The 69,857-nt window shown below is 52.5% G+C and overlaps 1 protein-coding gene and 1 long non-coding RNA gene across 3 annotated transcripts; one reads left to right on the forward strand and one right to left on the reverse strand.

Annotated features, from left to right (window-relative positions):
- Positions 1-1,118: 1,118 nt before the first annotated feature.
- Positions 1,119-57,760, forward strand: VDR (vitamin D receptor). 2 transcript variants are annotated; one of them, XM_072798190.1, is made up of 10 exons: positions 1,134-1,230; positions 22,558-22,637; positions 25,303-25,450; positions 35,836-35,966; positions 43,090-43,274; positions 43,497-43,617; positions 46,943-47,114; positions 52,932-53,083; positions 53,309-53,425; positions 55,001-57,760. In XM_072798190.1, the coding sequence occupies exons 3-10, from the start codon at positions 25,305-25,307 to the stop codon at positions 55,258-55,260; spliced, it is 1,284 nt and encodes a 427-aa protein (XP_072654291.1). In that variant the 5' UTR covers positions 1,134-1,230; positions 22,558-22,637; positions 25,303-25,304; the 3' UTR covers positions 55,261-57,760. The 2 variants fall into 2 exon arrangements, with proteins under 2 accessions (XP_072654292.1, XP_072654291.1); XM_072798191.1 differs by lacking the exon at positions 22,558-22,637 and having other exon boundaries at positions 1,119-1,230.
- On the reverse strand, positions 11,586-13,144 carry LOC140616809 (uncharacterized). Its single transcript, XR_012017144.1, has 3 exons — positions 12,909-13,144; positions 12,619-12,797; positions 11,586-11,781 (listed from the first exon to the last, which is right to left on the reverse strand). It is a non-coding gene; the product is annotated as an uncharacterized lncRNA (long non-coding RNA).
- Positions 57,761-69,857: the final 12,097 nt, after the last annotated feature.

Raw genomic sequence — 69,857 nt, forward strand, 5'->3', positions numbered from 1 at the left:
CAGCATGACTGTTCCATAAATGGTTCAGAGGCATTATTAGCAGACCGTCCTTCACTGAGTAGCTGTGTAATGTTGGGCAAATCACGAAATCTCTCCATGCCTCAATTTTCCACCTGTTCAGCGTCGCCCTGCGTGCCATGGTTCCCTCCCCTGCCTAGAAGAGCTCACCAACCGCTGGATGGCTTTGTGGGCATCTCCATTAGAGAATATCATGCTGTAACGACCATTTATTTGTACATTCTCCCCCTGGCCTGGGAGCTCTAAGGGGGGGACCACATTTTTTCGTCTGTCCTCTAGCACCTACAGTGGTCCCTAGGGCATAGTCAAGGAAACAGAGTAATTTCTAGGCAAAATTTCCTATGGTTTATTTTCCCCGTCTACCTACAGTTCCAGGTCTCATGATAGACTCTTTAACTCCTCTCTTCACACCAGTGTCATATGGGGCGGGGGGCGGGGGGCGGGGGGCCTGAGGACCAGGTCCCAGGGAAGCTGAGACTAACAATGCTCATTGGATGAGGTTTGCAACAGGGCCGAGAACTTGATCAGCAGCGCGGTCGCAGCGAGGGAACTTGGGGCGTGGGGGGGCAGGGGGACGACAAGGCTCCGGGCTCCACTGGGGCCGTTTTTCCGTTTGCTTTTTTTTTATTCTTTTTTTTTTTTTAATTTTTTAAAATTCTATTAATTTAGCGTGTGGCTTCGGGCTGGGCTCCCCGGAGCTCCGCAGAGGCACCGCGACGGCTAGCGGCACCCGGGATTTCCCACGAGCGCAGAGGGAACGGGGGGTGCCCGCGGCAGCCCCGCGCGGGTCGGCCCAGGGAGCGGCTGACGCACCTGGAAGAGGCGTCCGCACCTGCGGGGCAGAACCCGGGCGGCGGGGGGCGGGCGGAGCGCGGATCCGCACACGCAGACCCACGGCCAACGCCCCCGCACCGAGGCCAGAAGCCCGCCGGGTCCCGGGCGCCGCAGGCGAGGAGGACGACCCCGGGCGCGGCCTCCCACCTGCGCATCCCGAGGCGGGGAGGCGGGTCCCTAAGCTGCCCGCGCGCTCGCCGGGCCAGCGGGCCCTCTGGGCGGGGCCACGGAGGGGCGGGGCCATGAGGGGGCGGGGCCACAGAGGGGGCGGGGCCTAGGAGGGGCGGGGCCAGGTGCTGGGCTGTCTCTGCTTGTCAAAAGGCAGCGGCCGAGCGGGAGGCGCCGGGAGCGCGGAGCAGCGTGCCCACCGCGGACCAGGTGCGGACCCCGCGCGGCGGGGAAGGCGGGGGTGGGCGGGGGTCCGAGGATCGGGCCTGGGCCCGGGGGCGGGGCGTCGGGGTCCCGGCCGGGAGGGTCCGGGTGCACGCACGCCGGAGTCTAAATCGCAGCAGCAAGCTCGGCTCCCGGGGATCTGGGCTGTCGTGCCATGCGGCAGAGGCGCGGACGGCGGGGACAGGGAGGTCGGAGAAGGGGCTCCAGCGCGTGCCTCCGCGCCCAGGCAGTCCACGCACACTTGCTCGGCTAGCACAGTGCTCAGCACTTGGGCGACAAGAAGCATTTGTTTCCTTCCTCTGTTGGGGAGCCTGCGCATGGAGTGGAGGAATGAGAAAGGGAGAGCGGCCGTCGGGGGTGCCGAGGTCTCAGGTCTCGGGGAGGCGTGTGCGTAGCCTTGTCACCTTCTGGGAGCTGTGTAGGGCCACCTGCGGTGGTGGAATTGGATCTTTCAAGTAGAGTTTTTCCTTTCCTTTCTTTTCTTCTCCAAACCACCAATGATTTTAGACCTGATTGGCCCTAATACCCTGGATTTAGTTTGTTTGTTTTTTTTTCAGGAGAGCCTAGCCATAGCTGTTGAGAGGAACTCAGGCGCAAGCACCTAATCGAGGAGGGGGCTCAGGGAGTAGTTTCTGTCTGGGGAGTGAGGGGTCCCACATCTGTGGGTGGTGGGGGGAGAATTCAGGAGAAGTAACTAGGAGGGAACAACGCGTGATCTGGAGGGAGCAGTGGACACTGCCCCCCCCCCCCCCCATGGACCACTGAGGCTGAGACCCAGACTGCCTGGGCTGGGAGAGCACTGGGTCTCCCAGCAGAGGCCCTTCCCGCATCTCCTCCTCCTCCTCCTCCTCCTCCTCCTCCCTGCGGTGAGTGAGTCAGCCTCCTGTCTGGGCTCAGTTGCAGCCAGAGGGGCCAGAGCCCAGGCAAGCAACTGGGCAGGCATTTTCTGAGCATTGCAGAAGCTCTCCTGGGCAGAGTCAGCTCCAGTCCAGCTCCCTGCTGGAAGGCTGTCTTCCTCGTGGCCGGTGGTGGCCACTCCTGCGAAGGGGACACCCAACACAGCAATGATTATGGGATGGCTGTGGTAGGATTCCAGAAAGGGTTGACTGTGAAGAGATTGTGGATTTGCAGTAAATCCACCCCTCTTCTCCTTCTCCCAGGATCGGGAGGTGCACCCCAGCGCTGTAGACTTCCAGCCTTTCGTTCCATTTCTGCCTAGTGATCTTGTTAGCGGCTCATCTCTGTTAACAAGGTGGGTGTGCACAAGAAGTCAGGAAGATTCTGGGATTAGGGAAGGCATGGTGTTGTCAACGACAGTTTTGAGCCAAGCTAAGAAGTGGGGGTGGTTTGTTGAGGTGGAAATGAGTAGTCTGGGCACTGGCACATCCACCCTGTGAACTGCGAGTGTTGTGTATTGGGGGACCTTCCTTGTCCCTTCCCTGTCCAAGTGCTGGAGGAAATTGAGAATCCTTCTGGAATGGTATGCAGCCAGACCAGGAGGTAACGAGCCTGTAAATTTCTCTCTGGCTTTTGTTTTGGGTGATTCAGATCCTTGAGGAGAAATAGGAGCCCCAGAGTCCATTACCTGCCACTCAGCAGCCTCTCTGGATCCCTATGAGTTGAGCCCACAACCAGGCTGTGGTGTGGGGCTGACTCAAACTGAAAACGGCTGGAGATTCATAGTCTGTACTCTAACTGGGACCCAGGGCTTCAGTTTGGCTGGTCCCTCATTAGCCACGACTTGGACCCTTTCCAGGGTAAAAAGAAAGAAAAGAGAGAAGAGGAAAAAGGTAAGAAAAGAAGGAGAGTGAGATAAGGAAGGAGGAAAAGAGAGTTAGGAAGCTCTCCTGACCTTTCAAAGCTCCTCAGTCAAGGCCATCACACTTTATTTGTAGAAACACTGTGGAAGGTCTGGTACAGTTTGGGGTGCCCTGGTTATTTGTATTTATGGGTTTTCAGTCTTCTCCCTTATCCCACATCAGAACTCATTTAGCCCCTTTTGGGGGCTAAGTCCCAGAGGAAGCACGAGGAGGACCTCCTGGACCCCACCCTCCACTCTCACAGCAAGGAGCCAGTGTCCAAAGCCAGTGTCTCCCACATTTGGCCTGGGGCTTGGGGGCCAGACCAAGCAGTTATCCAAGCAGGAGAGGGAGCTCCAGCTGTTCAGTTGTGCACCCCACATGCTCAGGAAGCAGCAGCCATCCCAGCCGAAATCTGCTTCTGGAACCTCTGCTAGAAACCTGCTACTGTCTTTGTCCAGCAGTTGGGTTCTGGTGGCCAGAGGGCCAGAGTCAGGAGCATCTGGAAGTCTGAGCTTGGATGACATTCCAGTTCATTTCTGGGCAGGAGGCGCTCTGGCACTCCAGTTTTCCGTTCGTCACTGCCTCGAGTCTGTTCTGGATGCAGGTAGAAGGAAGTAAGGAAATGACAAGGTTTGATGAAGAGTCTCTTGTGCACCCAGCTTGGTGCTAGGCCCTCTGTGGGATGACAGGAAGCAGAACCCACCAAATTGGGCCTCTTCCCTGAGACAGTGTGAGCCCCAGGAGGGGCAGCTTCCCTCATCTGTCTCTCTACTACCATCTGGTTCTGAGAGGATCCAGGACAGGAGCTAGCCTGCCTGTCGCTCTGGACCGCAGGGCCTTGCTTCCAGTCATGCTTTTCTCTAATTCCCTCTCCGCCCTGTCCTGTGTCACTGCCCTCTCAGATGGGCTCGAGACAGTGACCATATAATCTACTAACCAAACTGGGGACTTCATGTGTGACGGGGTGCTGTCAATCGCTGATGTCAGGACAGTGGACATATGCTGCAGCTGTCCAGGCCTCACTGGGACATTTCCAAACCTAGCGAGGTCATGCTGGTGAGGGGAAGATGGCAGGGAGTGGGTTTAATGAGAAAGAGAAGGTGGGAGAGGTCCTTCATGATGAGGGGATGCTGGCCGTAGCTTAATTCTGAGGGCAGCCCCAACACCCCACCTTGCTCCCTGGATTCCAGGCTTTTCCCTGAGGGCAGCACTGCTCCCAGCCATCCTCTCCCGCAACCCAACCTAGCACTCACTTGTGTGACTTCCCTTCACCCTTGACTTATGACTGGCTCCACCTTTGGTTTTCCTGCCCCACCCCTACCTCAGACAGGGACAGGCAGGCCTGCCAACTCCCCTTCAGCTGCCCCCGAGGGAATTGGGATTTATAATGGAGCCAAGACTTTGCCTCACGCTTCCTCTTCCCTCTTCCCCCATATCCGCAGCCTCTTCATTTTGTCTGTCCAGTTTCCCAGGTCTCTGGGGGCCACACCGTGCCACAGGGAAGTCCAGCTCTCAAGCGTGTAAACAACAAAAAGGAGAGGCAGTCAAACCTTGCTCGTGTGGGTAAAGGGCACAGGTCACCTGTAGTCAGGTTCTGGGGAACTGGTGAGCAGAGTGGAGGTCAGAGCCAGAGGAAAACTGCTTAGCAGGAGATGGAGTCAGTTCCCCATGGACACTGGAGTTTGACTGTCTCTTCTGGTCTGACCATTGGGGAAATGGTCCAGGGTGGGGACAAACTATTCTTGCTCAACTCAAGCTCTAGGCGTTGGTGGCAGCGACTAGCAGGCATCCTGCTGCAGTAACATGTAAAGAAATTGCTCTCCCTTCAGTGTCCTTGGTCCTCGTGGTGTAGATACTAAGGGTGGGCTCTCTGGAGACCCCCAGAGGTCCAACATGAGAGTGATTGGGGAGCTGGTATGGGGGCAGAGCACCACTGATATGGAGTAGGCACCGTCTACCCTTGGCAGGAAGGAAGTTGTTCTCAGCATCAACCAACGAAGAAGACAAATGAAGACTTCTTGGGAAGTCCCACTCTTTGAGGTCACTTGTAGGGAGAGGGAAGGGAAGAGATCTCCTGGGCTGGAGGGGTGAGGGGTGGCTGGTTCGTAAAGGCAAAATCGAGAAGCTGAAGCAGCAGACGCTAGGGGAATCTCAGTGTGTGTCATGCTTTTGCGAACCTGCCCTGCAGGTCCCGTGCCAGGGAATAGGCCAAGCAGTGTTTCCAGAACCAGATGCCGCACAAAGTCCCCATTCTGCACAGGGGAGAGTCCTGGTCCTGAGCAGGGTGTGGGCAGCAGTACCAGCGGGCAAGTGGAGTTTGGGCAGGACCCAGAAGCTGGTTCCTGGGAAGCTGCTGCCTCTCACTGGCCTACTGACCACAGGTTGGAGCTTTGAGGCATTGTGCAAGGTGTGACATTCCAGGCACTGTGGGGCACCTATGAGGCCCAAGGCTTTGCTGGTGACATGTCCAGTGTGTGCCATCTGCTGGCATTGGACTTGTAGCTCTAGGAATAGCTACTCACTGACGGCTCAGCTCTGTTGTACCAGGTGCTGTGCTAGGCCTTCCAGACCTGCCACAGCCTTGTGAGGTAGGAATCTCTGCTACGCTCCTTTTACAATGGGAAACTGAGGCTCCGTGAAGTTGAGCAATGTGCCATAGCTGATGAGCGGGACAGTCAGGACTCACATCTGGGTCCCTCTTAACCTCTTCTACATTCATGGGAAGCCACAGGGCATTTAGTGCCATGCCTTGTACATAATAGGCCTGCAATAAATGTCTGTGAGTGGCAGGGTTAGATTCACTAACTGGTTTGAACAGGTTGACCTGGGAGCAAGCTCGCTTTGCCCAAAGGTTACTCTGGGGACAGTGACCTCTCAGAAGGAGGCTCCCTCTGCCAGCACCCTCAGGCCTCAGGGCCTCTCCAGCAGTCTTGGGTACCTAACTCGGGTAAAAATTGCAGACAAGAACTCAGAGAGAGAGCTCTGTGCGGAGAGATTGCATGGGATCAAAAAAGACTCGAATGGTCTGGAAGGCAAATAACAAGCACTCTCTTAATTTCCAACAAACTGCTTGTTGACAACCTACTATGTGCTAAGGGCACCAAGGGAAAGTCATTGTCCCATTGGCCAACCGGGAGCTAATCTCATCCTATTTACCCTTCCCCCTCCTAGCTCCCCCTCAAGAAACCCTCCTGAACCCAGTCCACCTGGAAGGAGAAACAGACTCTAGCCACATCTGACGACCTCCGCCAGGCATTTGCAATTTCTTATTTCCTTTAACCTTGATAGCTTCTGCTTGGAAGAAGCTGCTGTTACTCTCTCCAGCATGTATATGGAAATCTGAGGTTGAAGGAGATGCAGCAGCCTGCCATGCTGCAAAGTTAACCCATGACCACTGCTCTACACTGCTTGCTGGTGCCGGGCCTGGCCCTGCCAAACCACTCGCAGAGCCAGAGCCTGGAGACAGAGGAAAAAGGAAGAGAAAGTGCTCAGGCCGCCCTTCAGCGGGGGCCTCAGGGTTCCTTGGTGTACGATCGAAATGCTCAGCAGTGCTGGTAGAAGCTGTGCTCTCAGAAGAGGAGGAATACAGGGTTTGAGTTAGACATACTTGGGTTCAGATCCTGGCTTTGTGACTTTCTGGTTTGTGACCTTGGGCAGGTTTCTTAATCTCTCTGAATCTCAGTTTCCTTATCTATAAACTGGGGTAAGAATAACTCCCTTATGGAGCTGTATGAGGATTAGAGATGACATAAGCCTCTGGCACAAAGTAAGTCCTCGAAAAGCATGGGCAGACAGTCCTTTAGCAGATATGCATTGAGGGCCTACTGTGTGACAGGCACTATTCAAGATGCTGGGAATTTAACAGTGAAAAGTAAAGATTCAAACAAACAAGGGGTAGTGGAAAGGGAGGTGGAGGTGGTTGGGGTGAGTGGGTGACGGGCACTTGATGGGATGAGCACTGGGTGATATGCTCTATGTTGGCAAATTGAACTCCAATTTTAAAAAAAGAATTTAAAAAGAAAAAAAAAGAAAAGAAAAGAAAAGAAAAGAAAAGAAAAGAAAAGACTCTTGCAACTGTTCGCAAATTTACAAGACCAGAAACTCATCGTTGAGAGAGGTCCCTTTAGAATCCAAGAGTGACTGCCTTGGCACCTGGCTGAACTCAGATTTGGTACATTTCTCTTGCGGCCATTTGTTAGCTAACGAGCTTGGGAAAGTTATTTAGCTTCTCTGGGACTCGGAGTCTTCAATTCCTTTTTTTTTTTTTTTTTAAACTGTGAACTATACCCACAATATGTTTATGTATAGATTAAAAAATAATATAATATCTATGTCTTATATGTATCTTGTACACATCACCCAAATTCGGAATGGAACATCTGTAGTGCCTTAACAGCTCCTGTTCTTCCCCCCCATTTGCATCCCCTTTGTCCCTCTCCACCCCTTTAATATTTTGAATCTTAATGAGTTATTTTCTTCCTTTTCTTTTTCTTTTTTTTTTCTTCTTCCTTTTCTTTTAAAGTTGTCATCTATGTCAGCTTTACAAAGCAGTGTATTGTTTATCTTCACATGTCTTGGGGCTCACCCACATGCATGTTCTCTGTGATGTATGGCTTTCACTCCGGGTCACGTTTCTGAGATGCTTCTGTGTTGACACACCCAGAGGCAGTTCACTAGCTTTCACTCAGTGTGGTGTCCATTGCAAGGATGTGCCACAATTTGTACATCCTCCGTCTCGGTGATAGACGTTTGGGTTGTTTCCAGTTTGGAGTTATTATGGCACCACTGCCTGGACTACGCTGTGCTTGTGTCCTGGTGCACGCGTAGGTGTTTCTCCGGGGCACACACCTGTGGGTAGAGCTGCTGGGGCACATGGAATTCTGTTTGGCATTGCTCTGCAGTGCCAAACCCTTCTCCACAGTTGTACCGAAAAGCACTCCCTTCAGCAGTGGATAAATTTCCCCTTCTTCCCCCATCCTCTTCAACACCTGATATAGACTTCATTTCTAAAATGAAAAAGTTGCATAATTGAATCTTCCTTGACCAGCTTCCGTGTCCACCTATCTGGTGTGTTGTACACAGGTGGCCCTGTATTGGCCACGGCCTGACTCTGCGAGCTCTGTGCAAGCGTCCCTGGGTGCAGTTGAAGTCTTCCTTGTTGGGCTTCCAACAACAGTGAGGGAGGGATCCCATGTCTCCAGGCCCATCCAAACACTTGGCATTCTGTTCAGTTTGACCCAGAGCCTGGTGGCAGTGCTGAGCGCATACTAGGTGACTGATTAATAACCACTGAATTGCATTTTGTCAGGGGTGTTGGGATGGTTTATCTTCTCTGGGCATTGATTTTGAGAAAAGGACATGGAAATATCAGAACTTTGTGCTTATTAGCTAATCAGAGCTCAGGGTGCTGGGGACAGTGAGGGATTTACATCTGTCCAGGGCTTTTTGAACATCTGAAAGCTTCAGGTGAGGTTCAGAGTCTGGCCTCAATCTTTGACCCTCTGACTTGTCCAATCTGAGGAGCAGGGGATGCAGAGAACAGAGGAGGTGCCCTGGGGAAAGGAGCAGAATGTCCACGGAGAATCCTTTCCCCTTCCAAGGTTGAACACTCTGCCTGGAGGTACTGGGGTGAATAGACGTTCGATAGAGCCAGTGTCCTGGCAGCCACATAAACAGCCAGCTGCCCACTCACCCAGCCACCCACAAAAGAATGTGGCTGGCTGGGCAGTTGCATGGGCCACCCCAGGCCGCAATCCTGTAATTACCCATCTAGTCTGTGCCTGTCAGCTCCAGGGCAGGCGAGTGCCTCTGCCCTGGGCCTCATCTTGGTCACTAGGCCCGCGCCAGGTTTGGTGGTAGGGCCCCACCTCGTCTCCAATCACTTCCCACCCCAACTCTGCCCCCATGGTCTCTCTCTGCACCAACCTTTGACCTTTGTGAGGCTAACATATCATATAAAAAGCTGACAATCATAATAACCCAAGGGTTATTATAACTCACACATTCCAGGCACTGTGTTAAATTTTTTCATGCATTTTCTCACATGTGCCCCTTAATAGTCCTATGGGGTAGGAAATACTGTTATCTCCATTTTATAGAAGAGGAAACTGACATTCAAAGAAGTGAAGAGGGGGGCGCCTGGGTGGTGCAGTCAGTTAAGTGTCCAACCCTTGGTTTTGGCTCAGGTCGTGATCTCAGGGTCATGAGATGGAGCCCCACGCTCAACGTAGAGTCTGCTTAAGTTTCTCTTTCCCTCTCCCTCTACCCTTTCCCCTGCTCTCTCTTTCTCTCTCAAATAAATAAGTCTTTTTAAAAAAGAAGAAGAAACAGGTATGAGGCAGGACCTTGACAAGGAGGAGGAGGAGGAGGAGGAGAAGTAGTTAAATTTCTTGCCCAAAGTCATCGAGCTTCTCAGAACCAGAACTTAAATTCAGATCTTCTGAAGTCTAGAACAGCTGCCCCCGCTTCACCTGCCCACCACCTGTCCTGCACAGTCACCTGGTTGTTAGGCTCCATCTTTTCTCTTCCCTTTCTGTCTGAGGAGGGCCGGAAGAGAGGCAGTAGATGGTGCCAGTAGAGGGTGAATGGGACAGTTCCAGGCTGGCCAGGATGATGCTGGAAAACACCTTCGGGGCAGAGTTCTTTGTTCCAAACAACTCTGAATTTCCGGACTTCTGCCAGGGGTGGGAAGGTACCTCTGCCCAGCCTATTTGGCAAGCACCCCGACATCTTGGGTGCCATGATGTTAAGAAGTGGGGGATGACAGCCTCAGGTAAAATTCCATTATAATGAACTCCATCTGAGATCTGAATGGCTTTGTTGAGATGAAATTATGTTAACCAGTGTGCAGTAGAAGAATTCAAGTGTGGAGCCTGAGAAACTGGAGGGGAAGTGGGGCTGATTTGCCATTAAGTGTTTCTTAGTAAAGCTCTGGAAAGTTTTGGAACTTAGAAGGAGAAAGAAGAGTCAGAGGCACCCCTGGTGCCATCTTGAATGCCAAGCTCCTGGATAGCTGGGGCAGGGCCGGGAGGGGAGAGCTTTATGCTCAGCTGTACCTGACAGGGCTGTGGCCTTCTGTTCAGCTGTCCATGCCTCCTCTGTGTTGTCTGGGAACAGGGCTGGGTTCCATCTCTGAAGTGTCCCTACTCCACACAATACTTAACTCAGATATGCTCAAGAGTTGTTTGCTAGATGGAACTATGTCTGTGGGTAGCCTGGGAGCCCTGAGCTATATAAAAGAGACTTTAAAGGCAAATGCTTTGCATGACTAAAACACTCTAAAAAGCTGGGCTGCAGCTCAGAGGACTTGGCCCCGGCTATTGAAGCAATCCTGCAGAACAGCTAAGGTGTTTTTCGAGCAGGTGCCACTGCCAGGCACCATGCTGAGCACTTGATGGGCATTATCTCATTTGAGCCTCACAGACAAGGAGGTAGGTATTGTTCTTTTTCTCATTTTGCAGGCTTAGAGGGCTCTGATGGCTGGTTCTGAGATGCAGCTGGTGGGAAGTGGCCAGGAGGCAGGGTTTGTGCTCATGTAGGCTGCCTTCATGGCCTCTTCTCTTACCCCTATCTCCCTGAGCACAGAGCTCTGCTGAGAGTGGTGGGCAGATGATGAGTGAGGCTGGAGGCCTACAGGCCCTGGTGGGGTGGGGCAGAGGGCACAGCCCGGTCTGGAAGAGTCGCTCCATCTCAGGGCAGTAGGGTTGCCAGTGGAACTACAGCCTAGTGTGGCCAGATTATTCCCATTTTTTTTTTTAACAGGCAGCTGGACATCCAGAGTTTTTCCCAAAGTGAAATCTATCTATTTTTCAAAAAAATTGGCAACTATTTTAAAAATTCATGATGGCCTGTGGTGATGGTGGGGAGTGGCACACAGAACACATTCATGGCCAGGTTTAGCCTGTGGGCCTCCAGTGCGTCCTCTGAACATGCATGTGACTGTTAGACAGCATGGAACCAGGACAGCCCTTGTTGATACAGAGCTCCTTAGTCGGGGCATGCTCGCTCTCCAGGGGCCCCCTTCCCAGCACATGATAAAACTTCATAGGGTCGAGTGTCTCTTTCTGGAGAGTTAGAATGAAATCTGTCCAGTGATATTCCATGAACAAATCCCCACCACCACTCCCTGACTCTGTATTCCCCGTCAGATATTTTCCCATAGGTATTAGAAGGAAGGTTCTGCATAGAGAAATCAAAAAGAAACAAATAGTCAAGCAAAGGTCTCTAGGAAAAAAGGAAGAAAGGAAGGAAAGAAGGAAGGGAGGAAAGAAGGAAGAAAAAAAAGAAAGAAAGAAAGAAAGAAAGAAAGAAAGAAAGAAAGAAAGAAAGAAAGAGAAAGAGAAAAAGAAAGAGGAATTTGGGGATTGGGCTCAGCAGGCACTGAATGATGCAGAAGTTGCACTTCGGGCTCTCCCAGGCTGTGAGGACCTCCTCACAGAGAGAGTCATACCCCCAGTGTTCGAGCTCACAGCCTTCTACTTTCATACCTGAATTTCAAGCTCCTTTTTAAATTATTATTTTTTTATTTTTTTAATTATTTTTAATTTTTAAAAGACTTTATTTATTCATGAGACACAGAGAGAGAGAGGCAGAGACACAGGCAGAGGGAGAAGCAGGCTCCATGCAGGGAGCCCGATGTGGGACTCGATCCCCGGACCCGGGATCATGCCCTGGGCCCAAGGCAGGCGCTAAACCGCTGAGCCACCCAGGGATCCCCTCATCCTCCTCTAAAAACCTGGGGGGAATAATTGTAAATTAGTAACTGACGTTCTTATGGAGTCTCACATTATAAAACACTTTAAATCATTGATCTCCGCCGATACAGCAGTGCTGTATAGTGAGATAGGCAGATGGATAGCAGCGTTTTCTCTTTCTTCTTCCTTCCATTCCATGAGAGGAGAAACCATGGGGGATTGAAACCCAGGGTGCGGGCCGTACCAGGTTCCCACAGGCCTGCCCTTCCCTGCCGCCCCCACTCCTCACCTGGGGTTAACCCAACTAAGGTCTCCCCCCCCCCAAAAAAAAAATCCCCCTCCAGGGTGGGAGTGTGGAGTGAGTGCGGAGAAGGCCCTAAACCAGTGGGTGGCCCGTGGCCAGCTTCCTCCCCAGGCCCCCACTGCCTGCCACCTTGAGCTATTGTTCCCAAAGCTGGGCAGAAAATAGCTCACTCCAGGGAATTATTTTTGTCTCTGTTAAACTTCAATCCTGAGCTACTGAAGAGCCTGGCTGCAGAGTTGTTTTTCAGGTCAGGGGGAGCTGAAGTGAGGTATCCGGGAGTGTGGGGGAAGCAGTAGGAGGAGCTCCCCCGACCCCCTGGGCCACCCAAGCCAGGGGCAGAGATGGGCCACAGGCCCCTGGCCTCCTCCCCTAGAAGGCTGCCAGCAGCTGCCTAACCAGCAGCAGCTCCAGCTGATGGAGGGGAGCCTGCCCCGCCAGCTGGAGGGGGGTCCTTCACAGCCCCTTACCTGAGTACAGGCTCTGAGCTGCTCCCTCACTAGCCTTTTCCAGGGATGTTTGCTGCTGCAGGGAAAAAGCAAAGAAGGTTGAGTGAAAGGAGGGGCAATTCTGTTACCTGGTGCGGAGGCGCAGGTGGGCAGCAGGCTCTGGCCTCTGGGCAGCTGGGGCCTGCAGACAGGTGACTGCTGAGGAGGGAAGGGGGTGCTTCCTCTGGAGACCCCGGTGTAGCTCCTCCCTTGCCCTGCAGCACCCCTGAAAGGTGCTCTGTGTAGCCAATCTGTTCCATCTTTGCCCCTGGGTGTCAAAGAAAAACAAGGAAAAGGCAGATGGCCAGTGGATAGGGCCGGGAGGGGATTACAGTTTGGAGAGAGTTCATGGGTTAGGACAAAGGCAGTTATTTCCTACCACTCTGTGGCTCTGGGGAAGAATCTTCCAGAGAGATTTAGACGTTTTGGCCTGAAACCCTGAAACAAGGTCATCTTCAGTGACAGCTCTGAGGGGAAGGCCAGGCTTGTGTTGTTGCCAGCAGCGAGTGTGGACATTTCGAGGCAGGGTATGGGCTGGCGTGTGCCCACACATGTCGGGGACTTTCCACAGGTGTCCATGGACAAGTTGTTTGTGAGCATTGTGTGTTTGTGGCTGATGCCCTTTCCTTACAGCGATTCCTGGCAACAAGGAAGTGACCTTGTTGACCGGGAGAGAGCAATGAGCCAAGCGGATCAGTGGAGGCAGGTTTGGGGATCGGGTGGCTGTGTAGAGCTCAGCTCTCCCCATGCCCAGCAACCATATCTGGCCACTCTGGACAGATCGGTGCACTCAGTATGGATTGAACTGGTGACATGCAGCTGGGCGCTTCACCTACTTCCGTCTCCCCTTGCCGAACCTTCTGTTCTTTCTTTGGTTTTCTCTCAGAGAACATATATTTTCCTATTGAGCGGGGCTGAGTGTTCCAGAGCGCTCTCCTTTATCTCTGCCTTTCAGCTCAGTTTTGATGGTCCTATTCCTGGGCTAGCGCATTTGCCCCAAAGGAGGATGGGGGGTGGGTGGCTCTGCGTGTGCACCAGCTGGGACTCAAGTGTCTAAAGAAGAGGCCCACTGTTTGCTGACCGTGGGGCCTTTTCCCAATAAACTCGTGGGAGTGGGAGAGAGCCCTATTTTAATTTTCTGCACAGCACTCGAGCTCGATTCAGGGTGGAGTAGGACTCTGTTTGGAGTCTGAAAGTCTTCAGCTTAAATATCATTACAATAATTTACAATTCCTGGTATTCAGGACTCTGGGTTTACCAGAAGAAGTATTCCGTAGAAGGAAGAATGGAATACACTTCCTATGACAATGAGCGTGGCCAGTTGGTTCATCTCTTCCTGGAGGCCTCTCTGGCTCTCCGGCCGTGCAGAACTCCTGCCTCCAGTACGCTCTTTCCCTTTTGCCTCTCGGCTTCTGCATGAGTACTGCCTGCCTGGGACCCTCGCTACCCTTCACACCACTGCCATGTTGAACTATGATCCTTCTCGTCTCCGCTCGCAGGCCTCCCCCTGAAGAGCCTTTTCTGCCTCTCCAGCACAAGGCCCGGGGCTCTCCTGCACGCTCTCGGCATGTGCGCTTGCCTGTGTCACAGCATGGACTTGTCCTTCCTGTTTGTCCTCCTTGGTGGACTATAAGCTCCAAGAGCACAGGGTCTCTCCGTTGTGTCTCTGACGTCCAGGACAGGGCTTGCCATGGTGTCGGTACTCAAAGCCAGCCAGGGGTCATCATCAAAAAAGATAAGGCATCCGAAGCCAGAACCAATGCCCAGCATAGTGTGAGGCCAAGAGGAAATGTTAGAGTTCCTTGGCCATCCAGGGGGGGTCCCCCAAGAAGACATCTACACAGAAGGATGCCTGGAATCCCAACAAAGCTGAAGCTCTGGAAAAGATCTTTAGGGGCAAATCATTCTAATGGGAAACTGAGGAGCCCCTGGTGTCACCTTGGGGTGCTCCCAAGGCGCTCTGTGCTCTAGAGGGAATGGGAACCTTTCTATTTGGCCCAGGCCCTGAGAAGCTTCCTGAATATATGGGGAATGTCCACCCTCTCACTAATAAGACAGAGGGGCTCCTCTGGGTAGATCAGCACCTTTGGGACTGGAGCCACCCTACCTGTCTCGGAGGACCCGGGATCCTTCACTGTTTCTGGCCCAGGCCTAACAGTCTATCCCAGCATAAGGGAAAGGCTTTGCAAGGCCCCTGAGAGCTGGGAGCAAACAGGAGTCCGGGCCCAGTGAGCCAGAGCTAGCCCAGTGTCTGGGTTAGGGGCCGCTTTGGTCAGGGCAGCTGCAGCCCTCACTGCCACCTCTGGGCCCCAGCCCCTGGCTTGCCACTTTAGTCTTTCCCTGCACACTGTGCATTCACATGGCAAAGCAGGTGAGGAAGTGCCAACTGCCCTGATGACACACAGGTGGCATCACAGGGCCACTGAGCTTCAGGACCCACTAGGAGAGAACAACCAGGTGACAGATGCTTGACCAGCCCTAAGGGACAGAAGAGGTAGGAGAAGGATGGCACTGTGGGACAGAGAGAGAGGAAGGGAAGGGTGATGGGCCGAAGGGCTTGATAATTGGTGGCATCTGAGGAGCCGCGGGTCCTTGCAGAGGAAAAACGCAGATGTGTAGCTCGGCTTCTCGGCTTGCAGGGGAGAGGTGGGAATGATCTATTTTTCCCCACTCTGAACGGCCAGATTTTCGGAAGCCACAGCCAAAGGGTGGGATGGTCCACTTTTGCCCAGTTCAGGGGAAATGTGGCATTCTGGACAAAGTTCGTTGGGAGTGGTGGGTTTGGGACCAAGAGCAGGCTTTCTGCCCTCCGTGCACCTCTCTGGAGCCTGTAAGTCTCCTCGTTTTCCAGGCTCTAGACTCTCCAGTGACTGTCCCCACAGCAGTTCCAGCTCCAATGAGCACAAGCTTACATCAAACTGCAGTATGCCAGGCGCCAGGCACCGTGCTGAGTGCTGCGCAGAGAAGCTGGTCCCTGCAACAGCCCCGTCACCCAGGTGCTCTGGTGGCCTCATTTGTCAAGGAGGATGCAGGAATGGGCTTTGGGGAAGCTGGATGGTAGTCAGATTGCCAAGGGTGTCAGGCTGGCCAGGTTGGTTGGGGACATAAGCAAGGGATCTGATGCTAAGAATCCTGAGTATCTCTGAGCTAGGGGGGCCTGGGGCCTGGGTACTGACCTTTCGCACAGTGCAGGAAGACTCTGCGTGATGCAAAGACTGCATTGGTCCCAGAGGGAAATGAGGAAAAGAAGCCTGGCCAGGGGCCCACCCCAGGGTGGACTGGCATAGGGTGGGCCCCAAAGGCATCTGTCTGGTCAGGGGTGGACTCAGGCCTACTTGGACTTGGGCTGGGGGCCCAGCAGTAAGAGATAATTAGTCGGGGTAGAGGTCTGCAGAGACTGGACTTGGGACTGTCTCTGGAGGGAGAAGCTTTCTCCTATTGTCCTGAGGCCATTATTGCTGTTGCTTTAAATCCCATTTAGCCATCAGCTACATTAGCCATAGTAGGAGTTCAGGTCTCCCCAGAAGAGGGCTAGAGCTACTTGCCCTATATTCTTGGTATTCTCCATGGGGGCGGCTCCAATTTCTATCCCTTGGTCTTCAAGTCAGTGGACCAAGAGTCTCCTTGTCCCATCAACTTTGGCCTGGAGCAGACGATACCCCAGGGAAGTACTCCCACCCTAGCATCCCAGGAGAGCCTCCCAGAGTAGGGAGACAGCAGCCTAGGCACATCCCACTTCCCTCTAACATATTCCCGTACTGCCTTGAGTCCTGGTCCATTTTTTCGGGCTGTGGAGGCCAGAGCCAAGAGCTGGAGCTGGTTGGGCAAGAACAGGTGGGTAAGCTTCACCCACTTTGTCCCTCTGTGTTGCTTGTCAGGATGGCATCAGTGTTGGGTAGCTCCACTGCAAGCAATGTCAGGGCCTCCTCTGTGGCTTCCCACAGCTCCCTTCCTTCAAAGGATGACATCCAACCTTCCTCCCATGGCCCATTTCTGTCCCACACCACCCTGACCCCCTGGAAGCTGCCCAGGCTGATGATGAAAGGTCTCAGAACTTGCCCAGGGTGGAGGTGGAGAAACACTTGGCCTCACTTGTGGCCTTGGGATGAGTCACTCCCTCTCTAATGGCCTCAGTTTCTATGCTCTGAAACCAGAGAGATTGGGCTGCAGCATATGAAGGGGCCGGTTCCTTATGCTTCACCAGACACTGTCACTGCCCACACTTTCCAGCAGTGACAGGGCCTGGCCTGCTTGCTACCTGGAGAGCCGTAATCAACCCAGAAATCTTGTTGACAAAGCTAAGGGCAGAGTTTCCACTGGAAAAAAGCAGCTTGCAGGAATAATTGTTGTTGATAAGAAGTGGAAATATATCTCAGTAAGCTATGTTTCTCCAGCCCCACTGTCTGGGGCCCTGTGGGTTCCTCCCTCTGGGTTCTGCTCAACTCCTGGAAGCTGCCAGTGCTCCCAAGGGTAACAGGACAGTCAGCTAAGAAAGAGTCTTGGTGAATGGCCTTGGGAGTGGAGCCGATAGGATGGTTTCGGGAGTGGCCCACTAACCCTTGATCCTATATGGGATGGCAGTCCATGACCTTTATCGGGTTCTCGAAGGTGATGTATATTCCTCAAAGGTTTAATTAAGAAGCACTTTCAGGAGCACCTGGGTGGCTCAGTCGGTTGAGTGTCTGACTCTTGGTTTCAGCTCAGGTCATGATCCCAGGGTCATGGGATCGAGCCCTGTGTCAGGCTCCATCAGCAGGGAATCTGCTTGACTCTCTCTCCCTCTACCTCTGCCACTACCCCCTCCTCAAATAAATAAGTAAATCTTTAAAAATATAAATAAGAAGTACCTTCAGGGTAAATTCTTTCCTACAACTGCTGAGTCATCAGTCACTTAATTTCCCATTGTTCGGTCAGTCGTTCAGTGGTTTAGGATGCTTTGCCTGTGTTCTTAGTGCTGCGGTGCTGGGGGCCAGCCTCCCCTGGACACCGCTGAGCTAAAGCCGGAGGAGGCAGGCGGGCTTGGGGGAGCTTATGCAGCTACTCACACTCTCCTACAGAGCCCTTGCCTTGCCCTGGAGGCTGTTCTCTCCAGGCGAAGGCCACGGAGGCAGACGCTGCATTCGCCCCCTTAATTACTGCCCTTGTGGGAGTCATGGTCATACCTGGGAAGTTCAGGAGGTCTGAGCCAACGTTAAGTGTAGCCCCCGGTATCTTCTCTGCTTCTCTCCTGCAACCTCACTTACATTATAAACGTCATAAAGTTTTCTACTTTTTATAACAGTTTCCCAGCGGGTGAGGAATGGGCCCTGGTCTAATCTGCACGGTGGCACCATGTGGTGGTCCCGCCAACCCTTCCTGCAGAAACTCTGTGGGAATGGCCTAGTAACTTCAACTTACGGCCACCTTAGATGGCTGTAAAGGGCTGGTCTCAGCGATGGAAAGCTACAGGGTCTATTTCATCTGTGCATAGTGAAGAACTTTCTAAGCATACAGCCATCCAAAGAACGTGGATTGCCATGGGAGATAGTTCTCCATCAGGAAAAATACTCAAGTACAAGTTGGAGTATTATAGAGGGGAACTTAAGATGGTTGGACTGGGTAGAGTTTCCTTCCAGTCTTGAGATGTCTGAGGTGATGGATGTCTATTGGGTTTTACTTTGGACCTTAGAGTCTGCAGAACATGATTTCCAACCATTCTCACTGTAATTGTGTGTGTGTGTGTGTGTGTGTGTGTGTGTGTGTGTGTGTGTGTGGGCCTGGGGACACAATGAAGCAAGAAATAGTTTGGACACAAGTTCTGTTTATACAATATACTTTTCCTCTCCCCTTTCCCTCTTTTTCACTCTGTTCCCCCTCAGCTCCTTCTGGGAGGTGATGCTGAGACTGTTCTGGAAACAAAAAAAAAAAAAAAATGTGGATACATGTTGAGGATGGTGGGAAGGAAGAAAAGGCATCACCTTAGCTGGCCGTGGCATTGCTCTACCTGAGTTATGCTAGAATAAAGAGATGACCAGAAGTGAGGCAGGTCCTATCGCGTTCAGCACCCTGTGGACAGAGCTGAAAGATGATGAAGTAAAAAACACCAAGGAAAGGGTGTGCATGCACAAGCTCGTGTATAGCATGGCTGGCACACGCACAGGCCCATTTACTCCAGAGAGTACTACTCCCACATGTGGTTCGCTCTGTGTGTGCTGATTTCAGGAAGAAGAATTTTCTTTCCCTTTTCTGGGAAATCACTTAGCTTTCCATTTCTTTCTAGAAGGAGGGGGAGCTCTGAGCCAATGTCAACAATTAGAAAGCTCGGTTTTGATGACTCCAGGCCTAGCTTGGTGAGCAAGAGCCCCTCTCCTGGGCTCCCCTTCTCCGTGGGGCCCAAGAGGGGCCCCACCACTCAGGCCCTCCCTGGTCCTTAGCATCTGAGGGTGAGTGAACCTCACCTGTACTAGCATGGTGCTGGGGCCCAACGGGTTCCAGAGGGGGTCGAAGAGGAAGCTCAGTGAGTGGTCGTATGGCCTCATTGTGATGGGAAATCCAGCCTTGGAGCTGCACACCTTCAGGGCTGGAAAACACTTTAGAGGTCAGACCTCTTGTCCACGGCTTATCGGATATTTCAGGGTCATAGCTTTATCGCCCTCAGGACTCCGAGGAGGGTTCAGTGAGTGTGGTGGGGTTAAAGAGCCCAGCGGCACTTTGATCCTTGTCTTCCCTGGCTCTGCCCAGCACACCCTGCAGCCACCACCCCGAGAGACTGTTCTGGGCGAGCCTGCCTGGGGATGCCCATTTAGCAAAAGCCCTGGAAGAAGGGGTACGTGTTGTGTGAGCTAACAGACAGACAAGTAGGAGGGGCAGTGGTTGTGGCTTCAATGACTGGAAGGAAACACGTTATCTCCTCACTTCTTGCTAAGGCAAGGTCAGGACTGGGTCACGCTCAGGCAGGGGTTTTGATGTGGGATGCAGTCCCCAGGGGAATGGAAGCCAGGGGCTTTCTGCAGAGTTGAGCTCCTCACCCCACGTCTCCAAGGCTCAGTGCCAGGGGTTTGGGTATTTCTAAAGCAGGGCAGGAGGGGGTTGCTCTGGGGACAGTCCCAGCAGAAGTAATAGGACGTTCTGTGTACTCAGAACATGAATTGTAAGGAGGGGTGGGGGTTGTGTGATGTGGCAAAGGGGGGTGGCAGTAAGCACTTTTTTTCCACTTGTCCTTTTCCTACCCTGTGCCTTTGCCCCACTTTCCATGCACATGAACTTCAGGCTAAATCTAGGTTAATCTCTCCTGAAAGGACCATCCAGTAGTGCACAGTCGCGTGGGGAGGAGGGGCTAGTCTGCTGAATGGGGTTTGCCCAGTAAGAGGGGCTGACTGGCAGGAAGGGGATCCTGGCTCATGCGTGCCATCCTCTGACTCCGGGAGCCGTGGAAGGAGAAGAGCCATGACGTGCTTCCATCATGACCAGGGGATTGTTCTCTTCCTTGCTCCCTGACTTAGGGGAAGCGGAGGGCATGCAGCGCTCCGGGCTGGGGAGAGGACGAAGCCCTCTCCCTTAGGAAAGGCAGCAGAGGGGGGACTCAGGGACCAGCTGCCTAAGTTCAAAGCCAGGCTCCAGAGACAGCCCACGTCCCTGTGCCTTAGTTTCCCCATGGCTGAAACAAGAATGATAGCAGGGCCCGCCTGCTGAGGTTGTCCTGAGGCTCGAATGAGTGAGCATCCCGGAGAGCTCGGAGCAGGGCTCAGCACAGAGTACGGCGTGGCGGCTGGTGACTGTCGCTGGAGCGGGAGGGGTCAGCAGGAGTCGGGGGAAGCATCTGGGCAGGGAGCTCAGTTTGTCCTTGTTTGGCCCCTGGCCCCACCACTTGGCGGGCCATGGCACCCTGGGCAAGTCACTCAAAGTAGTCTGGACCTCGGCTTTGCCGTCTGGAAAGTGGGACTGCTCCCCACCTCACAGGATTGCCATGAGGCTTCTGTCGGCGGTACGTATAGCGCCTGGCGGCCTGGCACATGGTAGATACTCCGGACACGCTTTTCTTTTTTTTTTTTTAGATTTTATTTATTTATTCATGAGATACATACACAGAGAGAGGCAGAGACACAGGCAGAGGGGGGAGCAGGCTCCATGCGGGGAGCCCGATGCGGGACTCGATCCCGGGACCCCAGGATCACAACCTGAGCTGAAGGCAGATGCTCAGCCACTGAGCCCCCCAGGCGCCCCAAGACACTCTTTTCTTAAGCTCAAGGGTGGCAGTCTACCTGGATCTCCAGTCTGATGTGAAAACCTTAGGGGTTGAAGGCAGGAAAGCAGTGGTCCTTTCTTTTTTTTTTTTTTTTTAATTTTATTTATTTATTCATGAGAGGCACAGAGAGAGAGGCAGAGACACAGGCAGAGGGGGGAGCACGCTCCCTGCGGGGAGCCCGACGCAGGACTCGATCCCGGACCCCAGGACCACACCCTGAGCCGAAGGCAGATGCTCAGCCACTGAGCCCCCCAGGCGCCCCAGCAGTGGTCCCTTCTGTACCGGCTCAGCCCTCACCTCAGCCCCCGAGGAGCGCAGGGAGTCTGGGGATCCATAAGGCCGCGGCCGGAGCCCAGCGGAGTGGTCAGCTGCGGGCTGTGGGCAGGACCAGCAGGGGGAGCAAAGGAGGGCCTGGCTTGGGGGTAAGTGACAACGTGTCTGTCTCCACCAGGTGGGCCTCCGGCCACCCACGGCCCTTGGGAGCAGGCCAGCCCGGCTCAGGTTGTTTCTGCTCATTGACCCCCCACCCCGGGCATATTCCCTGGATGTTCCTTGGGGGCTGGCTCGGTGGGCTGACAGTCCCAGGGCCCACGTCTCGGAATTGCCTTGGGCCCTTCCCTTCCCTGCTGGTGGGGGCCTCGGGGAGGCAGAGAAACAAAGGCTGGGGGTCTGGACCTTCCCTGTCTGGGGTTTGGCTTAAAGGCCTTCGCCAGGGTTGGGTCAGGCACCTCCTGCTGGCATCGGGGGAGGGAGGAAGCGCACCTGTGTGTGTGTGTGTGTGTGTGTGTGTGTGTGTGTGGCCTGTCTGTCTCCTCGGTAGACAAGCAGGCTGGGTGTGGGTAGGAGTGGGAAGGGTGACTTTCGGGCAGCCCCACCTCAGTGACCCAGCATCTACTACCACATGGCCTCTGGGCCCAGAGTCAGCCCACCTCGAGCCTCTGCTGAGGCCGGGGGCGTGGAGCCGGCTCAGGAAGAGCTAAAAGTGGCAGAAAACATCCTGTTTGAAAGCAGTGAGTTGCTGTATTTAACCCCCTGCAGCCCTTGCTCCGCCCACACCCGGTCTGCAGGGACAGGGATCCCAAGCACCTGTCATTTTTTTTTTCGGTTAAGATTTCATTTATTTATTCATGAGAGAGAGAAAGAGAGAGGCAGAGACACAGGCAGAGGGAGAAGCAGGCTCCACGCAGGGAGCCTGATGTGGGACTCGGTCCCGGGTCTCCAGGATCACACCCCAGGCCACAGGCAGTGCTAAGCCACAAAGCCACCCAGGGATCCCCCCAAACACCTGTCTTTGAGGCTGTCCCAAGAGGCCAGGCCCTGAGGTGTCTCTGCAGTACTAGCTGGGGGCGGGGGGGTCCGGGGGGGTCCTTTCCCGGCAATGTGCCAGGCCGCCCTCTGGCTCTGCTCCCCACTGAACATCCCTCAAATCTTGGGGGGGGTGATGATGCCATGGGAGCAGCAGGACTCCCTCAGGAAGAAAGCCCTCCCTCCCTCCAACCCCCTCTGCGTGAAAGAAACAGGGGCACCCACAGCAGGGTGTTGGAGGCTCCTTCCATTTGCCACGTGCTGGGTGCTGCCCCCCACCCGTCCCCGCTGCTCCTCGCTACTCCCTGCCCCAAGGGAGGGCCGGTCCCGGCTGCTGCCTGGCTCCCACGCCCTCACCCCTGCCGGTGACGACTTGGCACCCTGACCTGGAGACTAAAGTCTCTGGAAGGAACCCCGCCTGCTGCTTCCCGGGCTCGTAGAGGACTGGCTGTGAGGGCAGTGTGAGCTGCGGGTAAAGTGTTTCCCTTGTTCCTTCCAGAGGCCTTTTGGTTGGACGCGTCTGTGACCTCCCAGAAGGGCACCCCTGGGCTCAACTGACCTGCCCCCCTGCTCCTTCAGGTGGGTCTTTCCTCATCAGCCACAGCTTCCCTGGCCTTCTGTTGGCCAAGCAGGTGCCGCAGGAGGGAGGGGTCAAGGGGAGGGAGAGAGCGCTACCCCTGCCCCGGGCTTTGCAAATGCGGGTTAGGCCCTGTGTCAGCAGAACCTGTGGTGCCCAGAGCCAGCTGAGACCCAGAGCCAGCTGCAGGCGGGCGGGGTGGGGGCGCAGAAGGGAGGGGCTCGCCGACTCCCAGGCCGGGGCCCCAGGGGACTGTCTAGCCTGGTGATGTTTCCTGCCCAGCTCCAGTCTTCTCTTTCTCTCTCTGGCTCCCCACAGTCTCAGCCTACCATTCCTGGGACGGTCAGCTGTCACGCCATATGTGCCTGGGCCTCTTTTCTGCCTCTAAACTCTAGGCCTGGGCCCTGGTTCCGTGGTAGCAGCAAATAACCCCAAGCGGGGCTAAGTTTTCTCTCAACTCCCCTGAAACGGTCCTGTTTTCTGTGGGCCTCTGGCTGCTGGGTCCAGCCTTCTGTCCGGCCTGACCAGGGCCCGGGCCTCTACCCCTGGCCAGCAGCCCTCCTGATGTCAAGCTCGCCCAGTGGCAGGACAGCACTGTTGCCGTGCTGGGGTGTCCTGTTGCTCCAACTCTCCTGCATCATGACATCTCCAGTGTGCCATGTGATGATGCACACTTGTTGGACTGATTCAACTGGTATTCCCCCCACGCCCACATTTGATTTCTCTTTTTTCCACCAAATCCACCAGATGTTTGGTCGCCTGGATGACACAGACTCTGTAGCAACCTCATGATGATTGAGAGTTGCAACATCTCAGCTGACCTGGGGTTAAGCCACAAGCATCCTAGACAGTTTCTCCTATTGCCCCACGATGGTATTGGGCCTCTGGGATCCCTGCCCACAGCCTGGACTTGGGATGGGCTACAGGGACAATGTTGACAAACCCACAGGCGCTTTTTCTTCTATTTTTAATTGTCTAACAATTGTGCAATGTTGTATATACACAGACGGGCATATAAAACATAACATCGTGTTTTAATAATAATAATAATAAATAAAAATAAGACGATACCATATACCCACCACTCGAAGAAATAGAATATAGTTACTACATAAGACTTCTGCGTACCTGTCCCCCATCTCAGTCCCTCAAAAGTTTCTGTTAATCATTCCTTTCTTTTTTTTTTTTTTAAGTCTCTCTCTCTGAATGTGTATATATATAAACATTGCAGTTGAACAAGTATCAGTCTAGCTGTGATGGGGACGGCAATAGTGTCACTATTAGTGCATTACAGTTCCCAGGAAAAGAAAAGCTGAGAGAGGCAGTTCAGGGAGCTACAGCCATCTGTGATCAGGGTTCCCTCTATCACCTCTATCCTTATCTGTCCTACTTTCTTCCTTTGGCTTGAAGCTTTTTGTGAAATTTTTAAAAATTAGGTATTCGCTTTGTGTATTTTGTAATCATAGTTGCTAGAGATACCTCAAGCGGTGGGCTTCTCGGGGCCTCGTTTATAAAGAGAGAGATAGTAACAGCACTTGTCTCTTTGGGTGATACGAAGAGTAAATGGGATAAGACACTAAGGGGCTTTGGTTTGCCAAACCTCAGCTCAGAGGTTACGTTGGAAAGAAGCTCAGAGCCTCTCCCAAGGGCCCCCCTGGAATCTCCCTCTCTCACCTCGGGGCAGGAGAACACGGCACTGGCTCATAACTGGCTTTCTGTCTTGTGTTTCTTCTGCCCCGAGGGACCCTCCTGCCCTGGGGCCAAGGGGCCACTTAACCCTGCAATGGCCCTTGTGAGGACCCAGAGAAAAGTGGGAGGCAGCAGGCTCTGAAGCATTTTAGGGAGGCCCGAGGAGCTCTGGGCCTGACATCGTGAAGCCGAGGGCTCAATTTGTCTACTGGAAGAGTTAAGTCAGCTGCTTCCTGAGAAGGGCTCCCCAAAGCTATTAGATTTTGTTCCCTCTCTCTTTTCTGTCTCCTCAAGTATGAAATCCATCTCTGGATGCTAATGCCTATTTATACAAGCCATCTCTGAAAGCCAAATTAGTTAATTGTATATGACTCACCTTATTCAGAAGGATGTTCAAATCAATGTGTTAAGTTTATACTGGGAGGGGGGGCACAAAGAAGAGGCAACAAGATTTTGATTGCCTTGGTGCCAGGACAGCAGGGACACAGGCCTGTCACTGCTGACCTGTGTGGCTGCGAGGCACTGGGAAGGAAAGAGGCCTCTGCCCTGCTGCGGTTCTGCTACGGAGATGAGCCAATGCTGGTGGTAGGCGTATGTTCACTCATGTAATCCTTCCTCACACCCTGTAAAGAAAACGCCATTCTTCGGGTGAGGGTGGTAGGGCACAGACAGGCTAAACACGTCACCCAAAGTAGCGTGGTAGGCGGCAGGTGCAGCCTGTGAACCCAAACCCTACCATAGAGCCGCTCCACCGCCGGGCCACCGCAGGTCTCTCCAGACTTGGGTTAGGGAGCCCTGCTTCTGCTCCCCAGGGAGTCACGAGGTGAGGGCGCCCAAGAAATCCTGCTCAGGCCTGGGACCTGGGGAGCTGCCCAGCCTCGCCGAGCTTCGGGCACATGGGGGTGGGGGCGCGAAGGATGCTAGCCAGCCCTGGCACTGACTCCAGCGCTGGCCTCGGCCTGCCTGCCATTCTTACAGGGATGGAGGCGACGGCAGCCAGCACTTCCTTGCCTGACCCTGGCGATTTTGACCGGAACGTGCCCCGAATCTGCGGGGTGTGCGGAGACCGAGCCACAGGCTTTCACTTCAACGCTATGACCTGTGAAGGCTGCAAAGGCTTCTTCAGGTGAGTCCTCCCCAAGGGCAAGGGGAAGCAGAGGAAGCAAGGTTTCCCATGAAGACAACCCCTGCATCTCCCGTGTCTCCTTCCTTCCCATGCCCATGGAACATGCCAGCTCTTCCCCACCCTGGGAGTGACAGGGTCTTGGTGAGATCATCTCCCTCCTCCCTTCCCCTCAGCTCCAGCTCTGGCCTCTGCCCCTCTCAGAGATGATGTTTCCGAGGTTGTTGCCTACGTGCCCGTCTTTCCATTACGCCTTGGACCCACGGCCCCCTATCGGAACCTGTGTGTCTGTCCTTCTGGAGTGAACCTCTGAACAGATTGATGATCAGAGGCATGTCCTTGGGAAAACCCCAGAACTTGGCTTCGGAGCTTGTCCTCTGATCCAAATCAAACCATTCCTTGGAACAAGGGAAACTGCACCCTGGCTGGATCTCCATTCTTGATCTGCGCCCATATCTTCACCCGTGGCTTGCTGTCCCGGGTTAGAAAGCTCAGGCGATGTCAGCAAAGTGCCAGCATTCCTGTTCAGTCAGGGCCAGTTTCTCTGCCGGCTGCCTCCTCTTTTCTCCAATGAGCCCAGTGTCACAAGTATGAACAGTATGGGGAAAGTACTGGAAAGGCTGGACGCAGGGTGTGCCCATCCAAAGCCAGGAAGGGAGGATGGGAGAGTGATGAATTGCAATACAGGACTGGGAACCATGAGAAACGTGGGCTTGGCATATATTGGAGAGAGAGCAAGAGGGAGGATTGTGGAAAAACTTATCAAAAAGAGTGCTTCTGTATAATAGTCTTAATTGGAGGTGGATAAAAAAAAAGAACAGGGCTTTGGCCACCAAGAGAGGAAAGAGTGAACCAAGTCCAGAACAGGGATGCTGAGGTCGGCCTCATTCTCTGAACCGAAGGGCTCACCCAGTGGCTTTGAGGGCAGAGTGAATCAGAGCCTGGGACTTGTACGATGCCCGCCCCCCCCCCCCAACTCCGGGACTCGTGGGCCATCTATGAACACAGCCCGCAACCCACCTGCCCTCTGTCCCGGGAATCAGCAGGCCTAGAGTTTCATTGCCTTGAGCAATCGCTGGGCAGCGGGGTTTCTGTGGGTGCTAATTGACTGGCCTGGCGCGGGTTGCCCGCTTGGCTTCCTGGCAGGCTGCTCCCCAGCTTGGGGAACCAGACTGGCAGCATCGCTGGCTCAAGATCCTGTTGCCACGTCTCTCATTCCTGGGCACTTCCTGCAGAGTGGGCCTTCCAGAGCCCAGGTGCCACCTGGACCCTTTTCTGCAGGTAGAGAAGGGGGGTGGGTACACCCATGAGGGCTGCTTCTTATCATAAAAGGAGTCAGAAATGTGTGGGCTAGGGAGCTGACCGTGCCATTGTATGTCCTTGCTCAAATCTTTCAACTTCTCTGTTTCAGTCACCTCAACTAAGCACATGAGTTTGATATCTGACCCCTTTCATACATATATAGTATTAATCTGAGGATTGATGAGATGACATGTATAAAAGTGCCTTAAAAGACATAAAGTAGGGATCCCCAGGTGGCTTAGCGGTTTGGAGCCTGCCTTCGGCCCAGGGTGTGATCCTGGAGTCCTGGGATCAAATCCCACATCGGGCTTCCTGCTAGAGCCTTCTTCTCCCTCTACCTGTGTCTCTGCCTCTCTCATATGTGTCTCTCATGAATAAATAAATAAAATCTTTAAAAAAAAAAGACATAAAGTATAGGGGTGCCTAGGTGGCATAGTTGGTTAAGTGACCAACACTTGGTTTTGGCTCAGGTTCTGATCTCAGGGTCATGAGATTCAAGCCCTGCATCAGGCTCAGCGCTCAGCACAGTCTGCTTAAGACTCTCTCTCCCTCTTCCTGTGCCCCTCTTCTCTCTCTCTCTCTTAGATAAATAAATCTTTTTTAAAAAGACATAAAGTACAATATGTTATTTTCAAGCTTGATGGGTCAATACTTATGTCCTTAATGGGACACTGCCCTAAGAAAATAAACACAAGTGTCTCCAGCCATCGCTCTTCTTTTGTTTTTTCTTTCACACACTCACTCACCAGATCTTAATGAACATCTGTGATCAAGGCACTGGGCTAAGAGCTGGCAATATGATGACTCTCACCAAAGGCCCTATGTCACCAGTCTGCAACCCAAAGGTCTCCAACAGTTCTTGGGGCTGTTTGGTTAATCCAGAGACTCATGCCCCCAATTCCCTTTTTCCAGGCCACCTATCCATGGGGTTCAGCTCTGGGAGATGGAACTCTTAGGTGGCTGCTTATGGGGTAATGACATATTGGAAGTCAGTTCCTCAAGAGTGGCTCCAATCCCCATGCACCTGTGCTTCCTGCCCTTGGACACACTACTAGGCCCCGAATCCTTGAGACAGGACCATGTTAGGCATCTGGGTGGAGAGAGGACAGGTTCCCTTATGCCCAGGGTCAGGTGTGGGAAATGGCCAAATGGACAGGGACCGTATGTTTGCACATCCATGTCACCACAGTGTGGCTCTGATGCCTGTGGTCACATTATGCTGTCACTCACCCTCGGCCCCTCCTTCCAACAACCCCTACATGAAAGTGCTGGCATTATGGGCAGCCTGCTATTTGTCTTGTTACCCTGTCCTTATCCACCTTATATCTTTCCTGTCCCTGCCTTGATGACTGGGCCAGGCTGCACTTTCTGAAAAGTCAACATGTCTTATTGTTTATCTTGATCTTGTTTGATAAACACACACACACACACACACACACATGATTGATCTTCATTATTTCAGGGATTCTGTATTTGCAAACTTGCCCACCTATTAAAATTTCCTTATAATCCCCACATCAATGCTTGCAGCATTTCTGTGGTCATTTCTGGACAAGCTCAGAGTGATGAAAAATTCAAGTCCCCTGGTGTACACATTCCCAGGCAAGACGGAACAAGGTGATATTCCGCCTCCTTGTTTCAGCTGTCATGCTACAAAAGAGTGTCCTTTTCATGGGCTGTCTAGAGCCACAGTTTTTGTGGTTTTTTGCTTTCTGATGGTTATCTCACTAAGACGGCCCTAAGCATGGTGCCGAAGTGCTGTTGAGTGCTCTTAAGCACAAGGAAGCTTCAACGTGCTTTGTAGAGAAAACCTGTGCTTAAGAAGCTTCTTTCAGACATGAGCTATAGTGCTATTGGCCAAGTTCAGTGTTCATGAATCAACAACGTATATTACATAAGGCATCTTTAAATGGAAAACACACATGAAACAAGGTTATGTATTGCTTGATTGATGAAAATGTTGTGACCAGAGGCTCGCAGGAGGCTAACCCTGGGAACAGTGGTTCCGGATGTGTTAGTTCTGTGTTCATGTTGACTTCACAGAACCAATGTGCCAATGAGAGGAATCCACTAAATATACACACTTGCTCCTCTTTTCTCCCCAATTGCCCTGCTTCTCCTTTGCTTCAACCAAATTCTATTCAGTGTTTTTCTGTTTTAGTCTAGTTCAAATAGAACCCTCTTGTCCCTTCTGTCTGTTTGCGAAACCCTGATCCCAGGAAGAAAGGTCTATACCGGTGGGAGGTACCTTCTCTGTCAGACTCCGCAACCTTAGAAACACAAAGATAAGTTCAACCATGCCCTTGCTCTCAGGGAGCTCACTCAGCCCTTTCATGGTCATTCTCAAGGAAAAAGCATCCCTTCATGCTGAGTCACGGATGATTTTCCCAGCCCTGGGGACCAGTAATCCCATTTGACCATTCATTGTTTGGTTTGACTTCGAAGAGAGTCAAACTAACCTGCCTGAGGATCTACTTGTGGTCATCCCAGCAGATCCAAAACTCATAATCAAACCAAAATGGGATTAGGAAGGTTGGACAGAGACCAGGTTCTATTGATCTATGATCAGAAATTAGAGACCATCATGGGCCAATTCCTCCTATAAGTTATTTCATGCTCTTTCTGCCTCCTGCTTCTCTGGAATAGATGGACATCCTCAGGGAAAAAATGATATTTCCAGTGTGAATAAAACATTGGCATAGGCAGGCTTGTAAAAGGCTATGTGTCCTGGTTATGTTAACACCAGCACATAAGGGCCAGAGGGGAGAAGTATGTAGGTCTACTACAAAGTGGATAGTGGGGTGATCTATGGATGTGAATGAATCTCGGGTCATGGGTGGCTTAGTCCAGGCTCTAATATAAAGGGAAAGGCATAAAGGACAGAGAAGAAAATAAGAGGGACCTCTCTGATGAAGAGAGTGAAGATTGAAGAGGTGGTCCTGGAAGGCAGGATTGAGAAACAGATCTAGCGTTTGCCTCTTCTGCGTGTCTTCTCCCTGCCTGTTGATACCTCCTTCATCCAGACCCTGAAGCCGTGCACTGCAAACATCAAGCCAACAAATACAGTGTGGAGAAATGCTTTCTCGTTTGCTGGCCCCGAGGCTCTCAGGGACCTCATTAACTATGAGTTCTGTGGAGTGCAGGGGGCAAAAGGGAGGCTGGTAAGGATCTGGGAACAGGAGGAATGTCCTGGCTTTCAGGAAGGCCTGATACTTCACATCCCCTTCAGGATGTGAAGGGGAGCAGAGAAATGGGGGAGATGTCCAACGACTTCAGACTCCAAGTGCTCACCAGCACTGGAGGAAACAGAGAGGAGAGAGGAGGAGCTGCCCAGGGCATTCTATGGGCACAAGTAAATGAGTCACCACGAAGTCAGTGTTGCTGGAGAAAACTTTGTCCATTCAGCTTGGCAGCCGGCCCCCTTCCGTGGCAGCTCAAGGCTGTGAATGAAAGAGAACAAGGAAGGTTATCTGTGGATGGGCCCAGAGGAGTTTTGGAGGCTTGAGCAGAGGAGGCCAGAATATTTGAATAGGAAATGTCACTGGGGTTGTCAAGAAAGGTAGCTGCAAGCGTGTGAAGAAGGTCTTCTGTATCTTTGGGAACTCAGCACTTTCAGCAGGGCTCACTGGTGTGAAGTCACTCTCAGCACACCTAGGGGGTCCTCTCTGTGCTATGGCATTATAGGGCCAGCAGAGAGGACCACCAGGGCTTACCCCACACTCCCAAACCACCCATCTCAGGGACTGCTTCTATCCCAATGGCTTTGTCCTAGAGGAGACCTTCAAGCAGCCTCTGCTGCATGCTCTTGGATTTTTTTTTTTCTTTAATTTACTTGGGAGAGAGCAAGCTCACAAGAGAGCACAAGTAGGGGACAGAGGGAGGAAAGGGCAGAGGAAGAGGGAAAAGCAGGTTCCTCGCCGAGCAGGAAACCTGACGCAGGGCTCGATCCCAGGACCCTGGAATCATGACCTGAGCTGCAGGCCGACACTTAACTGACCGAGTCACCCAGGTGCCCTGGACTTTAGGGGGCATGTTTGGACTGCTGCTCTGGCTTGGATTGGGATATGGTAAATTCATGCTGAGGACCATTATTGGGGAGGAATACCGGAAGCTTTGGAATCAAACAGATCTCAGTTCTGATCCCATCTTCACACTTACTAGCTGTGTGACAAGAAGCAAGTGATCTAACTTCCCAGCGCCTTTCCCTGTCACCTGTAGGGTAGGGATAGAGCCTACCTGCACGGCTACTGGGTGCGTCGGAGGGAATGCCCGAAGTCCTGGCGCAGAGAGCTCTCAGGAGGTGCTCGCTGTATCCTTGTCCTTCCGTAGTGCTTGTGTCTGAGAGCAGAAGTCCTTTTCTCTCCTCTAACACAGAACCTGAATGTGTGTGTAAATAACCCCTGAGTATGGTTTAAAAAGCAGCAGCAAATAAATAGTTCAAAAGGACATCTAAGCGAAGCGTACGTCGTCTCTACCCCATTCTCACGTCCCTACCTCCTCCCGAAGCTGTCGCTGTGACCAGCTCATTGTGTTCACTTCCAAACTCTTTATATAAAAAAGCGTGTGTCTGGGTTCACGTGGTGTGCGCGCACACTCACACCTGCACAGGACGATGGGAGTACACAGTCCTCGCCCTCTTGCATCTTGCTCTGACCTACTACAGAATGTTTGCTCGGTCTAGTTCCCGGGTCCACGTTCTTCCTCTGTCCTTTCCACAGCCCCATCGCTTTGTGCAGATGCACTATGGTGTAACGGACCCTTCTCTTTTGATGAGCATTCAGGCTCCGTCCTCTGCTTCTCCGTACAGGGCTGCAGTGACCACCTTTACGCACGTGCCTTTGGGCCCGTGGACTGATTTATTCGCATGATGAATTCCTGGAAGTAGATTTGCTGCCTTAAAGGCTCCGAGTGTTTTACATGTTGCCAAACTGGCCTCCAAAAAAAAGGCCTCGTGCTCTTTACCATAGTGTTAAAGTAGCTTCCTTTATGGTTGGTTTTTAAGCCCCCCCCCCCCCCCCGGGGAAGCCCTTGATGCTGCCACATACAAATGTGCCATGTAGGTCCCACCTATCAGACCATGTAGGCCTTTCACAGAAGGCACTCCATCAGGCTCTGGTATCCAGATACTCAGAGTGGCAGTGGAGACAAAGCCAGAGCTGGCACTGGGCCCCAGGCTTGGGTTTTATAAGGTGTGTCTCTGACGATAGGGCCACCTACCCAGGCCGGAGACCCTGGCCCCAGGCACTTCATGCTTCTGTGAATAGCCTGTCTGTCATGTTTTGATGAATTGGTCAATGTCCTCTCTCACCCCTGACTTTCTAGAAACTGTGTTTATATTTAGTCCGGTTGCACCACCCCAACCCCTCCTTCCTGAGCTGGGATATAATTGCCAACCACCCAGAGGATGACAGGGTCCAGGCTCAGAGAGCAGCTAAGGCAATGCGCTCCCATGGAAACTCGCAGCTCTTGTTTCTCAAAACCAAACCAGCTCACAAGCAATTAGCATTGGGAGGAAGGCAGGGCATGGGGTGTGGATCTTCGGGACAAAGCACAGAGCCAGAGCTGGCCCATCTGCCTGCCCTGACTCCTCACGGGCAGAGGCTAGATGACAGCCACATGCGTGGAAGTGCCCCTAGAAGGCGGGAGAATGGGGAAGAACTGGGCCCCAGAGCCCACGGGACCCACAGCCCTGGCAACTATACTGGGCTGGACGCACCTGAAAGCTGGTTTGGGGGAGGACCTGGGTCTGCCTGCTGGAGCTGGTGAGGGAGCTTTCCATCCCCTGAACACTGATCGACACTCCAGAGTGTGACAGCTCTTCGTGCTCGCTAACCTCCATCTCCCTGGGTACAACTCCGGGGTCTTTTCTCTGATTCTGTATCTAGAGGAGCCAAGGAAGAGCTTGGTATAATTAGTATAGTATGAAAAAATTAGTATAATTTTTCATAATAATAATTTAAGAGCTCCATAAATTTACAGGCTGCTTTCTGCATCACTCAAATAGCGTGGAGACGTGTTGCACAGTTGGTGGGCTTTGGGACGAAGTATGGCAAAGGGTGAAGAGCACACACCTGTGTGGCATTCTTACCCTAGATCTGAGCCTTGCTGTGGGGATAGTGTACCTGGCCAGAAGGACTTTTAGCATTTTTTTTCTTCCTTCCTTTCCTCCCCTCCTCTCCCCTCCCTCTCCCTCCCTCCCTCCCTCCCTCCCTCCCTCCCTCCCTCCCTCCCTCCCTCCCTTCCTCCCTTTCTTCTCTTTCTCCTCCTCCTCCTTTGCCTCTTAGTATTCATGAGCTCCCTTCCCTTCTGTAACTGCAAAGCTGGAAGCAAGGACACTGGTGTTTTTCCTCCCAGTATTTTCTTTTAAGCCAGCCCTGCATTTTGGGGGATTCCTACCCAACCAACCTCATTGGAGTCCATTCCTGTTGTCAGGCAAAGCTGGGCTGAGTGGCCACCTCCAACTCTTCTATGTGTGGAAGCCTGGGCTGGGCTTCAGATTTACAGTGAGGAAAACAAAAGAAAGGTGGTGAAGTGCCACAACCTCTTTCTGAGCAACCTTGCAGCTGGGGAGATGCCCACCCGTGAGAGTCAGAGACAGGCGCACTAGAGCCCACGGACAGAGCAATAGACGTGGGGGATGCGGGGCTGCCTCCCAGCTGGGGCGTCAGGAAACTCTTGGCCCCCAGCGCAGGATTGGTGGGATGCTCTGGCTCATGTGTCTGGAGGTGCTCCTTTTGGTCCCCAAAGCCCTGGAGAATTCACAGGAAGAGCTCTGAGCCAGACAAGACAGCGGGTGGGAGGATAGGACCGACCCTGAGCTCCTGGGCAGAATGCCTGGTTGTAAAAAAACAAAACAAAACAAAAAACCAACAAAAAAAAAAAGGGAAATGAGAGTTTACTCTGAATTAGAAACTTCTGGCCTTTGAGTAAGTTTAGAGAGTTACGGGCATTCTGGGACCTGAACATTTGTGGTAACAGCCAGAGCCTCAGAAACCATGAGTGGGAAGGAGTAAAGGGGTGAATCAATCTCATGTCCTGTGGTGATGGTAGCCTCTCATTTCGGGGTAGCCAAGGTACCTCCATATTTGCCTGTCCCTCTGGAGAGCGGCAATAGATGGATGGAGGCCCAAGGAGAAAGGCTGTCTGTTTCCATAAAGGTAGACAAAAGCCTGATACAGTCTCTGGGCAGTCACCACAGGGTGGGTGTGGCGTTGGTGGGCTGGACTCTACCCCAATAGCTTTATGTTATCCCACCTTCCCACATAGACCCGTCTACTGGGGTGGGGCGGGGAGTGGGGGTGCCCTTTGGGTCAGGAAACAGGTAACAGGAAAGTGCTGGGGGCCCAGGTCCCAAACCAAGAGCAGCCACCTCATGGGCCTTGAGCTGTTGGCCTGTGGGCTCCATTTTATTGAGCAGCTTGAGTTTCTAGGGATGAGAGCGGTAGGCTCCAACCAAGAAGCCAAAAGCTGAGCCTCACATCTCCAACAGCCAACGGGGGAGCCTTCACTTCTTGCCAAATCACCTCACTGATGAGTTTCCTCCCCTCGGTAGTCTCACCTATAAAACGAGGTGAGACTACGCCAATAGTCTCTTGGGAGTCTGATTGCCTGTGACTGCTGCAGGTCATTTCTATGTTCTCTTCTCCTCCAGCCCATGGGTCAAGTTGGTTTGCTCCCCTTCTGTCCAGGTCAACTGATGAGTATGTTTGCCCTAAACCCCGAATGTCTTCTAGCGAATGTGAACAGTGAAGAAACATAACCAAGAAACATAACTAGTGTGTGACCGGCTCACCTCTGAGAGAGGGAAATGGTTGGGCCTGGGCTTTTACTTAAAGACTTGAGCATCTCCTCGGAAGATGCTGCTGCTCACAGAGAAAGGGATTTTGCTACCATCTTTCCCCAACCAAATCCTGTCACTTGTTCCAGGGCAAAAAAAAAAAAAAAAAAAAAAGTGGGGCCTGCACCTGCTAGGGCTGGGAAGAGTATGAGGAACCTCTAGGACATGGGAAGCTTCCCAAAAGTCCCATGGGGTGCAGTGTTCAAGCTTGCTCATGCACGCATGGGCACACGTGTATGTACACGCGTGCACACGTGTGATTTTACATAGGATACCAGGGGCCCCGGGGGTACCGGCTTCGTAGCTAAGAGCCTGTGGTAGGTCTCTGTCCTGGCAAAGCCCTTGTTTCCTCTGCCTCTCAAAAGGCCAAGGCCAGACCTGAGGTCTCCCACCCACTCATCTGGCCTTTTCTCTCTGGGTGTGTTATCTGGATGCCTCAAGCTATAGTTGGGGCCCTTTCTCCCTTCTCCATGCACCTGCGCACGTGTCTGTCCCTGGACCGGGGATGCTCTAGTCATAGATCTCCAGACTCTGGATGACTTAAAGCCTCCACCAGCGTCCTCACCTCCCCAAGCGGCTCCCTAGAAGCAGTGAGGGCTGCTCTGCAGATTTTCATATTTAAAAAAAGTTTCACTAGGTTAATTCACTCACGTTTCCTGTGTAATTAAAAAAAAAAAAAAAAGAGCGTGGGAAGTAGAGTATCATAAAAGTAAATCAGGGGCGCCAGGCTGGCTCAGTTGGTACAGCAGGTGACTCTTGATCTCAGGGTCATGAATTCAAGCCCCACATTGGGTATAGAGCTCACTTAAAAAAAAAAAAAAATAGAGTCCCATGTCAGGCTCCCTGCGTGGAGCCTGCTTCTCCTTCTGCTGTGTCTCTGCCTCTCTGTCTTTCTGTCTCTCTGTCTCTGTCTCTCAAAAATAAATAAAATCTTTTAAAAAATAAAAAATAAAAGTAATAATAAATAAATCCTTTCAAATCTTAAAAAAAAAAAAAAAAAGGAAATCAAAGCAATGATGGGAGCAGAGTAGCAGGGAAAGAAGGAGGAGGCACCCAGAGTGTAGAGGTGGGGAGTGGTGGCTGCTGAGGCGGCCTAGGGCTGGGCCCCACGTCCTCTGTGGGAGACATGGAGACCCAGGCGGTGGGGGGGTTGTGGGCAGGGCTCGGGGGTCCCAGCCCCTGCAGGCAGCCAGGGCTGAGACTGGCAGGTGGGTCACCCGGAGGTGGCATGTGCTCTCTCCCCGGGCAGGCGAAGCATGAAGCGGAAGGCGCTGTTCACTTGTCCCTTTAACGGGGACTGTCGTATCACCAAGGACAACCGCCGCCACTGCCAGGCCTGCCGGCTCAAGCGCTGTGTGGACATCGGCATGATGAAGGAGTGTGAGTGTTCCGGGCCCAGGGCAGGGGTGGCCCGGGAGGGGGACCGTTTGAGCTGCTCTTCGGGCAGCTTTGGCCCCACCGGGCTGCGTGCGGCTCCCCTGGGGCTACAGGCACCCAGAGCCTGGAGCTGGGGCGCTGCGGCCAGGACAGCAGGGTCAGAGGCCCCAAGGGGGTCCTGCGAGCCTCTTGGGGATCTGTGTCACAGAGTCCTGGGAGGGGCCTCACCCTCTCCCGTGTGACCCATCTCCCAGATGGGTCCTCCTCCAGGACGGCGTCACTATTCTCACCTCCCTGTTCCTCGACCTCCCGGGAAAAGGCAAGGCCCAAGGACCCAGGGTTCTTTGGACTTTGGGAGAGTGAGCTGCTGAGGCTGGGGAAGGGCAGGAGTGATGGAGAGAATAAATATGCAGAGCCTGGCTGGCATCGGGTGCCACCCTGCCCCAGCCTTCCAGCCACTCTGGCCCCACGGGCAGATCTGGGGGCCGGAGACCAGGGAAGACCAGGGGGAAAGAGCCTGTGAGGGGGAGCACTGGACTCTAGGATGACCCTCTGGATCCAGATGGAGAGAGAAGGGCGGTCCTATAGGACATCCTGTCCAGCTCTGGGGTTGGAGGAGAGGACGAATGGCAGATTCATTTGTTCCAACCCTCAGTTAAAAACAACCCCTGGACTTTGCATCTGAGCTCTGGTACAGTTACTTGGTAACCAGAACAGCCATCGAATTCAGTAGCGCCTAGGAAGGGCTGGTCAGGCCCTCCCTGGGCTGGAGACCAGAGCTGTGGGCCGGCCTGGGCACAGGTGCCCTCTGCACACCCGGCCCCCCTGCTGCCTCTTGCTCACTCCTGTCTGCAGTCTGCACACTGATCCCGTCCTTGGCCCTGGGACAGGGCTTATGCCCCGCTAAGCTGCGGACCTGAGGAGGCTTAGGAAGGGCGCTCAGATGCAGGCCCTCCTGGCTATGGGGCTATTGCTTTGGGGGGTGAGGGAAGCAGGTACAGGGAAGATACGTCCAGAACAAGGGAAGAGTCACAGGACAGGGCTCAGGGGATAGAAAATTTCCTCCTTGTTGGAAAGAAAAATTCTCTGTTGTTGGGGAACAGAGGCAGGTTACCCTCTGGTGGGTCACAGCCCTTCACTCCTGATCCCAGCTCCCCAGTCAACACTGGCAGGCCTTGGAAAAGTTTCCAGGCTGTTGTTCCTCCTCGCCCCCACAGTAGTGCGCAGGCCTGGACATGCTGATCTCTCCTAGCCCGGTCCCCTGCCCCGCCCGACTCCTGTGTTTATCCTGGAGCAGAGGAGGCCGAGGCCTGGTGCTCATGGGGCTCCTCACACATTGGCTTAGTGCGGCCTGCTGTGTGCGAGGCCCTAGGGTGGCCACAAACAAGATGCGGGGTGCACAGCCCCTGCTCCTACCCCGAGGGGCACACGTTCTCCTGGCTCTGCGGCTCCTGCCAACCAAGAACGGTGCAGTTCCACCACTGGAAGTCAGTAAGACTCTGCCCCAGAAGTTCTGGTCGGGGCCAGCCTCACTGCTGTCCCAGAGGCTCCTTTCCTACGTCTCAGGAGGAAGGGGATGTTCTAACAACTCAGAATGGGAAGAACACTTAGAAATCATCTGGGAGTGACAAAGGTAAAAATATCAGGATCGGGGTCAGAAAGCAAGTCTCCATGCCTGCTTCCAGATCTCCCCTGGTCCCCAAAGCGAACACTGCACCGCTGGCGATGAACAGGTTTTGGGTGCGTCCGGTGCCCCTGCCCATGAACACCATGTGCTGAGGGGGGCCAGCAATCCCGAAGTAGACGCCCACCCCCAGCCCCCGACATCTCTGTGCTCCAGCCACCCCAGACACAGCCCCAGTCTTCCCCAACAGAGCCCTGGGCCCCACCCCGCCATCTGCCCGGGGCCACCCTGTGTCCCCCACTCTCAGGGTGCCAGTGCGGGGACCTGTAGTCTGGGCCCCAGAGCTCCAGTTAAATGAAAACCTTGAGCCAGCACTAGGCTCGTTCTTTCCACTACTCGAAGGGAAGGTCCTTCGGGAAAGGCTATGGTTCTCTGCCTCGCGCTAGCCCAGCTTAAAGGCGTCTGTCAGAATGGTCTGGGCCTCGAGCTCCCTAGGAGAGCTGCTCATGTATCATGTGGGCCGTGGTTGCCTTGAGGCTCAACCTCCCAGAGACAATTTTGTGTCAACATTTGTAAAACCACAGGACACCCCAGGGCTCCCTAGGAAGGGAGCTGCAAACGCAGGCTGCCTTCTGGCAGGGGTTAGAGAAGGGCCCTTCCCTAAAGGAAGCCCAGGAAGGGAAGGGAATGGGTCTGAGGACAAATGTTTATCGAGCGCCTACCCAGTGCCAGATACTGCATGGAGCACGCGAGCTTTCTTATCAGATTCTCACAGGAATCCCTAAATAGGTAAATACTTCTGTTGTTTCTTTCATAGATTAGGGGAAGCTCCGAGGAATTCAGATTTCATGCTTCTAAGCTACTAAAATGGTCTCTTTGCTTCCAAAGGCCCACCCCCAGGGGCCAGGGCTCCTCCACTGCCTGCTGCCCTCAGGGATGGGCTCCAGGGACCGTTTCCATCCAAGACTCCCTTTCTCTCTCTTCAAGTCTTAGATGACTTGACCTTGTCCATGGAGCCTGAGACATTTCATGGTCAACTTCTTGCTTCTTGGTGGCCTGTCCTGCATAGAAACACCTATATGTTCCTTTGCTTAATGTTTTTACAGATGTAGGTCTTTCCTACTCCACATTAGCACAGCACCTGGCCCAATGCAGCTGCTCAATAAATACGTGTTGAATGACTGAATATTAGCTCCCTGTGATGCTTCTTTGCATCTCTACATCTCCCACTGGTCTACAGGTCCGGAATATCTCCCAAATCTGATATTGTCTATGTCATTCATTTGGAAACACGTTATATTCTCTTGTCTGATGTTGCCCTTAGGCCACCTGGGGCAACTTGAAGTGTTTTTAAGTTGTTCATGCTTCCAGATCTTGACTTCCAACCGCAATTCTAGACTTCATGAAACAGAGAGCATCTTGCATGGGAATAAATGTGTGCAGAGTCATATTTGCGCTCAGCAAGGACCTGAGAAGGAAGGCAAAGAAGCTACTGAACAGCCCTATGGGTCTCACGAAGTCCTTGGACACAGCTCCTGTGCTTTATTCATTGGAGAGCCCTTCAAATGCTCTTTCAGAACCTGTGTGCTCTTCTCTACTGCAAAACAGGTGTCCTCCTACAAGATAGTAATGGCATTCTCAGTAGCAATTCATTGAGAAAACGATTTTTTAAATTTTTCTTATTAAATTAGTAGCTCCCTTAAAAAAAAAGACTTATTTCATAAATCACAGCAGCATCTGCACATGGGAGAGACTTATGATTTAGTCTTCAGACACCATTGCCTGGAGGGAGGCCGGTGGATTGGCAGCCCTGTTAGAAAATGCCAGATCTCAGCATTTCTTTCTCTAGTACTGCACGCCGGATGGCAGTCACTGTTTGATACAGGGATTGAGAGGAACAATGTCATAAGGTTAACCTTGAATCTTCTTAACTTTTGGAGCAAATCATTTACAAACTTTGCTACTTTATTTTTTTTTTCATACTCTTCAGATGGATTGGAACACTTTGTGTGTTCCATGGCTGAGGACAAGAGTCCTACTGAGCAACCATAGCCAATTATAATCAGAGGGGGTATGGGGCAATAGTTACAACCATGAACTCTAGAACTGTAATGCCCAGGCCTGGGTACCAGCTTCAGCACGTGTTAGCCGTGTGACTTTAAGCAAAGTGCGTAGCCTCTGGGGCTCAGGTCCCTCATCTGCAAAATGGGGATAATTGCACCTGCGCTAAAAGGTTGTTATGAGGACTAAATATATGTAAGCTAATATTTAAGAAGCATTTAGCAGAGTGCCCAGTACATTAAAAATTCTATTTTTGGGATCCCTGGGTGGCGCAGCGGTTTGGCGCCTGCCTTTGGCCCAGGGCGTGATCCTGGAGACCCGGGATCGAATCCCACATCAGGCTCCCGGTGCATGGAGCCTGCTTCTCCCTCTGCCTGTGTCTCTGCGCCTCTCTCTCTCTCTCTGTGACTATCATAAAAAAAAAAAAATTCTATTTTTAATCCATTTTTATTAATATGATTTTTTTTTCTTACATAAAACTTGACCACCAGGATTTCCAGCTCCCCAGCAGACTAGAAGATAACTGCTAAGGGGAAGAAAGGTCCCCTTCTACAGGCAGGCACCCATAAGAAGAGACAACACGTAGCTTACCAGAGAGGGGGAGACCGAAAGCGATGCAAAGGAGCACAAGAGCTCCAGATCATAGCAGGCTGAGTCATACGGTGCATGGACACAGCCCTGTACAATTCTGAGGTCATAACCTTGTTCCTGCAAAGTCCAGTAATTGTTCTGAATGATACCTCTGAATCACCAAGAAAAGGTTATACAATGTTACAGGTGTTCTGTTATAAGAACCTTATTCTATCTTGAAAATATTTCAGTCGCAATTATGTAAATTGAAAGGGTAAGCTGGGTTCAGTTCCCCAGCGGACAGGCATTTGATGTGTGCCATCCTCACATCGTAAGGCACATGTAGTAGTGCACTTCTCCCTGTCATTTTCTGAGCAAAGGACGATGGCTAGAGCTTCGTAGGTATGATCAGTGTGGATGTGTTGGGTGTCCAATCTCTCAGACTATTGAGCAAACACCATGGCCAGGAAGCCTCGCTGGGCTGGCCATTAAGGGGGAAACACAGGGAGCCTATAGTTCTAGTGAAAGATCTGAAAAAAAAAAAAAAAGAAAAGAAAGATCTTGAACGTCCTAGTTTCTCTCTATATGGGCATTTATTGGAGCCTGTACTAACCAGAAATATTACGGAGTGGAAGACACTTGGGTGCCAATGTGCGTGGGAAAGACAGGACATACCACAGAAATAAGAAATGAAAGCTCAGTACAGATCAGGGCAATCCAGAAAGGCTTCATGGTGAAAGAGGGCTATGGGTTGGATGCTGAAGAAAGGATAGAACTCGGGACACCTGGGCGGCTCAGCGGTTGAGCGCCTGCTTCGGCCCAGGGTATGATCCTGGAGCCCCAGGATCGAGTCCCATATCAGGCTCCCTGCGTGGAGCCTGCTTCTCCCTCTGCCTATCTCTTTATGTGTCTGTCATGAATAAATAAATTAAAATATATATATATATATATACATAAAAGAATAGATAGAACTTGCACAGCTGCTGGGGAGGGAGGGCCCAGCTGGACAGGCATCCCGCGTAAGTGGAAATGCATTGGCGAGACAGAATGGGTCATGTTCGCCCGTCAGTAATCTCAGCATAGTCACAGAAGCTGTGTCCAGAGGCACTAGGAAATGAGGTTGGAAGGTTAGGAAAAAGTAAAATCTTGGGGAATCTTGACTTTAATTTGGAGCACAGTAAACAGCAAGGATCCAGAAAAAGTTTCTGAGCAGGAGAGTGACATCATAGAATCACAAGAGATTATCAAAGCCCTGTCAAGCCGAGAAGCGTGTCCACGGATGCCCGTGGCATGAATCGCAGAGCTCCCTCCCTCACACCCCACCACCTCCTGCACCCACCCTCAGGTGAGCAGGGACGATCAGACACCTATTCTTGGATTCCCCAGGTAAGGGCCTCGTACCTTGCCTTGAATGGAACACTCCTTGCTCCTTACTCTTCCACCCCACTTGACCTCTTGGGGTCTGAGCAGACACCCACTGTGGGAGAGGGTTGGCAGCTCTTTGGGCAGGTGAGTCACTCACCTGGGCGTGGCCTCCCCCAGTCCTCCTCTTAGTATGGCTTACCTCAGCTATGGAGGGAACTTGCCATCCTTCGCCCCTGGTTACCCACTCCCACCTCCCCCCCCGCCCCCCATAGGCTCTCCCTCACCTCCCAGAAGCTTCTTTCGTTCTCCCCCACACCCACACCTGAGGGGTCTGGGCCGGTGGGCCTCTCCTGAAGCCCAGCACCCACCCACTCTGGGGTTCTGGTTCCTTTCCCTGCTCTTGTGAAACTCCCCAGTTCTGTGGGCAGAAGTGCTGGCAACACCAGCACAGAGCAAGTAGCTACAGGCCAAGGGCCCCAGTGCCCACTCCTGCCGTCAGCACTCTGCAAGCCCTGGCCAGGAGGTCTGTTTGCCTGGCTGCCGTGCCAGGCATCCCTGCTCGCAGCCCTGCCCTCCCGGGCAGCGGCCCAGCACGGTGAGGTGGGCACCACCGCGGAAGCCCCCGCACAGCATGATGGTGGTGGAGGGTCTCCCCGTCATCAGACACCCTGGCTAGCAGCTGGAGACAGCTGCAGATCGGAGCTTCAAGGTGTTATCTTCGGGACTTCCAGAGGGCTCAAAGACTTCCTTGGGCAGAACTGTCAAGACTGGACAGGCTGGAGGAGAGGTTGTTTTGCAGGGAACCAAAGAAGCAAAGTCTTTCTAAGTTGGTCAGAGTAGATCAAACGCCCATGCCTGGAAACTTGGACGTGGAAATGCCCGTGTAGAAGGGTCTTTCAGCATGTCCTGGCTTCCGACCCTGGGACTGGCCACAGAGGGCCACTCCCACCCTTCCTCCCCCAGTGTCTCCCTCAAGATCGTGGGCAACGAATGTGAGGGGGAAAAGACAGGAACCAACATTTAATGAGCAGCTGCTCTGTTAGGCATTCAGTTCTCAAAACTGTCCACCCTTCAAGGTAGGGGGTATCACCCTGCCGCCCCACATGCACACACTTTTTGGAGGAAGGAACCACAAAGCGACCTTAATAGAGGTTTTATGGAGCAAACTTTTTGTTGGATTAGTGGGGTAACCAAAGCCTCGAGAGTTCAGTTTGCCCAGAGTCATATCACTTGCTTCTGAGAACCCAGACTCGCTAATAATGCCTGACCATCCCACCTCTCAGATCCTTTTTCCTCCTCTCTCATGCACCTGCCTTTTCAATAGGAAACCCAATTTTCCACCTTTATAGTGGGCTTGGAGCCCCCCATGGCAGTAAGTGCCGGGCCTTAGGAGCTCTGAGGGTGGAGGGTGAGGGGATTGGCCCCTCCCATCTGTTTGCCTTTAGCACCTGGAGTAAGGGGAGCTGCAGGCTCAGTCCCCCCAACATCCCCCTTCCTGCCCCACAGTCATCTTGACGGATGAGGAGGTGCAGCGGAAGCGGGAGATGATCCTGAAGCGGAAGGAGGAGGAAGCCTTGAGGGACAGTCTGCGGCCCAAGCTGTCGGAGGAGCAGCAGCGCATCATCGCCATCCTGCTGGATGCCCACCACAAGACCTACGACCCCACCTATGCCGACTTCACCCAGTTCCGGGTACGTGGCCTGGACGATGAGCCGCGGGGTGGGAGCCGGGCGGGGGAGAGGGACGGAGGGCCGCGGGGGGCAGCCAGCACCGGGCAGCGGTGGAGGCTGCTCTGGCCCTGGGGAGGCCTCCGCCCCCGCAGGCCTTCCTCCAAGCCTCCTGTTGGAGATCCGGGGCAGGGTGGGAGGGTGGCCCCAAATGTGCGCTTCTGATGCTCCGGCTTTCCCTTGCAGCCTCCAGTTCGTGGAGATGGGGGTGGAGGGAGCCATTCGTCCAGGCCCTCCTCGGCCCACACGCCCAGCGTCTCCGGGGACTCCTCTTCCTCCTGCTCGGATCACTACCCGGCCCCTCTAGGTGAGCCCCTTGCGGCCCCCACCCCGCCAGTGGTCCCTACCCGGCTTCTCTGGGTGAGCCCCCCGCAGCCCCCGCCCAGCCAGGGTCCCTACCCGGCCCTTCTGGGTGAGCCCCTCACGGCCCCCACCCCGCCAGTGGTCCCTACCCGGCCCCTCTGGGTGAACCCCCGTGGCCCCCGCCCAGCCAGAGTCCCTACCCGGCCCCCTGGGTGAGCCCCCCCGCAGCCCCCGCCCAGCCAGGGTCCCTACCCGGCCCCTCTGGGTGAGCCCCCACGGCCCCTGCCCTGCCAGCGGAGCCCAGCAAGAGCCCAGAGCTTCCACAGCCCACCTGTCCTTGGCTGTGGATGAGAGGACAGCACTGCCATACTGTGTGCCACACAGTGTCCTCAGGTCAACCCCCCATTTTCTACAGCTCAGGGCTAAGTAGCCCGAGGGCCCATGCTGGGGAAGAAGCCAAGCTGGGGTCTGGCCGGGCAGGGTCTGTCTGGGGAGTCCCTGCTCTTTCCTTCCTGCCAGGCTTCTGCTCCTGCCCCCCTCCATGTGCGTAATCTGATTCCTTTAAATGATATTTTGAGCCTAGGCCTTTTAGGGGATTCTGGTTTGGGTTTTTTTTTTTTTTTCCCAGTATCCAATATATTTATTGAGATATAATTGACATAGAACTAATTGTATTAGTTTTAGGTGTGTGCTACACAATAGTTTGATACATGTATAAATTACAAAATGATTATGGTAAGTATAGTTACTACCCATCATCTCAGAGTTACAAAGTTTTTTTTTTCCTTGTGATGAGAATTTTTAAGATCCACCCTCTTACCAACTTTCAGATGTACAAAACAGTATCATTGACCATAGTCATCAAAGGTTTGGGGTAGAAGGAGAACACTGGGGCCCATTGCAGCTTCCCTTCCCCCCATCCCAAGCTCTGGGGGACCCCTATAGCACGCGTCATCTCCAGCTCCTCCTTATGGTCCATCCCTACCGTCTTCTCCGACTTCCTGCTCCATCCTCCCTCTCCCCCTGTCCTTCATCCCTCTGCCTCTCACCCAACCCTACCACCTTGTGCGTGGATCCCACAGGAGGGCAGGCGTGGGAAAACCCCTTTCCTCTGGGGAATGAGGACCCTCAGATATGGTCCTTCCAGACTTATTGATGGATCTGTGCCCAGATCCAAAAGAGGTGGAGAGGGTCTCAGTGTCAGATGGACAGGAAAGGATAGCAGTGGAGCCAGACATGGTGTCTACCCACCCGGGAGTGACAGGAGGGACGTGGTCAGGGACTAGAGGGAAGCTGTGACCCTTGCAGAGATTGACGGACCCTTGGAGCCCTTTGTCTTATAGGGATTCTTCTCAAGTGTTCATCTTCTCTCCCCACTTGGCTGCTCTTTTCCCTTGGTGGGATATGTATTTGCATCAATGAGGATCAGTCTACATGTTATACATTCAGCTTTTAATAATCCCGTATTATTTGGGAGTTTTGATACCCTCATAGGTTAATTGATATGAGGTGCTCAGCCCCACTAGTGGTATGTTCAGGATAGCATCTATTTATTTTAAAGGGGTGCCCGGCTCAGTGGTTGTAGCATGTAGTTCTTGATCTTGGAGCCATGAATTCAAGCCCCATGTTGGGCATAGAGATTACTTAATATAAAAATAAATAAATAGGGGCACCTGGGTGGCCCAGTGGTTGGGTGTCTGCATTTGGCTCAGGTTGTGATTCCGGGGTCCTGGGATCAAGTCCCACATTGGGCTCCCCATGGGGAGCCTATTTCTCCCTCTGCCTAGGTCTCTGTCTCTCTGTCTCTCCTGAATAAATAGATACCATCTTTCAAAAATAAATCAAAATAAATAAGATTCAAACTCATTGGCACTCTTAATTAAAAATATTAAGCAGAAGTAATACATGTTTATTGTAGGCATTCAGATAAGATAAGCTAGTTATATACATATAAAATAAAGATTTTTATAAATGTAAAATATTTAAAAGATTTTATTTATTTGAGTGAGAGAGAGCAAGAGAATACAAGTGGGGCAGAGAGGGAGTGAGGGGCAGCAGGAGAGGGAGAAGCAAACTTCCCATTGAGTAGGGAGCCCGATGTGGGGCTCGATCCCAGGGTCCTGGGATCATGACCTGAGCCGAAGGCAGATGATTAACCAACTGAGCCACCCAGGCATCTCCCCCCTCCACCTTTTTTTTTTTTTAAGATTTCGTTTATTTATTCATGAGAGACAGAGAGAGAGGCAGAGACACAGGCAGAGGGAGAAGCAGGCTCCATGCAGGAGCCCAATGTGGGACACAATCCCTGGTCTCCAGGATCAGACCCTGGGCTGAAGGCGGCGCTAAACTGCTGAGCCACCCGGGCTGCCCCATCTCTCCCCTTTTTAAGGATTTTATTTATTTTATATGTAAAATCTTTAAACCCACTACCCAAAGGTAATCACTATTAACACTGTGATATATCTATTTCCCACTTTTTTTTTTCTTTAAATGCATTTGTATATTTACAAGTGAGATTATGCTATACAAAATCTGGTAATTTTCTTTTTTCTTTTAACAGTACATTATATATCATTTTCATGTCATTCAATATACTTCTAGAATATCATGCTTAAAGACTGATTAGTATTCTGGGGCATGAATGTTCAATAGCATATCTAATCTAGATTGTGTCCCAGATTTTCATTAAGATAACAGTATGCTTGTGGCTAAATATTTGCACTTATTCCAGATTTTTTTCCTTATGATGAATTTATGGAAGTAGGATTACTGGTCAAAGAATATACATAATTGGAGGCTTCTGGTGCCTGTAGTCAAATCGCTCTCTGATTACTTTGCACAAATTTATGCTTCGTTTAGCGCCGCATGGCACAAGGGTTGCCTAATTCCCTGCATCTTACAAACACTGGCATCCACATTTAAACATATTTGTTTCTAGTTTATAGGTGACAGTGTAGATGTTCTATTCCACAGTCATTTGATCATTAGTGAGGTTGAACATTGTTTTCCATAAGTTCATTGGTTCCAAATTCATTTTTGAATTGAGGTCATTAGAAACAACATGTGATCTACAAAATCATGGCTTGAGGAAATCTCATTTCTTGGAGTATCTCTGGTCTTTGATTTTAGTGCCTTGCTCTGCTTGCAAGAAAAGCCAGGGGGAGTCTTAGAAGAAAGGCTGGGCTGAAGAATGACCTTGGAGACAGGCAGTCACTATGGCATTCCTGGCTAGCCCTGACGCTAGGGCATGGGAGGTCCTCACAGGGCCAAGGAGGAGGGCACCTGACTCAAGTATCAGCAGCTCTTTCTCTTTCCTCATCCTTCCCCAGACGTGATGGAGCCAACCAGCTTCTCCAATCTGGATCTGAGGGAAGAAGACTCAGATGATTCTTCTCTGACCCTGGACCTGTCCCAGCTCTCCATGCTGCCCCACCTAGCTGACCTGGTCAGTTACAGCATCCAAAAGGTCATTGGCTTTGCCAAGATGATTCCAGGGTTCAGGTAAGAGTCAGAATCCTAGATTGGTGGAGATCACCAATCCACCGCTTCCCCAAATAGAGACCCAGACCCTACCCCAGACCGCCTACATCACAATGTCTGAGAAGTACAGCCCATCCAGCGTTATTCAGCAGGCCAGCATTGGAGAGCTATCCAAACCCCACAGTTTCTGGATGACAGAACAGAAGCCCAGAGAGGTTCAGTGGCCAGTCAGGATCATTTTCTAGTCTCAGAGCCAGTATGTGTCAGAGCCAAGGTCTAGATTTCCAAGTTCACTGCTGTGGACACTTTAGCTGGCTTGGGTCTAATCCTCATGTTAACCCTTTAAATTAAACCTTCATTAACCCTCCACACCAAAATCTGAAACCAAAATGAAATGATAGGAGAAGGGGTGTTGCACAAGGGACTTGCGAAATAATTTAGGGATCCCAGAGAAAGACAGATTTCCTAGCACGCATAACCTGGACCTCCTTCACTCAAATTTCTGTGAAAAGGCCTTTCCCTCACCATACTGAGACCTTTTGCCAAAACAGGTGTAAGGAATTCTACTGGAGTAAAGATCCTGAGTTTTAGATTCATTGATGCATCTCATTCATTCAGCTGTTTCATTGTTTTGGTAATAATGACACGTATAAAAAAAAATAATAATAATGACACGTATACTTCTATTTAAATAGCTGTGCATGCGTCGTTAAATATTCTTAAAGTAAGAGAGTGTAGACGCTTTTAGAGGAATGTTGGGAGGTAGTTATATCTATATTGCCATATTATTTACACCATTTGGAGCATTGCCATGCAATATATATATATACAATGTGGTTGAGAAATAGAAAGGAAGAAATCACTAGTAAGCGCTGTTAGCCTGAGTTCAAGGCGAAGTATTTGCAGTTGCCAGCAGAAGGGGCTTGTGAGTGCTTTCTAGATGCTGATGCTCAGATTCAGTGCTGGAATTCTGGGAGTCCCCAAATTATTTGACATTGGCCCGCTCTGAATGCAAACTCAACGCAACGTGCTATTTATTGTTTGGTGACTCTCTCTGCCACACGAGGAAGCCACAAGTTAGTGTCTCAATGACTGCATTGACAGCTAGTTGGTGATCACTCAGAGAGCCAAGCCCAGTTCTTCCCAGTTTGTGTCCGCCCTGAGACAGCCGGGCTCTGTGTTATTTTTGCCTCAGCAACCCAGATGCCAGAGGTTCTCCTATGCTCTTCCCCCAGGAATTCATTGAAAATTGTAAAGAATAGTAAAGATTGTAAAAACATCAAACTCGCTTCCTGCATCCCGCCGCCCTTGAGATGTCCTTACTGCTTTGCCCATTTTGGTCGCAGTAGGAACAAGGGCCACTGTGGCATCCAGCAGGAGTGAGCTACTGAGTGTCACCTGTGAGCTCAGGATTGCACTGGGCCTGGGATTTACCCTCCAGAGCCTTTCCTTGGAACTGACAACACATTCCGCTTAGCACGAGTTCCAGCTCCCTCCCACACTCTTCTACTTAGTGTTTGCAAACTAGGTCTGTTCCAAAGTCTTGTTTTGTGTAAACAGCTAAAGACAAAAACACTTCAAGGTGCCGATGGAAACATGGTAGCACCTGGCTCCTATCCTAGTTCTAGAGAGCAGTCCTCATTTCTCTTAGCCTGGTAGGGGAGCTGGAGTACAGGGCCCCCCAGCTCTGTCCAGAGGCTCAGATTTGCTGCTTCGAAGTGGTGGCTAGGATTGCACACATGGCAAAGCTGTCCTTCAAAAAAACCATCCATTTAACCGGATGACCCCAATGCAACCCCCACCCTGTAGTAACCCAAACCTCCGTTTTTCTCCCATGCCCTTGGCCCCTGGCCCTTCCCCTTGCCTCACACACCCTGACACAAGTAGCACAACCCACCCCTAAAGTCTCTCTCCAGGAATGAGTTGTAGTCTGCCCCCTGGCTTCTGTATCCGGCCTCATTTTCCAGGGCTCCCTAGCCTAGCTGGGCAGTCATGGCCAAAGTAAGGTATATAGGAGCCGCCACTGACCCAATCCAGCTGCTGATCCAAAATCGGTTACATTGATCCTACCCGTGCTTGGGTTGGCTTTTCTCTCTCCAGACTGACTTAGGAAGTCTCAGAATGGAAGATGTTCCAGTAAAAATGGAGCAGGCCTTACCAAGAGCTCTGGGGGTGGGGGAGACACTGGTGTGGATACTCCCTGTGACTGGACGGAGGTGATGTCGGGCCTGGATGGAGGCCAAAGGCCCGGCTCCGGTGGGCCCCAGGGGGGGCCAGCCCCACAGCTCCCCAGCTCTGCTGGTTTCTGTGCTTCAGGGTTCTGTTGTTCCAAGAAGTGAAAGAACAGTGGCTATGGCCCTGGTGTCTTTGATCCTGCTGCCTGTAGGCAGGGGTGGAGGGTGTGGGGAGGGCAGGATGAGACTTCTGTGTGGGTGAGTGCAGGGGGGGTGGCGGGGGCAGGCTGATACTCCAGCGCAGGCGTGGGACCAGAGTGGGGCGGGACCGAATGGGCCGTGCTGGGTGTGAACTGCACTGTGGTCAAGGCCTGGGCCCTGCTCCTGCTTCCCACCTCCCCTCCCTCAGCCTCTCAGCCTGCACCCCACAAATCTCCCTGCCTCAGCGCCTCAGAAGGAAGGCCTGGAGGAAGTGGTCTCCGGAGCAGCATCCAAATGGCCAGGAGTGATCTGGGATCTAAGAACCAAGGACCTCCAGGTTTCGTTGCAAAGAGAGATGGAAGAGGGACCAGGCCGAACCAGCTAGAGCCCAGCCCTATGGGCAAAAGGCCTTTGACCTCACTACCATTTCTATTCCCAGGGGCTCCTTCCTGGTCAGAGGCCTGAGGTCACAGTGTGTCCCTCTTCCCGTGTTCTTTCCTCTGTATCCCCTTGGTCACCTAGTATAACAAACTTTCCTCCATAAGCTGTGAAGGATACAAGCTAACTAGGACACAGTTCCTGGCCTCCAGGGCTCAGTGTCTGATGGGAGAGATAGACATTGAGACAATTGCGGTGAAGAGATAAGAACCCAAAGAGGCCTGCTGGAGGTACCGTGGGAATGCCGGCGAGGAGGGGCCGGGAAGACCAGACAGTGGCACGTCTCCAGAGTGCCTCACAGGTGCCCAGAAGCAGCCGGCCACCGGTGTGAAAACCGATCAGGGTATATAAATATTACCCAGGTCCGGGGAGGAGGCAGGGAGCCTGAGCTGGCACCTGTCAGCAGGAATCGATCTCTGACCGATTTCCCCTTCATTTCCACCTGTACCCCCACCCACTACTGTCCCCTCTGCTGGCTGTGAGTCGCACATAGAAAGTCTATGAATTGCTGGGCCATAATGTGAGGCCGTTCTAGGTTTGCTTTCATAGAAGCAGCGTGCCTGGATCACAGCAGCAAAGTACCACTAAAGTCTCTCTGGCAAGGCACAAGTGGATGCTGGTTCCCTTCTGGCCATCCATTTCGAATGGGCCATTGAACAAAAGGTTACATACAAAGAAATGCCTTACAGAATTGCTTAAAATGGCAAAAATTAGAAGCACCCAAAATGTCCCAAAATAGGTGGCGGGAAGACTGGTTAAATAACTTGTAGTATGTTGGTAAGCTGTAATTGTATGCAACTCGTTATGGACTGGGCTAAAGAAATGTTCATGGTGTAGGAAATGGGACACAGAATTGCTATGAACTCAAGTATGTTTTAAAAAGGGAGATTGGCAAGGCATCCGGGTGGCTCAGTTGATTGGGCATCAGACTCGGTTTCTGCTCAGGTCGTGAGCTCATGCGTCCTGAGATGGAGCCCCAAGACAGGCTCCACACTTCAGCAGAGGGTCTGCTTGAGGGTTCTCGACTTCTGCTCCCTCCCCCCAACTCACATGCTCGTGTGTGCAGGTGCACGCTCTTTTTCTCTCCTTCCCTCTCACAAATAAATAAGTAACTTCTTTTAAAAAAAGAGGGAGATTTGCATTTTAAAAAAAAGATAGGAAGGAAATACACCCAAATGGTCATTGTGGTTATGAGCAATTTTTATTTGCTTTTATATTTTTCCTGTATTTTGCAAAGATTTAATAATGAGCATCTTTTATTGTATAATGAGGTAAATCCCCAATGAGGCATCAGTGTTTATTTTTGTGTATTGAGCATCAGGAGAAAAGTGACAAAGGTGGTGAGATGTGTGACCCCGTGTCACTGGGGCTGTCTGTCCAGGAGAAGATGCAGAGGAGCATGGTAACTTTCTTTAAATGATTAAAAGATGCCCCATGGCTAATGGAGAAGTCTGGTTCTGTGTTCCTTGAGAGGACAGAACCATAAGCAGTGGATGCAGCTCAATAGCAGAAGAAGCTGGTAACCCAGAGGTTAACAACCTCATGGCTACATCCAGAGACCACCAGTATCCTGGCCCCAGAAGGACCCTGCATCTGTAGGGAATGCTGAAGAAGGAAATGGATCACATGCCTTTAAGATCACAAAGCCTTCCAACTCTAGGGCTTTGAGATTTTTTTCAGGGCAGACCCTTTGTGGCCATCCTAGCCATCACCTGTCCCCTGTTGATACGGAACTCTCATCAGTGAACACCCAGTTCCCACCTTTCTATGTAGCAAAGTGCAGCCACGGAGAGGATGGCAGCCCTTCTACAGGATATCCAGGTGGAACTAGACACTCAGGGAAAGAAAAGGAGGGAAAACTGGAAGCAAGCAGATCTGTGGGTGCTGCTTGTTCCTTGTCATTGTTCAGGCAAGCCCAGCTAGTGACTCAGAAGAGTGGAACTAGTCATTGGCCTCTTGACTCATCAGCACGCAGTTACTGACCTTCTCGTTGTGCTCAGGGCTCAATAATCTAGTGTGGGCAACACTGAGGTGATTGAAGTGGTGTTGGCCCTCAAGTAGCTTACAGTTCAAGCTGCAGACAAGCCCATGAAGAGCAGAGCTGAAGGAGAAAGGGCAAAGCAGGCGTGCAAGCCGCAGGCCATGAAGAAATGGCTCTATTCTCCTAAAGGTCACCGGGTGGCAGGGAATCTGACAGACATCTCACTGGCTTCAGAGTCAGGAAGACGTGGTGGTGCAGGAGAGGAGAAAGGGCTTCCTTGGCTGGAGCTGTCACATGCCCAGAGGCAAGCTGGAGTAAGAACGCGCACAATGTTGAACAAGGAGTGGTCTGAAGTTGCTAGGATAGAGGGTTGGTGGAGTTTGTGAAGGGAAGAGGGCTGGACAGACAGGTTGAAGCCAGGCGATGGAGTGCGGGCTTGATCCTGAGGGGGTTGAAAGTCAGTGAGGGTTTCCGAGCCCAGGCGATATCTCCCTACAGTCACCATAAGCAACATGGAAAAGAGACCCAACGGCGATGGGATCCCAGAGTGCGAGTAACAGGCAACTGACAAAGATGATGGAGCTGTGAACCAGAACGGTCCCAGAGGTGGTGGGAAGGAGGCCAAGGGCTCCAGAGATGTCCTGGAGACAGAGTTGGCTGAGCTTTACTTCTGAGAAGGACGAGAGGACAGGAGGGGGAGAAGAAGAAGGCATGAGAGGGGTTGAAGACGACTGTGACCATACCTCCATATTCACACTGTAACCCTGAGGGCGTCCTCAGGCTCTTCTTGTCCCTAACAGCTCTGGCCACTTAGGCCGGGGACACTTGGTGGGTCCCTGGGCTTTCCCTGCCTTAGTAAGTGAGCTCATTTACTTCCAGCCTTGCTGTCCAATCACAGCCTTGAGTTGTTCTCCATCAGGAACAAGTTTTTCCCTTTCTGATCAGACCACCAACTCCTCAATGAAGGACCCAGGGCACTCCACTGATTTGCGTGACTTGAAGTTCTTGACCAGTAACCTGACTTCTCCCTGCCCTCCCTGGCAGAGACCTCACTTCTGAGGACCAGATTGTGCTGCTGAAATCAAGTGCCATCGAGGTCATCATGTTGCGCTCCAACCAGTCCTTCATCATGGACGACATGTCCTGGACCTGTGGCAGCCAGGACTACAAGTACCGAGTCAGTGATGTGGCCAAAGGTACCTTTGGGCCCCACCTCCGCCCTCTCCAGCTCCCAGAATCTGGCCCTGCCCTTCCTGGGGGTCATAGACCCTGATGAGGCACATAGGAGGGATTAGGCAGCAACAGGGAGAGAAGGGTGAAAGGCAGACCTAGGCAGGGTTGGAGGTGGGTGGGGTTGGAGGGATGGTTTGGGTAGGTGGCTCCTCAGTTCTGCCCACAGCTTCTGGCCATCTCTCTCGCAGCCGGACACAGCCTGGAGCTGATTGAGCCCCTCATCAAGTTCCAGGTGGGACTGAAGAAGCTGAACTTGCATGAGGAGGAGCATGTCCTGCTCATGGCCATCTGCATTCTCTCCCCAGGTATGAGGAATTTGGGAACCTGGGAAGGGGGAATATGAAGCACTAAGCCCTGCTGAGGGCCAGCAGGGTGGTCTGGAGGGCGGAGTGAGCAATAGAAGAGAAAGATTAAGAAACACCCACTTTTCTGGTTTTGCACAGCCCATATGATATGTGTATGTTGAGGGGTCCCTCACTGCCTTTGGCCCTGAGACCACAGGTAATTCACAGGTGGGACTCTGAGGAACCAGATAAATGGGGTTTCTCAGGACACAGACAGGTCTAGATGTTCCCAGTACTCAGGTTCTGCCTTTGTGTGAACTGGACTGAACTTTGCTGCCACTTGAGATCACCTGTGGGGTAAGGTATAAAAACTTGGGGCTTATAAGATGGTTCTGCCTAGAAAGATTACCTGACAGATTTTGGAGGCAGTGTGCTCAATCTGGTCCTTCAGCTCTTCTTCTGTTTGTTGGGGTAGGAGGAGAGAGAGAGACAAGCTGAGGAGGAGGTTATTGTGGTCCTGGGGATATTATATGGGTGATGAGGCCTAAAGGGGGCAGCCCTGCCTCTGCCTATGTTGACGGAACAAGCAAATGGCCTCTGATCAGGGATGGGCTGGGGACCCATGAAGGGAATATGGGCTCCCCTCTCCCTGCCCAGCCAGATTCACGCATTCATTCCTTCATATATCCAGCAAAAATTTCTCAAGCACCTGCTAGGTATCAGGAGCTGTGCTGGGCTTTGGGATTCAGCAGCAAACAGGACACGGACTTTTATTCCATGATGTATAAGAGGAAACATTAAACAATCACTATTATTGATAATTTTAATGTGATGCGTTTTTAAAAATAAAGACATGTATGATACTATAGCAGGGTATAATAGAGGGAGAGAATTTGATGCAGTCTAAGGACTAGAGATAGGGGCTCATCAGGAATGGCCCTCTTGAGGAAGATCTTTTAAGCTGTTATCCAAAAGATTTGTAAGAGGCAAAGATACAAGAGCTAAGTTCAGGCAGAGGGAACACAAATGTGAAGCCTGGAGGCCAAAGAGCATGGCACATCAAGATACTGATGGGAAGAGGGAGCATAGGGATGCCTGGGTGGCTCAGTGATCAAGCATCTATCTGCCTTCGGCTCAGGGCATGATCCTGGGGTCTGGGGATTGAGTCACACATTGGGCTCCCTATGAGGAGCCTGCTTCTCCCTCTGCCTATGTCTCTGCCTCTCTCTCTCTCTGTGTCTCTCATGAATAAATAAATAAAATCTGAAAGAAAAAAAGAAAGAAGAAAGAAAGAAAGAAAGAAAGAAAGAAAGAAAGAAAGAAAGAAAGAAAGAAAGCAAGCACAGAGACAGAGGGAGAGAGTTGAGCTGGAGATGGGGTCAGGTGAGACATGGGGCTTGATCCTAAATGCAAGCGGAAGTGGTTGAGAGGCTTGAGGGAGGACTGTGGGGTCACAGGTCAGCAGTCATACAGGGGTGACCTAGGAGGCTGCTGAGGCTGTGTGTCTGTCTGGGCATAGGGGTACTGGGGAGATTGAAATATTAAGGGACCTGGCTCCAAGCTCCTGTGACTTCTCCTGTCTCCCTGTGCTCGCAGACCGTCCCGGGGTGCAGGATGCTGCGCTGGTTGAGGCCCTCCAAGACCGCCTGTCCAACACACTGCAGACCTACATCCGCTGCCGCCACCCGCCCCCAGGGAGCCACCTGCTGTACGCCAAGATGATCCAGAAGCTGGCCGACCTGCGTAGCCTCAATGAGGAGCACTCCAAGCAGTACCGCTGCCTCTCCTTCCAGCCCGAGTGCAGCATGAAGCTCACACCCCTTGTGCTGGAGGTGTTTGGCAATGAGATTTCCTGACTAGGACGGCCTGCAGTGGCTCTTGGGTGGGGCTGTTCCTCTGGGGCCTTGTGCCCTGGTCTGGAGCTGGCTGCTGCCACACCAACCCTCCCTCACCCCGTGGAATTCAGCCCTTCCTCTCCCACCTCCCCTCCCCACCCAACCCCTGTCTCCTGCCCAACCTAACACCAGGCTCCCTTTCCTGCAGGCCACAGGCTACCCCCCCCACACACATCCCTTGAGACCTCAGTCATGAGGAATTGCTGTTTATTTGACACAGAAACTCAAGTGGGGGCAGAGGGCAGACGTTGAAGGTGGGGCCTTGCCCAGGGATGACCCTACCATTCCAAAAGTGGCTGCTGGCTGATGCTGAGGGAACAGTCAGACAGGAGAAATGCATCCATTCCTCAGGGACAGAGATACCTGTACCTCCCCCCACTCCAGGCCCATCCGTCCATAACCTTGTGGGGATCTCCTTCCCCTGCCCCACCCACCATACATCACTAGCCAAAAACCCCACCCCCCACCCCCATCCTACTCTGCAGCCAAGCTGTGCTGTTCTGTCCCAGGGCAGCGTGCCATGATGGGGTCTTCTCCCTTTGCCTTCCTGCCCCTGGCCTGCCTAGGACACTCACTGCCAAGGATGACCAAAACCAAGGTGACAAAGGTCACAACTCCCTCCTCACCCACCTCTGCTGGCCAAGGGGCACTCGCCTAACACTTCAGTGCCCACCTTCATCCCACTGCTATGGTAACATTCTTCCCAGAAGTAGCTATGGTAAGGTGGGCTTTCTCCCCACGGCAGGGGCCAGCCACTAAGGCCACAGCTCACCCACTGAGAGGCCCACAGAGGATGAGAGCAGGGCCCAGGAAGTGGGAGACAGGCAAACCCAGCCCCACAGCAGAATGGTAGATGGTGGCCACAGCTGTCCCTGTCTCCAAGCCCATGGCTCCTTGACCTGCATCTAAGAGGTTGGTGGAGGCGAGAGCTCTCCTCCCAACCATCTACATGGCAAGACAGAATTGCCCCCGGGTTGCAGAGAAATGCCAAGCAGCATCCTCATCCTCACCCTTCCAGTACCTTAGTTCCCACCCAGGAGAGAGAGAACCATGGCCACGGGTACCAGAGAGACCTCATCCTAGGATGGTCAAGGGTGATCTTGAGATGGGCATACTCTTGGCTTACCAGCGGGGCCATGTCTTTTCCAGCTGGCAAGGTGGGATGGAAGAGAAGAACCCAGACCCCAGCAGCCCAGGCCATGCTCTCCCCACCCGTGTAGGTGTATTGCAAGTGTGCTGGTCCCCAGAGACCCAGGAGCTAGTGCTCCAACACCTCACTGTGGGTAGAGCGAGTGTGGGCTGGCCTCTGATGGCTAGGCAGAGGGAGCCTCTTAGGGGTGGAGTCATGTGGGTCTGGTTCCCTTCTTCTCACTCCACCACCCCAAATTCAAAAGTGGTAAGAGGGTCAAATTCCATTTTCCCTTCCAGGGCTGGCCCAGCCCAGGAGGTGCGAAGTCTTACTCTGTTTACTCTGGGGTGGGGTCCCCGGGTGAGTGAGTTGTAAGCGTGTGGGGTCACCGCAGAGGGGCTTCCTCCAGGAGCCAGAGGGGGTCCCTCGGATGGTTGCTTGAGTTTGGAGAACACAACTGCATTCCCTGTCTCAATGGGGAGGAGTTCCTGGATGCTGCCTCCACCCTCTGTTGTTCTCTGAAAGCCCTAGAAGCAATCACACTTCCACTGTGAGCACAGTCCATGTCCACCAGGCCCGGTGTTTCTTCTGGTGGAGAAGCATCCTGCAGCCATGTTTCTTACTGCACAATACCTTCTATATGGCCGAGGCTGACATTTATTAGATATGAGTTATTTTCAGAATCAGACCCCATTTTGTACTACATTCTAATGTAGCAGGTAGTAGGCACCACTGATTAGGAAATATTTATGGGGGAAAAACTTACATTGTAAAAAAAATCTGTACATCAATTATTGTTATTGTCCTGCTGTTATTTCCCAAATTAGGGAGAGACCCTTGTTGGATTTTAGCCGCAGCAGACATTGGTCTAGCCGGCTGGTCAGTGGGGGAAAAAAGGCCTAAAAATCGCTACACTAGTTCAACTCCCTATGGAAACCGACACTTGGAGAAGGGTGTGGTCCCCTAAGCTCAGACAGCTGGTTAGAAGGAGCTCCAGGGCTGGGCCTGGTCTGTGGACTCCCTGCCCAGTGCTCTTTTCACTACACCAGGCTTGAGCTCAGACCCCACATCCCCCTCCCCTGAAGGCTGACCTAGTCCCCTAGGGGACGGTCTGGATTTTAGACAGCAAATCTAGACCCTGAACCCCTGCCCTCCTTCCCTGCTGACCCATCAGGAGGATGAGGAGGGACACCTCAGCCTGTGTCTCAATGTGAATCAGGACCAACCCTCTCTCCCCCCAACCCTCCGAATGTGGCCCTGGCCGGACAGGGTCTCTGCCTCAGCTCTGTATAATGCTGTTGCCTTATCAATAAAGTGCATTTGTCTTTGTAATGTTTCCACCTTTCCAGTTCTCCCTCTGGCCCTGGAAACACCAGCTCCTTGGCCCTGGGGCCCGCAACACCAGCTCGCTACCAAAGGGAAGTCTAGGAGTTGGGGGAGGAAAAGACAGGAGGAGAAGTGAGGTTGTTTCACAGGACTGAATTGGGAGAAAATATTATCATCTATTCTATTTCCGAATGAGAGAACGAAGGTGGACACTTATAAATTGAAAATGTTTAGGTTATTGGAAATGCTGGAAAGTGTGCACCTAAATGCCGAAGGCGCGAGATTCTGGGAGATGGGAAAATCCTGCAGCTGGCTACCTGGAAGCCAGTCGGGGAATCCAAGGGAGGCCAACCGAGAAGGTTGGAATGTAAGACAGATGCGGGGAAAGGAGAAAAGGAACAAAAGAAGGCTTTAAAGAGTGGCTCCTGAGTGATTTCCAAAGAGAATAACAAATTGCCAGAGATTTGTCAAACGAACGAAGGAAGCTTAGCTTATGGCAATAAAATGAGCTTATACTTACACTGCACTTACTTTGTGGCAAGTCCTGCTGTCAATAAAAGCCTCTTGCAAACCAACCTTCTTTATCCTTACACGGACCCCTGGGGCCGGGGCAGATGGACTACTACGAACCCCATCTGACAGCTGGGTGACTTGCCCAGAGCCACACTGGTGGTAAGTGACAGAGATGGGATTTGAACCCTTGGCAGCTGGCTCCAGAAGCCATTATTTAACTGCTGCCCTATGCTGCTTCCAACTGGGTTGAGTAGCCTGGAAAATGACAATCCTGTCAGCTCTCTGCCCAAAAGGATGTAAGGGCAGTTCCCACTCCCCAGGTAGGCCCTGACATGCGGAAATTGGCGGTGATCAGTCAAACGGTGCTCTACTCACAGAGAGCATGTGGTCACATGCGTCGGGTCCAACCGAGTGTGACACTTACCTGACAACCTCAAGAATGAAAACCAGGCAGGCACCTGGGTGGCTCAGTGGTTGAGCATCCACCTTTGGCTCAGGGCGTGATCCCGGGGTCCACATCGGGCTCCTTGCAGGGAGCCTGCTTCTCCGTCTCCCTGTGTCTCTGCTTCTCTCTGTGTGTCTCTCGTGAATAAATAAAATCTTTAAAAAAAAAAATTTAAAAAGGGCAGGGGATCCCTGGGTGGCGCAGTGGTTTGGCGCCTGCCTTTGGCCCAGGGCGCGATCCTGGAGACCCGGGATCGAATCCCATATCAGGCTCCCGATGCATGGAGCCTGCTTCTCCCTCTGCCTGTGTCTCTGTGCCTCTCTCTCTCTCTGTGACTATCATAAGTAAATAAATAAAAATTAAAAAAAAAAAAAAAAAAAAAAGGGCAGCCCCGGTGGCCCAGCGGTTTAGCGCCGCCTTCAGCCCGGGGCGTGATCCTGGAGACCCAGGATCAAGTCCCACATCAGGCTCCCTGCACAGAGCCTGCTTCTCCCTCTGCCTCTCTCTCTCCCTCTCTCATTAATAAATAAATAAATAACCTTTTAAAAAATAAAAATAATTAAAAAAAAGAATGATAACCAGGCCACTGTGCCAGTCGGTGACTTGGAGAATTGTAGGTGACTCCTATGCACAGACAGACTCCTGAGGGACCCAGAGGAGCTGAGGCACCGCACTCCGTTCCCCAAGGAGGTGAGGTTTATGATAAAGGCAGCATTCCCTAAATGCAGCGAGCAAAAATAACCAACCAAACACACAGCACTGTGATCTGCGAATGGGGAAATAATGCTCAGCAGGTGCATAGACAAACTATGTCGGTTTGTCTGGAAACCTGTAGATGTGATTTACTTGAATTTTTCAGAAGTATCTGTAAAGATCTCAGACGAAAGGCTGCAGTGTGTCAGCACAAGATGGGATGGTAGTAGAAGAATTGGGGGTACGGCCTGAGGGCTATTTTGTCATGAAAGATGAATGGGCGTCGAGAAGAAAGTCAAGAGCTGCCTAAATGGGCATGTCTCTGGCTGGAGAAGTATGAAGAGGAAGTTCTTGAAAATCGCCAGGAGCATCTGATTTAGCATTTTATGGGTGACGGAGAGGAATACAGAATCTCCAAGGCTGTGAGTTACAATACACGGAGGGGAATGCACCCCTGAAAGGCCTTATGGTTGGTTAGGCGAAAGCGACGTTGGGTTTTCGTATGGCACTTTGGTTCTACACCTGTGCTGTTTGATAGAGCAGCCACCGGGTGACTATTGAAGTTAAAATTCATTAAAAATAAATAAAAGCGAACATTTAGCTTATACTACCCACATTTCCAGTGCTCAGCAGCCCCAAGGCTCCGGGAGTGGACAGTACAGATTCAGAACATTTCCTTCGCCGCCCGAAAATCTACTGGGCAGCGCAGGCCTGCACACAGCATTCCTGTCTGGCCCTAACCGTGGAGGATATGCTTCCGTTGATCTGTTGGACAGACAGCCACCGTAGTGAACTAGAGCTTTCCATAGAAGCTCTAAAGGAAACAGCCTCCCTTTACAGCAGGCAGGGCTGTAATGGGAGTGCTGTCAACAGGTCTGCTCCTTAAAAGAGACGAAGAGGGAAATCACAGGCTGTGGGGTTGATAGTTGGGGGTTTTATGTGGCATAGATAGGTCAGCAGTGTGCTGGGCCATACTGATTCCTTCAGGCCCAGGGGGCAAGAGGACAGGGTCGGTCTGGAGGGGCCAGAGCCCTCTGGTGGGTGTCTCTGGCCTCAGCCAGGGCTCCTTGGAGGCTCTCTGCAGTGTGGGGTCTGTCTTTACGCGTGGCCAAGGGGAGGTCTCATCCCACCCAGGTCTTTTCGGTGATTAGCACTCGGCGTAGGTGAGAAGCGGTCTGTGCTCCAAGTGACCCAGAAGTACAGGGGGATGTGGACCAGCGGCTGGTGGGGGTCCCTGAATCTCCATATGCAGACGGGTCATATGGGACATAGGGGATAGTGTGGCTCCTAGGGCTCCTGGGAAGCTGAGTCTGAAATGCAGAATGAAGTACCAGGAGTTTATTGAAGAGAGGTCTCAGGACCACCAGCTTCGGTGGCAGGGAAGCAAGTGGGATCTCTCCCATGGCCTCAACTAACCCTTATGGGGAGTTCTGAGACTGGGATGACCCTCAACCCCGAGTTGAGGTGAGGAAGCTGGCTAGCTGATGCAAGAATTAAAAAGCAAGGGACCATCTGGTGCTTTTTCCTACATCATCTTGAATGTCGCCACGAGGTGGTGCTACTGCCCTAGAGGGCCAAGTTCGAGTGCCTTGCTTGGCTTCTCCCCCTTCCCTCGCCCCATCTCCCCATCTCCCGCTCCTGCCTTCCTCCTCTATCTCTGTGAGGACAGCTGAGATCAGCTAGGCCCTGACTCCCGCTGCTGGAGGCCCCTGGTGAAGAGGCCCCCCTCTTCACACCAGGGACCAAGCAGGATGGACAAGGGACCTGCTCTCCGGCTTCCCAGGCTGCCTCTGCAATCACAGCCAGCGGAGAATGTGACACACCTTAGCCAAGGGCCTCCCCCTTAGACGGAGCTCTTGTGGCTCTGGACATTTCCATGCTGGCTCCAGGTTCCCTCTGACGTCCACCCTGCTCATGCAGGCCTTTAGTGCTCTCAGGCCCAAGCGCTGAACTCATCACGGAGGTGACTAAGACAGTCACTGCCCCCAATAAAGGTACAGTCCGATGGGAGAAGACAGACCTGCAGAAGAGCACCCCCGCAGCCCAAGTAGATGGCAAGGAGAACACTCGGTGCCATAAACAGTTGGGTCACCATCCTGGCACTGTGGGAACTTGGGCAATTTGCTTAACGATTTTGAGCCTCCAAATCTTCATCTACACAACGGCAACCAAGTAGTGCCTACTTCGGGGTTTGTTGTTGTGATATAATCAGTGTAAACAGCTTATCACACTACCCGGACGTAGCCACGACTCAGAAATGCTGGGCAGCATCGTTATTGGGCTTCATGGGCTTCAAATAAGTTTTCATTAGGAGGTGACACTGGTCCCATCCTCTGACCACTCATCCTTGCTGAGCCCTCTGGACTCACGCCAGAGGGTGTCTTTGGTCCCTGGGACAGACCCTCCGTCTCCTGCTCCCCAAATAGCTGTCGGAGCTGAGGGGGGAGGCATCATTGTGCCATCTGGCCAGCAGGGGGCAGGTGTGCAACTCCAGGAGCCCAGACCAGCCCCTACCTGACCAGCCCTGCTGCAGAGAGAGGTGTGGGAGAGATGGGAAGCTAGGCACAGACATCTGAAACACATGGAGCTCTAGTTAATACCGTCCCCAACTTCCTTCAAGTATGGTCTTTCTCTTCCAGGGCCTACTAGACACTTGCTCCTTCAGCGAGGTACGTGGCCCACCGTCATCTAGCCCGACCACCTCTCAGTGACACTATCCAGACGTTGAAACTCAAGCTGTTGCTGAGCCCGGTCACTGGCAGCTCTCCCTGACTGTGTGTGTGTGACTTGGTGGCCGGCCTCCACACCGGTGGTTCTCAATGTTTCGGTCTTAGGATCCCCCTTATGCTATTAAAAATGAGGGCCCCTAAAAAAATGAGGGTCCCAAAGAGCTTTTATTTATGTGGGTTATATGTGTCAATATTCACCATGCTGGAAATGTAAGTTGAGAAACTTTGAAATTATTTATTAAAATTTTTTAAAAGATTTTTATTTATTTATTCATGAGAAACCCAGAGAGAGAGAGGCAGAGACACAGGCAGAGGGAGAAGTAGGCACCTCGCAGGGAGCCCAACGTGGGCTTCGATCCCAGAACCCTAGTGTCATACTCTGAGCCAAAGACAGACGCTCAACCACTGAGCCACCCAGGCTTCCCTAAATTTTTAAAAATAAAAAAACAACAATAATGAATGTAAGTTAAAAGTACATAGCATTTTTTTTTAATTAAAAATAAACTTTTTATGGGGGAGCCTGGGTGGCTCAGTCGGTTAAGTATCTACCTCTTTGTTTCAGCTCAGGTCATGTGATCTGACTCGTGGTGGGGACCCTGTGCTCAGAGGGGTGGGGTGGGGTGGGGTGGGGTCTGCTAGAGAGTCTCTCCTACCCCTGCCCCCCCTCCTACATGTGCACACTCTCTCTCTCTTTAAAATAAATAAATAACTCTTTCAAAGTAAATGAATAAATAAACGTTCTCCGAAGCAAAACAAATCTAGTGACAGGACGGTATTGTACAGTTTCGCAGATCTTTTTAATGTCTGGCTCAGTAAAAGGCAGCCAGAGTCTCGTTTCTGGCTCTGCGTTCCATCTGTCTAGGATACCACGCATCACGGAACTTCTGGATAATTCCTCTACACAGTGAAAGAATGAGAGTAAAGAGGCAAAGCATGCCTTAGTCTTTTTTTTTTTTTTTAAGATTTTATTTATTCATGAGAGACCCAGAGAGAGAGGGAGAGACACAGGCAGACAGAGAAGCAGGCTCCATGCGGGGAGCCCGATGTAGGACTCGATCCCAAGACCCCGGGATCACAACCTGAGCCCAAGGCAGACGCTCTACCACTGAGCCACCCAGGTGCCCCGTGCCTTAGTCTTATAATGAAAGTAGTCTTGACCTTGCAAAGCCCCTGCATGGGTAGAAGTGTGCATCCACCCTCTTGTAGAATGAAGCATCCATTGTGGGTGTGTTTTAAGTTTCTGTTTTGCCTTTGGGGCTCCCTACCAGGCTGGACTAAAGGAGAGATTCCACAAATGCAGCTGGATAAATGGACGAGTGAATGAATGATATGAGGCAATGTGCTATCCACCTCTGTGACCCCCCAAAGACCTGGCCTTCGCCGGAGATGTCAAGTGAAAAACATTCTGCTTGGGTCCCTGCTAGAGAATGAAATGCAAACGGGCTTATGCAAATTTAAACACCTTCCCTTGAACTTTGGAAACTGAGAAGTTAAGTCCCTGTGGCTTCAGAGCCCACATGTTCACTGACTACATCCCCCTGAAGCCTCTGCCACGTTTCCCTCATTCCTCACTTGGGCAGTTTGTTTGGGGACCAAAATGCAGGACTTAGCATTTATCTCGATTCATATTTAGCTGACGTGATTGACTCTGCATCTTAGGCCGCTCAAATCCTTGGAGTCCTCACTTTATCATTCAATATTGTGACCATCTCCCCCAATCGTATATCTTCCGAAACTTAGGCCTGCGGACCACGTACAGAGTTGGCCGAGATGGAGTCAAAGACGAGGTCTTCCTGTGGGTGGACGTGAGTGCCCGACCAGAAACGCTGGGGTTCAGTTGTTCAATGGGAGTGAGGGGAGTGGGGGGGCAATGAGACGTTATATCTGGGGAGAGCGGAGTAGTTGGCAAGACCCAGGCATCCACAGGAATTGGGGAACGTGTCAATGCTTCCACAGCCCATCCCTCCTCGGGACCCAACGGTCTCACCCAAGTCTGAACAGACTCCTACAGAATTAAGCCAGATCTGGGCTCTGGGTCGGGGATCCGGGGAGAGCTGATATAGAGAATGCAGGAAGAGATGGATCCACTTCCCAGCTGGATTGTTCTGCAAATTCTGTGTTGAACTCAAGGAAGAAAGGCCTAGTCTCCCAGGTGCTGCCTCCGAGGAGAGGAAGGCCGGAAGGCCGTAGGTGGTGGGCAGAAAGCTCCTGAGGCATCCCTACCCCGGTGGAGAGTGGAGAAGTCCACGTAGCCCCGCCCAGCACCCCTCATAGCTTCGCGAGGCCTTCCCACTGCCTTTGCCACTTGTGCGCAGAATCCGACAGGGCGTCTGGAGAGGCCTGGGCCACTCTGCCCCAACCCCATCTAATGAAAAGCACTGCTGATGCCTGTGGCAGCAGGTGTGGGGTTAGGCCCAGGACAGGGCTGGGGTCCTAACTGCCTGTGCCTGGCTCCTCTTCTTCTGCTCGCCTACCTGGATGGGCGGCAGAGAGCAAGCGGCCCATCAGAGAAGGATGGGCAACCCAGGCTAGCCAGGCCAGGTCCAGAGTTCCAGGGAAACCCCTTACCTGCGTCCCTTCCGTTTCCTCCAGCCACCCCACCCCCCCAGCCCCACACCCAGCTCCTCTGAGTTCAATTTCTTTCCCTCGCCCACCCTGGAGCCACAGGGGAGCGGCCAGGAGGGGACGGGGAACAGCCGGTGGTGTCAGAGTGGGGATGGGCAGACATGATAACACGGATGGGAGAGAAGCCAGCCCCACTTCCTCTCTGATAGGACCCCCGCCCCCCACCCCAGGGGCTCCCTGCCTCCTGCTGTGTTTACGGGGAGGCCTTGAGGTGGTTGAGGAGGGGACGGGAGGAAAGGGAACGCCGTCAGTAGGCCAGATACCAGGGGCCTTTGGAGAGGACCTGTGCTTGGTCGTTAGTTGGTTCTTTGAGCAAATGCTTGCCCAGTTCCTCCCCCTGGGGACCAGCACAGGCTAGGCTGAGTGGGTGGCACAGACAGAGGGAGCTCAGGTGCCCTCCTACCCCCTCTCCTGCATTCCTGGCCCGAGGGAAGCAGCCAAGCTAGCGAGGAAGAGCATGGGCTTACGAAGTAGGTTCTCCCTCCTTGGGGTGGGGGGGGGGATGACTTGAGGTCTCTGAGCCTCGGTTTCCTCACTTATGATGGTGACATAGTGTCTCTGCGAGGATAACATGAAGGCCAGGCCACGTCAGGTGCTGGCAGCTTTCCGCTGTCAGAAAGATAATAATGACGCTGGCTGCAGAGGTGTTCCGAGGACGGAGCGGGTGTGCCCGGCACAGAGCAAGTGTTTGATGACCGTTACCCTTGATTGTTCTACTTCTCATCAACGGGACGCGCCGGGGACTCAGTGGTGGAGCATCTGCCTTCGGCTCAGGGCGTGATCCCGGGGTCCTGGGATCGAGTCCCATATGGGTCTCCCCACAGGGAGCCTGCTTCTCCCTCGCCTGTGTCTCTGACCCTGTCTCTGTGTCTCTTATGGATAAATAAAATATAAAGTTTTTTAAAAAGATTTTATTTATTTATCCATGAGAGACACACAGAGAGAGAGAGAGGCTCTGCTCCACCCCATTATCTCCTCCTGCAAAGCCTCCTCCACCCTCCAACCCCCAACCGAGATTATAGACTCTCAACTGTCCTCCAACTGCTCTGATCAGGGGGATAAGGCTGGACCCTTGTCCCTGGCCACCCCCTCCTCTGTCACTCCGTGTTGAGGGGAGGCTGCCTGTCGTCTCAGTGCTGGGCAGCCGGGAGGCAGTTGTCCCGGGGGTCTGGGGTCCCCAGTGGGGAGAGATCTAAAGTCGCCCTCGGTCTTGCTCTTGATTCAGTGCTTCTCTCTCTTGCCTCTGCCTCTCTGTGTCTCCAGGCGGCTTTGGCAGTTTCTGCATCTCTCGGGCTGCTCTTCCCCCACCCCCAGAGCACACCTGGCTCCTCACATCAGATAACTCAACCACAGCGGCTCCCCTCGCCCCCACCCGGCTTCCAGCAGCCCCCTCCTCGCCCCCTTGCTTGCTCTCTTCCTCCCCCTCTTCCTCCCCTGCCTCCCCCACCTCATAGCTCCCTGACTCACCTAGATTCTGGGGTAGGGGTGGGGGGGGCAACAAAGCTTTAAGGCCCCACTGGATAATGAGGGTGTGAGAAGACAACTCTTGCTACCCCCCAACACCTTCTCTCTCTCTCTCTCTCTCTCTCTCTCTCACACACACACACACACACACACACACACACACACACACACACACGGTGGAAACTCTATACCCCTGTGCCCTGTAGGAAACAGAGTGGGGGGGAGGGACCCAAGGACCAGCCTTGAGGTATGAGGAAAATCCAGCCTGAGGAAGTGAGGGGGTGGTGGTTGGGGGGAGGGGAGGGTTGCCAAAAGGGGCTGCCTCTGGGGCTGCGGGCTCCACAGCTTCTAGGCCAAGGAAACTTCTTCCCTTTTCCAGGGCTCCCTGTTTGTGAGAGGTCACCTCCAGTCCTAACACCTTGGGCCTTCCCTGCCGGCCAGGTTCTAGGCTGGGGAAGCCGATGGATTCCATCTGGGCCATGTGCAGCCCCAGCCCCTGCCTCCTGCTCCCCAAAAAAGGCCAAGTTGGGAGGAGCTGGGGTGGGGGTAGGCAGGGAGGAGGTGCTGAGAGTGGGGGTCTGGAGGGTGGGAAGACATCCTGGGAAGGGGCGGGGTGGCACCTGGGGGCAGCGGGCAGGGACCGGTAAGGTACCTGGGAGCTGGGGATGGAGGTTTTAATGCCTCTTGACAAAACGAGTGAATCATAGGCAAATTATGTGGAAATGATGGCATAAATAAAGATGTGTTATTTCAAGGCCCCAGTGTGTCAACGTAGGAAGAGAGCAGGGGGTGGGGGGAGGGGCAGGCTGCCCAGGCCGGATGGTGCCCGTAGGTGGGGCCCAGGTAGAGAGTTCCTGTGGGGGGCTGTGGAGGTGATGGCCCACTCCCATCTCCCTGTCACCTTCGGGCAGACATGAAACAGGAGGTGGCAACCACAGCCCACCAGCTCCTCCCCCAGAGCAGAGCAGTCTTCTTATCCCCTCAGCTCCTTGGTGATCCCCCCAACCCTCCCCTCGCTTCCTTGGGGCCACTGCTACCCCACACACACTGCTCCCTTTCCCAGGTACCTGCTGTGGACTTGCCTGGGTCCTGCCCTCCGGGGTCTGTCCCTCCATGCCCAGGACAAGGGCTGCCCCCACCCCCCGACCCCCCATCAGGGGCACAGGAGCCAGTGAGGCTCCAGGAGCTTGGAACCCAGACAGGGGAACCTGAGCTCTTCCCATCAGGAAAGTGCGGTGCTAACGCGCCCACCGTGACAGCACCTGGCACATGCACGGAGCCCCATAAATAAACCAGGTGGATCAATGAATTCATGACCCCCACAAGGTTGTCAGAAGCCCAGCCTCGGCTTCCCATAGACCTTCGTTCCCGCTCTCCACAGCCCTTCACAACGTTGACAATCATTAAATGACTAGAAAAACACGTAGACTCACCCACCTACCTAAGCAGTGCCTACTGCCTATTTCCTCGCCAGCTTTTTCTCTATGCCCATGCTGGGGTTTTGGTGGTTGTGTGTCTGTGTGTGTGTGTGTGTCTGTGTGTGTGTGTGTGTGTGTGTGTGTGTGTGTGTGTTAAATACGGTTGCCATCACAGTGCGTACACAAATCGATACTCTCCTGTGATGCTGTGTTGCATTCATAAACATCTTTATAACAGCTTCGTAATTTTCTATTAAGTGGAAATATCGTTTGCTTCACAATTTTCCAGCTGTAGGTGTTCAAATTGTTTTTCACTTTCCACATTCTAAGCAGTGCAGGGCTGAACGTCATTATGCACATATTCCACTTCCCCTCCCGAATTTTGGCCCTAGACACCCAGCTTAGGGTACACTGGGCGAGCGTCACTGAGCAAAGGGTGAGGACGTTTCATAGCTCTTGCTGTCTCTTGCCAAATTGATGTCAAACACAAATTTCGCCAGATTCTCACTAATGTTCAAAAACTTCGGCTACCTCCGTCTTATTTTCACTGGCATCGCTTTGCTGTCGAGCAAGGTAAACTTTGCCCTGCTTGCCTCTCGCTGTAGCCCCCCTTTCCCTGGAGGGTCTTCCGAGCTTCCAACCTCAGTCTACCACCGTTTTTCACGTTCGTTGCATAACTTGTGCGAGCTGTTTCCGCCAGAATGGTTTCAGAGGGGCTCCCTGGGTGGCTCAGCGGTTTAGCGCCTGCCTTCGGCTCATGGCCTGGGCCTGGAGACCCGGGATCGAGTCCCGCATTGGGCTCCCTACACAGAGCCTGCTTCTCTCTCTGTATCTCTCATGAATAAATAAATAAAATCTTTAAAAAAAAAAAAAAAAGAATGGGGACGCCTGGGTGGCTCAGCGGTTGAGCATCTGCCTTCGGCTCAGGTCATGATCCCAGATCCTAGGATCGAGTCCTGCGTGGAGCTCCCTGAATGGAGCCTGCTTCTCCCTCTGCCTGTGTCTCTGCCTCTCTGTGTCTCTCATGAATAAATAGATAAAAAATAAAAATAAAAATAAAAATAATTTAAAAATTAAAAAAAAAGAATGGTTTTAGAGCATCATTAATCACAATCCAGGGCAAATCCCCTTTTCCACCCTTCTCACCCACTTTGGACGTGGCACGTCCTCTTGCTTCATCTTGCTTCATTTAAATCTCCAACTGCTCCCTCTCAGACTCCCCTCTGCCCACCCCAAATCTTTGTTCTCTCACATTTCTATAGACAACCATCTTTCCGGCTCCCTTCCCCTCCTTTCCCTGCTCCTGTGATCTCATCCACTCCTCCCTACGGCTCCAGATCTCACTGATGATGCCACCTCTTTATTTTGCCTTCCCTCCTCACAGAGCAACTGTCCACTCAGCACCCCTCACCCCGCCCCAAATGTCCCACCGGCCTCTGAACTCGACAGGGCCGCCACTTGACTCTACGGCCCTCCCAATTCACTTCTGCTCCCACACTGCCTAATTTTGCCTCCTGAATCCCTCTGGTTTGGGCTTTGTTTGGAGGGGGAAAGAGGAGGGGAGAGGCTGACACACCTGAAGAGGAAATAGGTTTCCTCCAACCTTCAGCCTAGAGCAAGAGGTCTAGGAGGAGGAGGAGAAGGCCGTTGTCTACGAAGATGCTGCTCTGTGACTCAGTTTCCCTGCCTGTCTATATGCTAGGGCTGGTTCCAGGTCTAGAGGTAGATGCTCGAAAGTCAAAGCAGGTGGCCTCCCTCCTAGAGGTGGTCAGCCCTTCCTATGGACCTCACTGGCCCCCTCCTCCACTTCTGGAGCCTGTTCCCCAGCAAGGGACTAGAAGGGCTAAGGAAGCAGCTCAGCTTCGAGCCAGCCGTCTAGACCTGTGCTGTTCACTACAGTGGCCGCTAGTGGAGCACTGGAAATGTGGCCAGTCAGGTGCAAAATACACACTGGGGGTGCCTGGGTGGCTCAGTGGTTGAGCGTCTGCCTTCGGCCCAGGGCGTGATCCTGGAGTCTCGGGATCGAGTCCCACGTCGGGCTCCCTGTATGGAGCCTGCTTCTCCCTCTGCTTGTGTCTCTGCCTCTCTCTCTCTCTCTGTCTCTCATGAATGAATAAATAAAATATTTTTTTAAAAAGCCACACTGGATTTCAAAAACTCAGCATGAAAAAAGGAGGTACAATATCTTATTAACAATTTCTCTGTTTTGGGGGCAC

This window comes from Canis lupus, chromosome 25, assembly GCF_048164855.1.
Source record: "Canis lupus baileyi chromosome 25, mCanLup2.hap1, whole genome shotgun sequence".
In the NCBI taxonomy this organism is placed as follows: domain Eukaryota; kingdom Metazoa; phylum Chordata; class Mammalia; order Carnivora; family Canidae; genus Canis; species Canis lupus.

Coding starts and splice junctions, on each gene's coding strand:
- VDR (XM_072798191.1), top strand. CDS start 25,305: ATGGAGGCGACGGCAGCCAGCACTTCCTTGCCTGACCCTGGCGATTTT. Junction 47,115..52,931: donor AAGATGATTCCAGGGTTCAG/GTAAGAGTCAGA, acceptor CCTCCCTGGCAG/AGACCTCACTTCTGAGGACC. Junction 53,084..53,308: donor AGTCAGTGATGTGGCCAAAG/GTACCTTTGGGC, acceptor TCTCTCTCGCAG/CCGGACACAGCCTGGAGCTG.